Genomic DNA, 53,283 nt, shown 5'->3' with positions numbered 1-53,283 from the left:
TTTTATACCTCTATTTATTTAAAAATAATTATATTTTAATGAGAAGGTTAAATTTGAACAAAAATAATTCTATCGCAAATACAGAAGAACTTAGAAAGATTTGAAGACCATGATTTGTTCCTTGGTTTTGAAACTCTAGAAAATATTTGAACATCATGAATTATTTATTTAATTTTAAATTTATAAATGTTTAAAGTTCTCGATTTATTTTTTGGTTTTGAAACTGATAATTTTTTAATAATATAATGGTTTCTTGGTTTAAAACGTGTAAAGTTTAAATCCATAAATTTATTTATACAAACATAAGTTATACAACTAATTCTTTTAGTATATTGAAACAGATGGTATAGGTATAACTAAATATCCATAGCTTCTTTTGTATATATGTACAGTGAAATATCCATTTTTTTTATATATATATTTATAGCGAAATAGTCATAACAATCATAAAATTTGTTATGTAGCGCAATTATGCAAACTATAGCTATAACATACAAATAAAATTTTTAGATTTGCTATATCATAAATTTATGATAAAAATAAATTAGGATATAAAATTATGTCTTTTTTTTTAAAGCGGACAAATATTATTGAGGACAGATATAATATTTGATGGCACTTCATCCAGATCTCCTCAGTTAGATAAAATAATCGTTATTTTTGGACTTCTAAAAGTTTATTTTAACTTTTTACTTATACTCTAACTTTAACTATTTTTGAAATCATAAATAATATAGATAATCCGTCAATTAATCCCTTTTTATTTATATAATAGTTAAAAATAATTAAATTATACATTTTATTATTTATGCAAATTCAATTCTTGTTTGCAATTGTCAGCATTCAAGTTGTAGACTGGAGTTAAAGATGCATTCAAAATTCAAATTGGAAGAAAAATTCAAAAGTTGACATGTCAACATATGACTGCTGGACTACCCACTTATTGCCATGAATATTTTTAATCAGTTCTCAAATACTCCTTCCGTCCATAATTAATTATCGTAATTTTTATTTTAGAAGTGAAACTATAAAAACTTTAATTAATATTCAAGATATATTTTTTCATCACATTGATATGCAAAAAATTGCAATTTATAGTACTTTTCATATACCTTTTAAAGATCTTAATATTTTGTTTAATATATCAATCTTAATTCAACTTTAAAAATTAATCAAATTAACTTTCGAAAATTGCAACATGACAAATAAAAGTGAACAGATAGAGTAAAAATAAAAATAAAAAACTCAAATTTATTTTTAAAATATCATTTTTTTTTCTTTTCAATTTTTAATTTTAATTCTCCACATAATAATACTTAAGATCACGAAATAAAAAAATAACATTTTTATACATTCTAGTTATCTTTAATTTAACAGCACAAAATTTAGTCGTGTTAAAATTAGATAAATAAATTGAAACGGAGGAACGATCGTTGCGTACCACTTTCTAGAAGCTTGCTAGGAAAGAAGTCAAAATATTCCAAATTGCTTACAAACTACAAAGTCTCTCATACTCAAATGAATTGGTCAAAACACGTCTAAAATACCAACACCACTATAAAAAGTTGCATCTTTTCTTCCTATTAATATCATTCTTGAACAACAACACTTACCTCTTGTGTTCACAGATACAACTTCCGTCCAGTAGCTCCTTCACTCAATAGTCTTGCGTTGTTTGGAAAAAAACTCGAACAAGAACATCAACATGGAGGTTGATCTCCGTTCAAATGAAACCAATATCACTGCAAAGTCACCACTTGTTAGCAGAAACAACAAGCCAGAAAAGAAAAGTGTTAAGTTTCCAGCATCACCAAGATTTCAACGAAGAGATTCATCACCACACGTTACAAGACGAGTAGTGAGAACAGCAGCAACAAGTCATTACAGTCTACGAAAACTTCACGGATCAGCTAACAAAGAGATCATAAAGAGAGCACTAACACCACCAGCTCGTCGACCAACTTTGAGATGGTTGGATTTCAAACCAACTCCAAGTCGACTTTGTAATATGTCTGCAGCATAGTTGTAGCTACTTGAATGTACAAAAGATGTAACAATTTTTTTTTATTTGTTTACTCTATATTATCATCAAGAATCAAACATTTTCATTTGTTCTGTTTTACAAGAAGCAGCATCCATTTTTTGGGTACTAATAAATGACGGACGGGTAACGAAGAATGACATGTTGAATATTCCAAAAAAATTGAGGATATAACAAGGTTAGTTATCCTGTGGTGGTAAAACGAGGCGGTCTTGTCCTTCCACCAGCTTTGCAGATCGAATTATGTCACCCGTTTTGATCTGAGGAAGGATATCTCTCCCAACAGTTGTATATCTGTGAATCATAACACGGGTTATCGTTAGAACAACTATAATCACCGATTTGTTGAAGATACGATAGGTTTTCATAGATAGCAGAGTCGCAAGAAACTATACCCGAAGACCGAAAATTGACCCTCATCAAATGACAATCCTCCCAAGCCAGACTGAGAAACAACATATTGATTGGATAAGTTAGGTGGCGAAGAAAAGAATAACAAGAAAAAACGAAAGAATAGTGTATACCGATGAATTGCTACTTACATTTCTCTTATCGTAAAGGTAGAAGAAGAACTGACTTGGTGATGAATTCTCATCTGATACATCACTATGAGCCATTGCAACAGCACCATAAACGGATAGCGGAAGCACAGGCAGCTCCCCATCCTTCCGTAACGAAAGGAATAAACCATAAGCACAAGCACAAAAGATATAAACGCCAAAGATCAGTCTGTTATTATCCATGAAACATGTGGGTACCTGAATGCTTAATGTTGTTCTGTAAAGAGGCTCAAATTGTCCGGCTGGCTTGATTTCCAATGGAACACTGTATCCTGTGGTCTTTCCCACCTCGCTGTCCGAAAGAATTGCTTGGTTTGCACAAGTCAGCTTCATCCCATCATATGCCCCATCTACCACCTAAAGAATTATAGATTTGTTTTACAATATAGAAATGTCTGAATTAGATCATACTGAAATCCTTGCTCGAAACATCAGAGACCGCTAGTTGTACTCATCTTTGGTCAGCAAGGATACCATAATCAAGAAATTCATAAATTATTTCCCATGCTCTCATTGTGTAAACATTACTCCTTAAGACATCAAGATGATGGTTTTCCATATTTTAGCACAGTGGCAAGTTAATAATCTAGAGCTACGGAAAGAAAACTATACATACTCTTCAAGTAGTTATCAGGGCCCAGCAAAAAAGATGTGGGAAATGAAAGAATAAAAAGCCACCTTTAGGTGTCGAACATGCTTCATGTGAAGAAATATCTGAAGTCTGATCAATTTGTCAAACGGAAGTAGAAAGTCATCCTCAAAGGGGAAAGAAAGGAGAAATTATTGAAAGTTGTTAAGACTCCCACATCAGTGTGTGATTGAGTTGTTTTCCTCCTTATATGGTCATGGAAAATCCTTACTTCATGCCCTAGCCTTTGTAGTTGAGTTAGATACAAAGTTCATTTCTTAATTACTGATATTACAATGAAGAGGGCCCAAAATGGACGACAATTATATCAAGGATCATATGGCCAATCCTAATTAGTTTGGGATTGAGGCATAGTTATTGTTTTTGTTGCATAATGAGTACTTACAAGGATGATGTGAGATTTCACTACCTTACCAGTTTTGCGAAGTTTCCTGCAGTCAGTGGTGCTGAAAACCCATCTATAACAACCTGCATCATGTCATTATACAGTTTAATACTTTTGTGTTAGACGAAATATCTATCTGAAGAATATTAGACGTTTTTTTTTTATGACAAGGGAAACCCGCCGCGGCTACCCTTTGGGTGCGCACAAGGTAAAACCCCCGCTCCTTTGCAATAGCTCGCAAACCACATAGGAGAGAATATTAGAAGTTATAATAGTATAACATTAAAAACTCTTCTAGTGCAGGCTCTATTATACGACAGAAATTGTAACTCCCTCAGAAAAGACGAAGCAAATGTTTAATTGGGGAATACTTCATCATACAAAAGCAACACACTTCTATCTCAATGCACAATATAGGACAGGTGGTTCAAAGAAAGAGAAAGAGACAGTACAGCCATTTCGGGATTTGATTAAATTGCACTAGTGTCTCAACGATGAAGCTATTGCATGAGATGATGACCATCACAGAAACAAACAAATGACAGATTCAAGTCATATTAGCAAATAACTTCCCAGAAGGAACAGTCTCTTAACTTAAAGGTCTCGATTGATGCTTAATCATCAAGTTTAGAACAAAGGATCAAACAAAGAAATGGGCAGTGCAAGATATTTTTACTGACTCTCGAATAAAGGATTTAACATACCTGAATTTTTGCAGTGCTTTTGGCTTCACCTGCAGATTCAGGAGAAAATGCTGAACCATCTACTTTCTCAACTGTAAATTCAACTATTCCTCTCCCTGTGAGCCTGACGAATTTAGTAGAAGAATATAACACACCCCATCTTCCTCAAAGAAATCATTGAGTAGTTATTTTAACATGGTTGTTGTAACGTGAACACAGGGTGCTTAAAAAGAACAGCTCAACTCAAATTTATCTACATAGCTATGCAACAATGCTGCTTATGAAGTGATAAGAAACCATGATCTGAACATTTGGATATACAAAGGCACCATAAGTATCAAAACGGCACATTTAATATGCAAGATGTAATCGTCCTCGGATTTGATAATCGATGTACGTACATGGTTGTCATTAAGCAACTCGCTTTTCAATCAGTAGAAATGCCATATTAAGAAGAGAAATAATGACAGCCCTTACCTTGGGTATTTCACGTACTGCTGAGGCAACAAAAATGATAAGCCTGGGGCCTGTAGAGAGATAATGTCGTTGAGATATTGTTAACTACATTAAAAACTTTACATGGAAAATGTTATTGGAGAATGTATAATTGTGAAAATCGTAATGCATGAGAGACTTGAACTCTTTGCGTTTAAGCTTTATCCTTTGTTATATTCTTCAAAGAACAGTATCACTTCCTAAGGGCACAAGTTGAACCTTAGTACATTTTTTTTTCTTCTGAACTATTCAAACACAGTAACTGTTCTTTCCATTACCGATTTTCCCCTTTACACCACTAAAGAATGTACAAAGGAGTTCATAAATACCTGTAACAACTCCATCTGTGCAATAGTATCCAATGTAGATGCAAGACAAACGGATACTTTATCTGGATCTTTATCCTTTATGTACTGTAGAAGTTTCTGTAATCCACCCTGACAAGATAAAAAGAAATTCATCTTGATTGCAGTAAGGTTTGTGTTTAAAGATATCATCTGTTCAGATGATTGCTTAAGAAATTTAAGAAGTCTGTGAAAACATCAATCCTTGAGATCCTCACTGGTTTCGTTGACACCATATCAGACATTCAAGCATGATAAAGAGTATTACTGGAATACGATCATGCAAACCGGCAATGTTACTATCACAAGTGCATAAGATTTCACAAATTCTGCAGCAAAACAATATTGTAAAGTAACAACAGATGTGCTCCTGCATCAGATAGGCATCACTGATATTGGTTGGAGCACATATATAACAGTTCCCAGTTCTTTTTTTTTTTTCCTCTTTTGGGGTCATAATGTAGATAGTAGAGATTGAACCAAGAGACTGATACAAGTTTGTGAAAAACTGGAGGGAAAAATGAAGTCATCTAACCTAAAGTACTTTTAAACTAAACAATCTAAGTAGTCTCATGTTACCTTTCCGTCTACAAGAGATGTGTACAAGACTGAACCCTCTTCTTTCAGTTCAGCTGGAATGCTAGCCAAGATGGATGCCTTTTCATCTGTTGCAATCTGAAGAGATATTGAAGCATTAGATTTATGTACTTAAAGACACAGAATAAGAGTGTCTGATGACTACACATCCTTTCATTATAAGTGTTTTCATTATTTGCAGAACGAAACGATCTGTTACAGTCAGTAGGCATGCAACGTCAACATCTTAGAGACTTTGAATTCTCTATTCTATAACTGTTTTTGATGGATAGTTTAAAAGAAAAACGAGAAAGGAAAGATATCTTCCTTGTATCACAAGGTATCTTTCTGAAAAAAAAACACATAAATGAACAACTATTTTGTTCCTTTTACTGTATGGAAATGGCCTGATATCCAACACGCCTGTGGATGGCTGCGATTCATGTCAAAGAATGATTACCTTGATAGACGATCAAACCTTAAGTGTCTAATTCGGTTGCAACGGAAATATTATGTAATACCTTAAGAGCTTTCTTCACATTACCCTCCATTGTTCCAAAAGGTTTTCGCTGTGGAATCCTGAGCAAGTACGATATGTCCTCAAGCGAATCCTGCGAGAAAATAGACAGGGAACAGCGATACTTCATGACTTACTATCTACACTACCAAATAGGAAAATAGTATATAAAATATATAGGCAGAACAAAATAAAACTACCTGTATAGTTTTCATATTTGTGTTGGCTGGGATAGCTCTTCTAAGAGCTAATTCTCCTGTTCTAGGGAGAGTTTTTGTTTCAGGGGAATAAAGCACTGCCTCGGCAGGAGAAATGGACAAATCTTGCAAACCATACAAAGGTATTGGAGATGCAATTTCAGTAAATATAATGATCACCGCCATTAAACTCTGAAATTGCTTGACTGTACTCTCCAAATATGTTGACAAAATGGAAGGAGCAGTCAGCCTCTTTGTCAATTCCTGCATGACTGAAAATCCATCAAGAAGCTGAGAGGGTTATAAATATTGTATTTTGATCATCTTCGAAGCAACACTGAATCGTGAATACGAGTTCTCTAATAAGATGTTTATGCAAGTGCAAATATGTAATCGACGAAAAAAAAAAGAGCCCAAAATATGGTTTCAAATGCATTATGCTAGTGTCACAAGGAAAATCAGAAAAGTGGTAGCTTATGTTACAGTTTGCATTTCCATCATTAACTAATTTCATGGATACATTTACCTTTGAAGACAAACTCCGCCTGTGTGAACTCGTTCACATTGCTGGTCCCAAGACAGATAAAGGAGGAGGGTTTGCGAGGGTCAGAAACAACCTCTCTACCCCATAAATATAGGAGTACGTCTGCATACATGTTACCCTCCCCAAACTCGTAGAATTACACTGTGTTTGTAGTTGTTGTTGTATTTACCTTTGAAAACTACGTGCCTTATCTAGAACCTTCACAATGATGAACATTTTCATACACTTGAGAAGATATGAAATGGTACAAATCTTTAACAGGAATACCAATTCCTAATATTTGTCCCAACACGAAAGTTCCACATTTTCTACCTCCTAATCAGATTCCTCCCACGCTAAATGATCGCAAGACTTACATTTGATGATCCAACAGTCCTTTAAATTTTGTAAAAGATCAAACTTTAGAGGTGAACCAGCATTCTTTGCCCAAACTAAATATCAGAAAACAGTTCTGTTTGACTAGATATACCGCGTTTAAGTTAGAATAAAGACAATTGAAACTTACAATCTAAAACAAATCTTACACATTTGTGTAGCTACAAATCATGTCATTAATTGGTAAATTGTTCCTCAATATGAAAAAAAAAGATATTCTTTTTGAAACAGACTAAAAAGAAAATCGTATCACATAAATGAAAACAAATAGAGTAGAATCATACAATCGAACTATTCATAATTCTACAATGAATGACACAAGGCACAATGCATCTAAACACTTCAACTTGATCTCAGCTAACAACTAAACACTCCAATTTGTCCCCGCCCTATCTCGTGGACACCTAATGCTGACGTGACACATAAATTTTGAATAAATTTGGATGATCATTTTGTAAGATGGAGTGCCCGCTTGTTCGAGTGTCTGTTTATGTATTAAGCCATCGCACAAAAAGAATGATGAAATTTTTAACAGAATTCACACATGAAAATATCTAAATTTTGAGCAGAACTAAACTAACCATGGAAGCATTCTTCTTCAAGGCAATGCGATTGAGTGTAGCATAAATTGGGGAACGAAGTGGAAGATGGCTATGGAAGAAAGCTTTATTTTGGTACAAATGAGTGAAATTTGGAGAGAAAATGGAAGAGGATAAAGGGGAAGCCATTGAAACAGAGTTGTAAGGTTCTATCTCTATCCTCTTTTTATCTTTCTAGCCTATCTCTCTCTCTTTCTCTCTCCTCTCCTTATTTTAAAATTTCATATTTTATCCTTATAATAGTGTCTGGTTGCACAAATATAATTACGTAGTCAAATTGATATTTGATTTATAATTAATTATAAAAGGTAAAAGTATATATTTTGTAAGAACGACATAGATGGCATGTTTGACCAAAAAAAAATTAAAAACGTCTATTGTAAATATAATATCATAAAGTTATTATAAATTATATATTTAAGGAAAATTACATGGGATGACAAACATTCATAGCTAATTATATCATAGGGGTATAGTTTAATTTATTTACCTTATATAGTTATAGTTTATTTTTGTTTGCTATATTTAATGGGGTCCACAACCTATTATATAACCAATCGTATAAAAATATTATTTTCTAATTTTGTATATAATTATACACAAAACAATTTTCTCTCTCCTTTTCACATTCCAAATTTTTCTCCTACATTTAATACTCCAGCTATCCGGTTTGAAATTCAAATTGTTGTCCAAAATTAGATTACTCCCTCCCGAAGTTGAAGTCAATTTCGTAAGTACTCCTTAATTTTAGTTGTTTACCTCTTCTTCTTTTTTTACTTATTCAAAATCTGTCTGTGTTTTGTTTATTATTTTTTTCATATATTTTGATGAAATAATCGATTTTTTGTTCTTGATAGATCTAAAATTGGTCACACAATGAATGAATCATCTTCATCTTTGAGGATTACCAGAGGTATTCCTTTGCATGTCAATGTTGTTGACATTTTACCATCATTTTTAATGGGGTTAACTCAAGATTTTGGATTTGATGTAGGGTCATTGGGAAAATCAAATCAAGTTATACAAGAACAAACAATGGAAGAGCTTAGATCAAAGAAAAAAAATGACCCTACGGCAGTTCAACAAATTATTAACAATGCCAAAGTTAGAGGCATTAAAATAGTATAAGGAAGAAGAAAGAGGAAAACTGTAAACATTGAGTCACAGGAAAATGCTTCTGAAGTTGTCGGATCTGAAGAACATAATATTCATGAGGTACTGTATTAAAACACAAAGTTAGATACAATTTTTTGGTTAATTAGATGTCAATATACAAAAAATATTACTTAAGTATTGTATATAGTATAATTGCATGTTTAGTAATTATATATAGTATATTGCATATTTATGTTATTTTTGTTTTTTGTATATATATACAAAAAAGTAATTGGACTTAGTTATACAGATGATTTTTTTTATATATGATTTGAATTTGTATATTCTATTAGTTATATACAAATTATTGAAGTTAGTATATATTAAGTTTATATACATATACAAAAATTGATATGTACATGTTTGTTTTAATAGCTGGTAGTAGGGAATTGTATATTAAATGCTCTCTTTTTTTATATACATATGTACACAAAGTAATTGGATTTAGTTATATAGATGGGAAAATATCATATGCGATTATAATTTGTATATTGTAGTAGTTATATACAAATTATTGAAGTTAGTATGTATTAACTTTATATATTATTGGAGTTTAACTAATATATTCATGTACATATATAAATATACAAAAAAGGTAAGTTCATATATATATACAGAATATTTTTTTTTTTGAATTTGAACGTTTAGCTTAAAAAATGGACGTTTCCCTAAAATTGTGGCATTATCTAAATTTATTGTTAGCATATTTAACGCTTCAGTTACAAACCACTTTTTAAAATATAATTGTATAAATAAAAAAAATTATATACAAAATTAAAGATACCTAAAATAACTAAACTATACCCATATAAAGTAATTAGGTAAACTATACTCATATAATGTTATTTAATCTAATAAGTTTGCCATATATGAAATTTTCCCTATATTTAATATGATCAATTATAAAAGATTAATTAAAAAGAAACACATTTTATAAGAACATCCTGGACAATATGTGATAAAGTTTATTTTGAGCATTTAGGACCAATTTTCGGGAATTAAACAAGTTTTCCTTTTTTTTTTCCGTATGGGTTCGCTTATGAATATTTTGATGATAAGATTTTAAACGTTTTCTTTGTGAAACTCTTATAGAACCCTTCGTTGGGAGTTGAGTGGGGCAATATGTACCTTCTCACAATTTTTTAGAATCAGTTTTGGGCATTTAAAGGCCCAGATTATAAGGATTAGGTGAATTTTTCTCAGATTTTCGTGTGTGTTAGCCCATTAATATTTTAATGATTTGACTTTTAGATAATTTCTTTACACGAAACTCTTTATAAGAAGTTGGAGAAGCAGTAAGTATAGTCTTAAAAAATTTAGAATTCATTTAGGCATTTAGATGTCAATTTATAAGAATTAGACGATTTTCTCAAATTTTCGTGTGAACTAGTCTTATTCTTGGTGATATGACTTTCATACAATTCTTTGTGAAACATTTACGTAGGGAGTTGAGTGAGTAGTACACATAGTCTCACAATTTTTAAAGTCCATTTTTTAAATTTAGGGGCCAATTCACAAGAATTAAACGATTTTCTCATTTGTATTAATCTGAATATTTTGATCATATGACTTTCGATTGATTTTTTTTTTTCAAAACCTTTATGGAACCTTCCTTTGGAAATCGGGAAAGCAGTACGTGAAGCCTTATCAATTTTCAGACATATTCTAAACATTTAAGAGCCACAATTATCGAAGCTACATAGTTAAAAATTCAAAATGGAGATCCTTTATCAAAAAAATAAACAAACTTTTATGCGGAACTGTAACGTAAGTTAAGCCTGAATCAACTCCGTCATATTATGTCCACCATCTAATCAAAAGCCTAGCGCATCATTTGTGGTTCAAAGAATGGAGGAACAGTTACCGCTTGACTTCTCCAATTCTCTACATTTGCTTTCCAACCTATAGTCGTAACCATCACCAAACAAGTTAGTAGGCATTTCACACAAGTTTGATTGAAATTCAAAAAAGAAGCAGCAATTTTTAAATTTGAAATCAAAAGAAAGGTATTTGAACAAATATTTCACTTGAGAAAAAGTTACGAGTTTTATGAGCCAGAAAATATTTTTCACTTAGAAAAATACATCGTAAAAAGCGAATAAAAAAATTAGTGCAATATATAATCAAACAATGCTTTTGAAAAATATTGTCAGATGTGTAATTAGATCCTCTAAAATTAGAAAACTTTGAAAAGGCCTATGACAAACATTTCTGAAAATTTTGATCTTCACTTCAATGAAAGTCTAATTATTACTTATATTGCTTAAACTCTTCACAAATAATATTATTAGATGTGTGTCAAATCTTTCAAAAGTAATAAATATTTATAAAATTCAACAAAAATACATCAATAGTTTTTAAGCAATATAACAGTGTCAGTGCATATAACTTAAACTCCGATCTCGACTAGATGAAAGTTAAAGTAACTACCAATGGTGGGATCAGCTCCATGGAGTTTAAGTTCTCTATGCTCTTGACAAATTGCACAAAAACAACAGCAGCCATGTACTATGTTATCTTTACATGTTTCCTTTGGCAAACCTAACAATTTTCTCAATTTGGATCTGTAATGAAATCCATAACCACCTTGGCACCCTATTGAGCACAGTAAGAAGTAAATTGTTGTTGCTGCTACACAAGCTGCAAAAAAAGAAAAAGAAAAAAGAAGGTACTTTCAAATTTCATATATAATATTTCGATATTCTAGAGTTTACGTTTGAAAATCTCAGTTCAAAAGGTAAAGTGTTGTTTTAGCAAAGATGACTTATTCTATGAGCTTAAATCTAAGACGATAATTATAAATGAAAAGGAGTACTTACCACCTAAGATTTATGTTAAGATTTCAACAACAGTTTAATCCCACGAGTAGGATCGAAAAAGAAAGGAAGACTAAACTTACATGTTTCTCCTTTTGATATAATCTCAGCATTCTCCCCCATGGTTATGCAAGGAAAAAAACAAGTAGCCACACCTTCAAAAAAAATTAAGAATTATTTCAGAAATTGGAGTTTGTAATAATAATGAAACACACAAAAAATGCAAAATTTAATTATACAGTTGATAGGATCATTGAAGCAATCACAAAGACCACTTGACCATTGACCCTCCAATACATGCACCTCAGTTGATGGCATCTTCTAAAGCAAAAATAAAATAAAATGGAGGAATGAAAAGGAAATTAAGAGGTTATTTTCAAAATATTTATTTTAGAATGTAAGATATTTTTTGTTGGTATCTTGGCTTTTATAATATATTAAGATCATACAGAAGGTTTTAATTAATTAGGTCAAGATTTAATAGTGTATAAGCTACATATCTATTCTTATAGGTGCTTATAGCCAACTCTATTTTTATTAAAAAAATCCACCTAGTATTTGTGAATGTGGTAATATAGTTTGACTAAATCTAAATTCAAATTAAAAGTAACACGTTTTCTATTAAAGGCAATTTCATATTCTATAAGACTTGAATTTAAAATCTCAAATTAATAATAAAAAAAGTATTTATCATTAATAAAAGATCAATACATTTCTTATTTTTAAGTCTTATTGTGATGACTCTAGAAAATAAAGAATGAGTGACAAGTAGGACTAGAGAAGTAGGGTAGGTTTACCATTAATGATATTACTCTCTCTATATTTGCAAATAAATAACTCTACAAATACACCTCATTTATATCTATATCACATTCTAAACTAAAAAAATTAGATTAAACTTTAATTTATTTTAAAAAAAAGACATGTTACCTAGAATTTTTCGATATCCAACTATAATATAAATATTCCCTCCGTTTCACGAAGAATAGTCTGGTTTCACTTGTTACGAAATTTAAGAATACTTTTGAATCTTGTCGTCCTAAATTAAAGTTAGGTCAAACGTATAAAATTATTATTTGATTTTGTGATATTAAACATGCTACGTGGAAAGATGAAATTAAAATGTTAACAAAAAAAAAATATCAATTTTTTTTAAACAAACTAAAAAGGAATGAATATCAATTTTTTTTTAAACGGAGGGAGAATTAAACAAAAACAAGAAAAGAATAAGAAAAATATTGTAACTATACACTCCCACATCGACAAATGAGCAAAGTGTGAAGGGAATCATATGCTATAAAATCAAAAGTTGTAATTAATTGAAGGCTTAAAAAGGGTCGGTTGGCTAAATATGCCACTCTCGCCTGCGTGGTGAGTGCTGTATGGCTATCAAGACATATGGCCGACATAATTTGTGGATCTCTATAGGGTTGGCTCCCTGGCCGGACCCTCCATTTCAATATTAAAATTTTAATTTTTACCCAATTTATAATCTGTCTAATTAATATATTATAAGTATCATTTATAGTTCATGTATGGTACAAAATAATTATAGAAAATTGAACTTGTTCTTGTATACATGTATTTCTACATGAGAAGTTCGAAAGTTGTAACTCTCTATTATTTCTTTTATATATGCAAAACTATGATGATTGATTTTCAATAAGGCAAAATACCGTAAATGAGCTTTAAAGTATCAAATTAATTTGGCGTGATGATAGTATAGTATTTTCAAAAATTGAAAACTAAAATTACTGAATCTTAAATGAAGGGGGATGGATAGAAGAGTGGAAAGTATATGTACTTTTAAAACTTGGTTGTTGAAGCAATGAGATTTTTTTCCCCTTCCAACTGTCTAAGAACAACTAGCAAACTCTTCTCTGCAGTAGTAGAATCAGAGTTTTGTGCTCCGCGAAACCAATTAGCTAGCATTTCTACGCGACATTGGCCTCAGAAATGCCCGTCTGTTGGGAAAACCAGTCCGCCATTTTATGTCTTCCCAGAGCAAACGTGTAGCTCATGAACCAATTGCAATGTTGTAGTGTACTCCATTTGTCAAAGTTATTCACTTGAAGATTACCTATTTAGAATTTGATGAGAGTAGAAGTCATGTTTACCACCTGCAATCGCAACAAAGTTTCCTATTAATAAACGACCTTTTCAAAAACAATTTTGTAGGGGGCGGGTATTGACTTTGTTATGAGACTACCAGACGAGTGAGCAAACACAAATCTACTTGCAGGAAGCTACATTATGATTATATATGAAGATAAGATTAGATTAATGCAAGCAAGAGTTGGGCACTGGAAATATGAGAATGGTTAAATGAAATTTGATGTAGAGAAGAAATTTGCATGTGTGAGCTTTTGCTCATGTTGCAGATCACAAGCCTGTATAGAGGAAGGTTGCAGTAGGTTGACATCCTACGTAAAACTAGTCAATTATGGACTAAAATTGTAGCGACATAACAATGAGGATTCATATGGCTAACTACTACTTGGTTGGGGTTGAGGCGTAGTTGTGGTAATGTGCAAAACAAAAGCAATGAGTGAGACGCACAATTATAGCAAAGGACTTTACCTGGGAGTACGTAATAAGACAAAAACCCGTCACTGTCCTTGTAGAAGATAAGAAATATTCATAGACTAGAGGACTCCCAGCTGGCATAAACAGCTCCAATTAATTTCTCATGCAGTTTAGTGCCAGAGCAAGCAACTATTCCCCTATCAAGACTTTCCAAGTATATCCCTTTAGAAAAATCAAGTGAACGCCCTCCTGCATCAGTCACCACACCGCCAGCCTCTTGTACAATGAGAACACCAGCTGCATGGTCCCAAATCTTCTCTTTGTACCCAGCTCTAGCAAATTTCATGAAAATTTCAGCATCTCCCTGTGCTATGGCAGCATATTTTACCATGCTATAAACACGGAGGGGCTTGTTTCTGCCAAGGGAGATTAATATGTTAGAGAACACAACTTATCACCCTGAGAAAGCACGCATGTTACAGTTGCTACACACCAACATGAAGTACAAGAGAATAGTAGAAAGATCCAATTGTCTGAAGAAGAATATAGCAGGATAAATAGATAACCAACAGTGGCAAAATGTTGGAGTCAAAACATTTAAAAATAATTCTCAAAGGTCAAATAACATATCAACATGTTTCTTTTTCTTCTTATTTTCCCCCCGTTAAGTATGATATCAACAATTTTTTCCTAAAGCAAGTGTATTGCGTTGATTGAAAAAAACAACGCTAGAAAAATCAAGAAGGAAGAACATTGGTGCAGCTAATGCACCTAGTTAGAGGAGCAGTTATCTATGCAATGACGGTCTTTGCTGGCTTTGGCTGTTTAAGCCTTTTATAACAAAAATGAATTTCTGGAGGCTGGCTGTGACTGGCAGCAAATTAGTAGAGATAGTTTATCAACAAACCTAAGCCCAACAGAGGAAGCAAGTCCAGCTGCAAAGGAGTGATTTGAATTAGCTCTCTCAACTGGCTCACAAAAAGTTGCCAATGCTGGATCATCAATTGGAGAAACACGAACTTGTTTGGCAAAATTTGGCCATTCATATTTACCATCACCATAAACCGTTGGCTGCACCCAAGCTTCACCAGTACCTTTTTTTGAGTACATCACACATCCTTCTTCCAACATATCAGGTGAGGGCACTGGAACTTCTGATGAAATATGATTTTGTTGTTGCTTATTATGCCTGTCCCTTTTCATATGATAATTAGGGCATCCTAGCACTCCAACTACAACCTCCGCATTATCAATCAACGCTAAAGCTACAGCATATTGACCTCCACGCACAAACCCCAGTGTACCATCAACCGGGTCAAGAACCCAATGCCTGCCAAGAGGGCCTCCTTTTGAATTGCAGCGACTAATAGCCTCCAGAATTTCTGAAGGCCCCAGGATTTTATCTGGACCTTTCAGACCATATCTAGAAGCTTGTGCTAAGCATTCATTGACAGTGCTGACAACTTTACCCAATAGACCTGCTGATTCAGGCTTGGAAAGAGTTTGAACGTCCTCTTCAGCTACTATGGAGACAAATTCGCTACCAAAAGTATTTGAAAGGATCCAGCTTACAGTTGCTTGCACACTCCAATCTATCCATGCAAAGAAATTGCAGGAAATACTTAGTGTGCATTGTAGACAATCTATACAATAACTTTAAAAGATGCAAACTTGGAACTAGTAAGAACTTCTTCCACCCTGAATAATTGAAGGAATAAAAACAAACATTAAAAACCAGCCCCCTTTTTTTTGATAAGTAAGGTAATTTTATTATGAAGCACAGCACTAAGATAGTACACCGCAGATACAAGAAGCAGAAAAGCTAGTCAGGGATCCTATTGTACTAAGAACACCAAAAAAATCCGGCATTATATCAACATCCAGAAAAATCAGCCATACACCAAATTTCTAAGTGCTGAAAACATTTATTCTTAAATAATAATACTCCCTTTGTCCAACAATAGTTGTCCACTTTTGACTTTGTACACTTCTTAAGAATCACCCTTTAAAAATAATAAATACAATGTCTTGAAAAATGTAATAAGGAATGACTATGATTAATGATAAGGGTGAATTAGGAACTAAGTGTAAAAATTATTCATTGATTTTATAAAGTGGACAACTATTGTTGGACATCCCAAGATAGTTTAGTGGACAATTATGGAGGGAGCATAATGCTTTCCTCCTTCCCTACAAGCAAAATCGAGTCCGTTTAAATGCAGGTTTTTCCATTGAACGCTATCAGAATCCAAAAACAATTTTAAACAGTCTGAACAAATAATCAGAATATGCTGTTTCACTCCTATAAAGTAAAAAAAGAGATATATCACTAAGCAGCCAAAATAAAACCTCAAGCATCTGAACTTTTATCCAGCAATGGGAAATGAAAAGAAATTACTAATATCTCAAAATTCCGCCCGTTGAACATTAACAAATTGACAAAATCAACTTTAGGTTACTGCCGCATTTGCAATCCATGTATACAATGAAAATACTTGTTGAATAATTAGGATTTAATATCCATCAAACAGTACGTCCATAAGAATCTAAATCAGCATAACTACTCCACCACAGCCAACTCCTTCTCAACAATTATTCAAATGTTAATATGTTGAAGAATGGAATATTGATTCTAAATACAAAATTTAGCAGCGAAAGTATCACTAATCCTGTTAACTAAACAAGGTGAAGAGATTCAAGAATGCAGCTTATTTCCTGACATTTTGCATAATCCTGTGATCCCTTCAGTAGTCAAACTGAAGACACAACATGAGTGGCTGGCTACATGGAAAATCATTCATATGTCAAGCAAGCGAAGTCATTTTTATGGGTGTTCTCTTGCATATTAGTGAACTAAAAGCAGCTGTATCAACTAAGACAGAACTTGAGACTCATAACTGAAACTAATCTACTGCTTGACCTTTGGCTTTGAAGCTAACCATATGGTGAATACCTCGTGGAAATGAGAAAAGAAATAAGAGGGTCAGATTATGTGACAATAGAGTGTCTCTATTGATAATTTATGTTCCTTATTTAAGTTTTTATGAGTATAAAGATTAAAAAGCTTCGAACTAGATGTAAGTATCAAAGTGATCCTTAGAGTTACTGCTACTGCTTCTTAACATAAGAATCACTACTACTCGCAACCCCAGTGAACTTAAAGTGCTTGTTAAGCATAATGATCAAATATAAAGTATTAAGAGCAGAAGACAACGGAGAGAAGTTTTTGTGTCTTGTAAGAATTCCAAGGATGTGACGTGAAGATCAATGAGGAAGGATAAAATCAAGGGAGATCAGGGTCCAAATCCCAGTAAGGGCAAAAAAATGTAGGTGATTTCATTTTATCTACTAAGTCTTGTGGTTAGAGTTACTCGATATATGTGCTGGGAGATAGCAAGTACCTAGCGTAATTGTTGAAGTCTGCACAAGTTAATCCAAACACCTTCATATTAGAAGAAGAATCTGGACTTGCTTTTTCTATTAGGCTTCTAAAACCAAGCATGATGAGACTAACCAACAGTTCCCATGATTTAAGAATTATGAAATATGTCAAAGTAGAAACATCATCATTTATCTACCATCCAAGAATTTTCAATTGTCATGTGAACCCCATTTCTATGCAGATGATTAGTGAACAATAAAGATAGATAGGCCATATTTTATGTCATCTAAGGAAATGAACTTCAGTGATTTTAAGGTCAATTTCCACTTTCCAACTACTTAAAAGCATGTATTTGCCTCTGAAAAGGAAGCTTCTCCTTTAACAGTTCAGGAGCACCACTGCCAGATAAAGATACATCAAACTTCCATCGGAAAAGGAACATCATTTGTAGCCCTTGTAGTTGCACAATGTAAGCTAGTATAAGAGGGTATTTGTTTCAATTGTACAAGCAATGTAAAATTTATAATATCTCAAGAGTAATGAGAGCATTCTCTACATAGAATTTTATACCAAAATAAATGCTTATTCCACTCTTTTGCTACTTCTTATTTTCTTGTTGTCGGCTTGTCGCTGAAAGAATGATACTAAGAAGTAGTAGTTTAGACCTTCACTTCCGCACAATTCTAAATTTGTATTCCAACGATTAAATGATGTAGGGAAGAGGATTCTACTTCTCTTCTGGACTCGATAAGGCATCTTGACTAACAATTAACGAGCAAAATCCTGTCTTTGAAAACTGGACTTAGACTAATATTTGGCTAAGGTGAAGCTAAGAAAGTTGTACAGGAATGTTTGAAATAACGTAAATAGATGACTGAGTGATAAAGGATAATTGAAAGATATGTAAATTGATGTTGATTAGTTGGTTGTATGGCAACTGTGTTATATCCATTTCTGTAGAAGATGCTTTATTTATGCAAGTAGCAATCGGTACCAGGTTCAACCCACTATCTAACCATCCTAAATATTATATTTCTAAAGACAGGGAAAGATTTAATGAAGTGGCATAGTGTGTGACTCATTCAGCGACTCACATTGCAAGTCAACTGATTCTGTTGCGGATAGTGTTCGGCCAACGTTACTTGCTTCCTACTCAAAGGGGAAGAGAAAGCAGTTACGCTGACAGACAGGGAAGAACATACTTTAATAAAATGTGTTCATACACTCCGCGTTATAAGAAACAATTCTTGTATATGTGTGTGTAAATTATATCTTTCTAAGAATACAGAAATGTATATACGCAATAGGCCAACACTACTTAATGGTAAAAATCAATTTGAGACCGGAAGTAAAATCTTAAAAATACTACAGTAAACAGTCAAAACCACATACAAGTTGAATTGTGGACAATAGGCCAACATTGCTTGCACAAACTCCTACATACACCACTACTGTCAAAGTCACTGCAGTGAAAGAATTTATCAAACATAGTAACTTCTTAACTCGTATGGTTGTGGTTACGGGGTTCAAGCTGAATCAGCTGTCTGGCCTAGTGTTATCGGATAGTAATGTTGCAAGGCCAATGATGCATCATGCCCTTATTGAACACTCGCGTTTCAATTCAATTCGAGAACATATATCATACTATTAACCCCCTTTTCCACTACAACTTCGTCCTACTTTTAGCTCCCATGTGTATGAGAAAGCAAGTAACAAATTCTTATAATCCAGAGTACTTTCAACACCTTAAATCAGCTCTAAATTCCTAGTGAAACAAACAGCCAATCCCTTTTAGTGAAAATCATGATTCCGCTACAACACATATCCTCCATCTCAATGTGATTACCTACCCATACTCACAAAGTATCTACTAATCGAAAACCCACCCATACAATTCCCCATTATAAAACAAAATTGCAAAAAAAATCAAAAAGCTACCTGCAATAGTAACAAGAGAATCATCATCCTTAGACTTAACCTCATCATCATCACCAAATGCTTTACCAAGCAAACCCTTTTGCACCTTTTGACAGAGACTACACGCCATATGAACAACCCTCACAGCCACATTCAATTCCTCCGAGTACTTCTCCTTCTCCATTATCTCTCAATACAACAAATTTGAATCAAAATCCAACAATTTCACAACACAGAAACGACTCCACCGGCAGATTTCACATTCATATTTTAGTTTACCGATAGTGAAAGAGAATCTCTCAGATACGCTACTCTACCGGAAAAAGTGCCTTTTGTATCTTCTTTCATTTACGGCTTAATACATTATGCACCACTTTTTTTTGAGATACACACCAACAAATATCACACGTGTCATATATATTATTTATTTTATTATTCTTTATTGTTATTATTATCATATATTATATTATTATGAATTAATAATATTTTTTATATATAATTATTATTTATTTTATTATTTATTATTATTATTATTATTTATTTTATAATAATATTTTATATATTGTTATTATTTATTATTATAATAATTATTATTATTATTTTCATATTGTTATATTATTATTATATTTAATTATTTCACAGACGATTATCTTTTAACATACCTAGCCTATGAAGAAGGAGGAGGGCTGGACATGGGGGTGTTCAACCTAGCAGATGGCAGCATTCAGCCGCATTACAATGGTGTTTCCCTCAGTCGTTTTTGTCCTCCAACTTGGATTACGCCAACTCTCTATTGAATTTCAGTCTTACATACTCACTCATCCTTGCTATTGTTTTACTTTGAATGTATCTTGATGGTTGAGTATGTTTTAGTGATCCAAACTTCATTTTCTCTTCTTCTCATCCAACCCTTAATCCTGTAAGACAGACATCCATGTCTTCCTTCCCCAACATATCCAGCTGTAATCTGAAAAAACAAGTTGTTGTGAACTCAGTGAGTGACTGGTAGAGTGGGATACAAGTGGAGTTCAGGTGTGAAAATACAATTGTATGCTGTGCAATTATGGCACTCGAGAGGACGTGAGGCGCTGGTTTTTGATATCTACTTTATAATGTTTAGACATGTTACAAATGGAAGACTATCGACATAAAAAAGAAATCAGCTAATGGTGTAATTTTTTTTTGCCACAATTAAAGTGAGTTTAATCACTAGTTTGGAAAAATAACCAAAATAGATCCGTTTGGATCTCTCCACTTTTAATTAGAGATCAAAGTTCTAGGAATTAAAATAAGCTCTATAGCACGAATCGGCTCCGATGCAAATACTAAAGAAAAAAAATGAGAAATTAAATAGGTTTCTAGTTACAATCTTAAATAAATTTTACGCCATTAAAAAGTAAACAAGATTAGAAAAAAACTAAACACATATACAAGTTTGTCTATGTATGTGTGCTCACTTGTAAAAAGATTTATTTTTTTAAGGAAAGTTTAAAAGAAAATATATTGTTTGATTTATACATCAACTACACACGTGATTCTATTTTGACAAAAATATAAACGCATTTCAACTTCAGAAAAACTCCTTGAGATCCAAAGAGAGATGAAGTTTACACAACCATCTCTATCTTTCAAACAGTTTATTTCTATGTCGAAATAAATGTAACATTGATATGATTGATTGATCAAATTTTCTATTTAGAATTTTATTCTATATTTATGAATTTGAATAATTCTAAAGTTTGCGTATAAGTCAAATATTAATAAATTCACATTGTGAAGTCATGAATTAGTTAGGGGGTCTGAACAAAAGATTTAAAAGTCGATGTATGTTGCAAAATTGAATTTGGATAGAAAGCTTAATTAAAGTTTCAATACACTTGAGGGTTTGAATGATGAGTTTGAATCATTAAATTCTCTTTCACCACCATTTAGATCCAGTCTCTCATAAGTTTTAAGGTACATAAATATCATAGAAGGATTGAAAGAGAGTTTGTACACTCCCTCCGCCATCATTATTTGTTCACTATACTAAACAATACTTATTCGATTTGAAAAACCAAAAGATAATTTATCCTTTTGTGTCTGTTCTCCACTTCCTATTAAATATCTAATACATTTTTCAAAGCAATAAATTGAATAAATTCAAAAAATAATATTGCCCCTGTTATCTATTATCTTTTAGGATGTATACCAAGCCAATAATGAACAACCATTGTTAAACAGAAGAAGTAATTTGTTTGAAAGAAAATTGGTAAATTGTGCCCTCACAAGTCACAACCAATATTGGAGAAATAGAGAGGTTCAGCTCATCTGTTTCTCTTGAATGTGCTCTACTTTAATGCCAAAGACTCAAATACTTCACGAGATTATAACTCCACGTATAGTAATTATGTTTCGAATGTACTCACAGTACACAAATGACCTTTCAATCAATTGACATTTAATAGCCAAAATGTACTCTCTTTTTTTCTCGTTTCAACGTAAAATACACCAGCCAAACATATATTATACGATATATACATATATATTATGCACATCATAAACATTTTTATTGATAGACTCACGAGGATGCATAAAAAAAACATCTCGACCTGGCATATTGTTCAATTTGAACAATGTAACATAGTGTCACACCTTCACAAAATACAGGGTAAGGCGACATACACACCACACAACCCATATCCTACTTACAGGATTACACTAGTTATGTTGTTGTCGATGTCGCACACCTCTGGATGCATTTGACTCACTAGGGCATATTGAACTCACAAATAAGATATTCAATGTATAGAGCGATTAATCATGTGTTTTGCATCTCCTCAACATACTCATGGTGATAGTTATTAAATGGATTAACAATTCAGAAAAAAGCACTCAAAGTTGATTGTTCAATCAACATTTCATGTACAACTCAAAAGTTCAAAGCTAGAATGGGAATGGATAGGGGACGACAAATTACATCCTCATGTTGGCTTGAACTAGGCCACTAAGACCTAGCAACTTACACTACTTTATTGCCGGTGAATAGAGACAACCCGACGTCCGTGTGATCATTTCTGCAAAGAGATTTAAGTAAATCAGAGGATGTATATATAGAGAGAGAGACCAAATTTCAAGTAACTAGAGAACATTAGCTTTAAGTTCTCCCTTTTAAAGGTTAAATGACTTCCCCAATTAGAGTAGGGAAAACAAGTTCGATAAATGGTATTCCACGGATTGTCTTCTCCCAACCCCCACCGTCACTTGACAATTTCAATCCTATTGTCACTGTTTCAAATCCTAAAATGGAACAAAGGATGTCCTGTATGGTTAAATGAAGGTTAATGTAATTGTTTTGGGAGTCAACATACACACTACCCACCAATACTTCCACCCCACCACCCTGCCCAAACACTCCATTCTAGTGTTTGCTTAGATTATATAGAAATTCTCTCAGGAATATATTTTTTACTTATTTACCAAACATGATAAAATAAGTGAGAAGACCACTTATTTACCAAGAAAATACTTTTCCTTCGTACCAAACAAACACTATGTGGTGAATACTAGACCAAATTTCAGTCAGCTAGATGCTAGCAAAATAGTTTAAAATAGATTTGAAATTCCTATCATATTCTACAGCCATTTAACTGGACTCGCTATAAGAAGATAGAAACTAAATTTCCTATTTGCTTCAAACAAAGTATTACATAAATATTAATAGCTACAAAATATTCCAAAACACTTATTTAATAACAGGAAGTGTACCTCTTCCTTCTTCTCTTTCTTTCCTCCTGAGAAGAGCTTATAACCCCCATAGAAGACCAAACCCCAACCAGTAAGAGAGGCTATCACAAACTGCAAAAGAAGTAAGTTCCTAGTCAAACTTACAAGTTTATGATGTACACCTAGTTTAGGTGTTTGTATTAGCATAAACTCGGTAAATTCTGACCCCAGTAACACTGGAAGAAAGTAAAGAGAGATGCAATCACTATGACAATGTGTACAAAAATGTGACCGAGAACCCATGATGTTGACAATTTGGTAATAGCAGAGTAGCAAATGGCTTAACATTTAGGACACCTTCAACTAGATCGCTACAACAAAAGGTTAACACTTGATCAATTAACCTGTATGTTACTGCTAACTCTAAACGACTCTTCTTTGTTCTGTAACAGTAAAGAAAATACCACCATATGTGAACATCAGCAGCATACAACTACACGAGCATACTGATAGAACAAATATAATGGATATGGTAATTACAGAAAAGATGATGGAGAGTTGATCAAACAATAGCAAGTAGAATATTGAACCATAAATCTTTATATATGACATTCTTGTTTTTATAGTGCCCAGCACTCTGCAACATTACATGAAAACACACGACAAATTTCATGGGTAAGTTCAACCTTCAACTAACATTTCTGGCATCGCCTCTTTTCTCTTCACCTACAACTCGCTACAGAGAATCTGGCATCAGACAGCCCCAACATCACCCCCACCTCAATGGTCATCACTTAACTTCTCACTCCCTCAATCTGTTTCTGTCCCTCATTATCAACAAGCCTCCCCACCCTAGCACATGTAGAAGGTTAGAAGCTGCCAATTTTTCCCATCAGATTAAAATACAACAGCTTTTATCTATTCCAACTAAATTAAGAGGCGGCTCTTACCCGCCCAAAAGTTCAAAGCTCCTGGACTGAAGGATTCTGAGCATTTGGGAAGAGCCTGGCAAATTTTTTGGGAGTTCTTGGAACAATAAGTTCGAAGTGGCTAGTAATCATTCCCCAAAGGGTTCTTATTTCTTCTTGGGTACAATACTGTTATCCCCATTTCTCCTAAAGCATCTTTCACCGCTGCTGCAAAACCTATTCCAAAAACTACCACCGTTGCCAATCTTGAGAAGTTAGGTGTCGTGATGGGTAAGAGGACTGGGGCTTATGAAGCCTGACTACTTAAGAGTACTGGGGGACTACAAAGGTGGCAGGAAATGAGGAACACAGGTTGCATGCTCATGTGTAAGGATTCCGCCTTAGTTCACAGAAATAGAAGGCAGAATTATTGCACAGATGTACAATTTATCGTAAAAATGGCATGTAACTTCCACTTCACAAGGCACAAGCAACGTCATAAGTTATCACCAGAATTATGGCCTGAAGCCACCAAGATAGAAGAGTTCCCGTCCATAAACATAACATATCCAGCAGTCAAAGACTCTAAACAACACAAGCAGATGAAAGTAATAAGCAAACAAGTCTTAAACAGTGACGAACAAGAAATTCAACAGTTTCAGGACAGGCAAGATGATAACATCATAGAAAACCACCAAACGAACCCAAGACAGCTTAAACAAATAGAAAAGAGAACTGTAAATATTCAGAAAAACTCACATGCTCTTCTTTCCATTTTGATGGGCTCATTGGATCCTGCCAAATGTTCACCTTTGGAGGACCATGATGGTCTGCATCACAACGAATAGCTTAGCCATGAATACACTGAATGGTACATTTGCATTCCAAAACCATATCTCAAATGCCATTAGGGCTTGCATTGTTAACACACGACAAACAAAGGCAGGAGCTTGACAACAGATTACTACTCACCGTTTCCTTCAGTTTTATGTCACGTACCAATTTTCTCACTGTTAAATTCTCGAAGATAAAGTTCATTTAAATTCTTTGCATTCCATCTGAACTAAGTAAATTTAAATGACTATATGGGTTAAAAGGCTAAATTCAAACTCTAATATACAATGGAAGCAATAAAGCTAGAAGATATATATAGGCCAACTAAGACAGTAAAATGTAATATAAGTTATAACAACTACTAATCTTCAACACCAATATAGATGACACAGCTATATGAACACTCTAAGTCCATTTAGACCCCTCTTGTGGCACTACTCGGTATTTATCCTCTAAAGAAGCAAGGGGTTTGCTAAAACAAGAGTTCTTCTAGTTTGGTGAGAGATTCGCTAAATCTCAAGCCTATTGTACATTGTCATACAACCTCTAACCAACTAGAAAAACTCCTGTAAAATATAACATATGAATCTGAATATTAATTTGAATAGCAGAAAACATTGCACTTCAAATCATTTATGTGAAGCTGTCAGTCCTTCAGTCTCTTCAATGGCCAATGAAATAAGTCATCCTACATGGAAGGGAGCACTGAGCTAAGCAGTTCTAAGCCACAAAGTATCCTGCTTTCTCAGGACAATGTCATTAGAAGGGGAATAACCTTGTGCTCTAGATGTTTTCTCTGTGGAGTAACTTAGAGATTGTTAACCATCTATTTCTACATTGCAAGTACACTCAACAGTTATGGAGAATATGTCCCAGACCATGCCTAGGAAGGTTTCAGAGGTTTCAAAGACCTCAGAGGAAGCAGGTGTACATGCTAAGGACAGAGGTAGATGGAAAATTATCCCTGATGCAATATGGTGGGCAATATGGCAAGAGTGGAATTCTAGGTGCTTTGAGAGCATAGACAATAATGTGCAGAGGGTTAAACTCAACTGCATCTTGCTTTTATATTTTTGATGTAACCAATTATAATCTAATGACATTGCCTCTATAATTGATGTTTTAGACTCAATTTAGCCATTGCCTCAATAATTGATGTTTTAGACGCAATTTAGACAAAGAACAATGAAATTGGGAGTACCCTTGTATAATATACGGTTTCAATACAACTCATGTACAGTTTCATGATATAATACAAAGTTACCAAGTTCAAAAAAAAGTTATGAAAGTTTCAACGGAATGAATTTCAACTTCAGAAAATTTGCCAATGATAATGAAGATGGATAAGACACAATAATTTGGGAGTCATTAAGGTTATTTAGAAACTTAGAATTAATAAATAAATAAAGCACCTTAATTGGTTGAATAATAATAGGGGAAAGACTAATATGGTTTAAGAGTTAATTAATTGAGTTAGTATTACCGGGAGTAATAAGGTGAGAGAAAATAATATACAAGTATTAGTAATTTAGTAACCATTACACTCTACTTAGTATTTTTTTAATGGGCATGCTAAAACATTAAACGACACTTAAAATGGGATGTAACGATTATCAAATACTTGTGCATCTTCAATAGTAAGGGAAAAATTGAAAAGAAACTTCATCTTGGTTGTCTAAAACATATATTTTGAAACACTCCCTCTCTTTCAATTTGTTTACGGTTTTAACTTGAAACAGAGTTTAAGAAAGTAAAGAAAACTTTTAAATCCTGTGGTTTAAAACTAAAAGATACGTAGAATGTATGTCCATCTTAAACATGTTTGATCAAAAGTTGAAATTAAAGAATAGTCAAAAAATGAAAAACATATTCTTTTCTTAAACAAAATGAAACAAGGGAGCATACATATCTTTTGGGCTTTAAGACACTTAAAATGGGATGGAAGGAATACGAATTCTCATTTAGTAATTTAGCAAGCAATGCGAACCAAAGCCAAACCTAGTGCGTCTATGGTTTAATAAATCAAAATAGTACTAATTAGCAAGTAATTATAACATATTTGTAACTTGAGATCATATATATATATATATAAGTCCTATATTCAACAAGTTTCAGAAATCTAAAGGAAATGCGTAAATCAAACAATTAATCTCGCATTTAGCAATTTCCAGTTTTCATGCTCTTCAATTCACTGCAAAAAAATTTAAAAAATTATATGAAAAGGGGAAAATTACCACCGCCACCGGATAGACCGCGCCGCTGGATGAGGAGTGCGCCTTGGCTGGTTGTGTTCACTGATTTGGTAGCCGAGAGTCGAGAGAGGGATGAAGCTTGACGCGCCACCGCTGTCCACGCAGCCATCTTTGTAATCTGACGATCGGAGATCTTCTGAATGAGAGTGACACAGTGATAGAAGTTACCAGAATGCGAACAGAAGCTGCATTTCTTAAGGAGCATCCTGGGCCTTGAGATTTGGGCCAAGGCCCAATTCAGTTTGAGCTAGCCATTAGTACTGAACCATCTAACATAAAAATTATATTTGTATCTTATATCTATAGTTTGCATAATTACGTTTCATAGCAAACTTTATGTTTGTTATGACTATTAATATGTATATTTGGGTATACTTGTACAAAAGAATCAATTGTATAAGAATTTGTATACAAATAGTTTTTTTTTTTTGTATAATTTGTGTTTGTATAAATTGAGAAAGAGAGAAACGCAAGAGAGAATTGAGCAGGAGATGATTTGTATTGTATAACTATAAGCTTATAAACATAATTTATATATTTGCATTTGTATAAATGAGAAAGGCGAGAGAGAAGAACAAACAAGATCAAGAGAGTGACGAGCGAGATAGCTGGGGAGAAGCGAATGCCAAAGTGTTTACTACGGATTAGATACACTCTCGATCTGGCACATGACACAATATGTGGTCTTATACTCTTGTAAAAGCATGTAACACTTAAAAAAAACAGAAAGAAATGTTAAAAACACCTCTAAACTTAAAAAGAATTTACGGATGAATTTCACTCATATTGCAACATTGAGGTGTATTTAAGTACAGACAGTCAAGTAAATAGTATTTTTAAATAAAAATTACTACAAGTTATATGCCATTCTGCCTATTAGTTTATCAAAACAGTCGAAATCTATTTATACATGTTTGTAATATATCTATCGATATGTATATATTATATGCATCTTTAGTACAAATAGACATTACCAATTCACTTTGCACATATTTCGTCACCTAGTTGGTCCAATTACTTAGTATTCATAATAGTGTTTGATAGTTCACAATGTTTAAAATAATGATGATGACAAATAATACTAACGCATATTTGAAAAAAGAGCTAACACGACGCATGTCTAAGTAAACATCAGGCAATGTGGTTAAGCACATCTTAATACCAGTTTAATACTTCTATATGATCATATAAATACATGTATTATACAGTTATAACACAAACCACAAGAAAATTACAGAAGCACAACCTATATTGTCAAGAAAGATGAAAGTGCAGCTTCCTCATTGCCATGATTTTACTGTTTTCTACATTCGAGAACGAATTAAAACCTTTTTTGGTTTAGATTTTGTAGGCATTGAACTCTTGATAGGCTCGTCTGAGAACTCGAAGGAATCTAACCCGTTGGTACACTTAGCTGACACCTCATTTTGCTGCTTCATGTTGTTCATGTCATCCTGAAGTTTCTCCATCTTTGCTTGCATCTCCTCCATCATAACAGTAAAATCTTGTTTGTCAAGTCTAGGACGTGAAGGCGATTTATCCTTCGATCCTTCCTTAATGCTTTTACTCCCACCTGCAGAAACAATTGAAATCCAATTAGTATATCAAACCAAAAGGCTAAGATTATCATCTCGAGTCTAGAAAAGTATCAAGTAGAGCTAGTTCCAAGGACGAATAGGTCAACATATAGCTGCTTTGCATTATCCAAAATCACGAAAAACTGAAAGGACCTCAACAAATCAATTGAGGGGTGGCACCATTTTGGTTGTAAGACAGGATTGGGTGGGACTATAATAACATCAAGGATGGAAATGCTGATGACCAGGAATCCTGGAGGAGGTTGGGAAAACAAGTATCCCATGAATGGTGCATGAGCTTAACGGCTCAACAGTAATAAGCATTCCAATCTTGTGACTATCATACCTAATTCAGTCATAACATTAGATTACATAAGTTTAAACAAAGTGTGATCAAAGGGAAGGGAGACTCTGCTGGATGGGGTATAGATTAAGATGTTTCTCAAGAGTAGCCAGGATAACCAATCCACGACCTTTTTATTTGGAGCAATATATTATATGCACCAAGTGCCCTTCCCCATACAGATACCAAAGATGGGACTAAACAGCCTAAATTATCATTTTATTCATTCTCCTAATCATATTCCTTGACCTACCCCCGACCCCAGACATCAGAATAAGACCAACTTACAATATTATTTTAAAGAACTGAGTAAAAAATATCCCATGCTTGAGTTGTGTTTTCTATTATGTTAAGGCCTTCCAGACATACTCTAGGAACAAGAATTTCTTCCTGTGTTGACCAAGGACGATAAATATGGAAGAACCAATTACAGCAAATGACATTGAGATAAAATGATAATATTCATGCATTCACTGGATTCAATATTATTCTAAGCATCCTAGCTTCTGGCAGGTTGTCAGTGTTGACTATCCGACTTTAATGCTGAACAAAAATTAAAGAGAAGAAAGAAGAAATTAATTGAAAGAAATTATTCCAAGGAAACATAGAAAAGTGGACCATCATATTTGGAGGAATGTCATTGACAGTAAATACAACATGGCATAGGAAACAGGAAGTCTTAAAATAAGCTAGGCACAAATTCGTAACACGAGGATGTAAGCCACAAACTTAAATAAGCTAAGTGAAAATACAAAGAAGAAGAAGTACACCAGAAAGCTTAAAGCTAGGAGAAAATACATACAGGAGAAAGTAATGCAAGCTTAAATAAGCTAGGCACAAATACAAACACGGAGATGTAAGCCAGAAAACATAAACAAGCCACGCACAAATACAAACACGAGCAAGTAAACCAGAAAGCTTAGATAACATAAGCACAAAATATAAAAACAAGGATGTAAACCAGAAAACTTAAATAGGCTACGCACAAAATACAAACACAAAGATGTAAACTAGAAAACTTAAATAAGCTATGCGCAAATACAAACACAAATAAGTAAACCAGGAAATTTAAATAAGCTAATACAAACACGAGGATGTAAACCAGAAAACTTAAATAAGCTAAGCGCAAAAGACAAACATGAGGGTCGTAAAAAAAAACTTAAATAAGCTACTAGCAATTACAAACACGAAGAAGTAAACCACAAAACTTAAATAAGCTAGGTGCAAAGACAAACATGAGGAAGTAGACCAGAAACTTAGATAAGTAAGGTGCAAATACAAACACAAGGAAGTAAACCAGAAAACTTAAATAAGCTAGGCTCTGTTATTAACTTAAGACTTATAGTACAGATTTGGAGTATATTTATTAGTTTTGATCTGAAAATTAGTGCAGAAAGTTGCATAATCTTAACAAGTTCCTTTTCTTTTTAATAACCACGGTGTCCAAGTCAGCTTGCATGCACCTCCCCAACAATATATGTCCACTAAGGGTAGGCAATATAAAAAGAAACCACCTAATGTTTATTTGTCTCTACTGGGGTTTAATCGCGAAATCTCATAGTTTTCAACCACTTCATTAACACAGGAAATATTAACAAGTTTCCAAGCAGCTGTTTATAGTTGCCAGTCACAAAATGGCCTGGATCTCACATTTACACAGGAGAATAGCGCACACTCTCAACAATATATTGCATGAGAAAACTGTATAACTTTCCCCCAACACACAAAGCAGCTTAGGAGACGAAATCAATTCAACCAATTGAAAACCTATTTACATAAAATACAGCTCAACCTTATCATTTCTTCTATCAAATAGCTAATAGCAATGGAATCAGCACCAAAATTGAACAATATAAATGCCGAATTGCTAAAAAATATGAGCAGAGAGAGAAATGGATTCTAACCGGCTACAGTTTTGAGAGATTCGTCAACGGCAGAGACAATAGCGAATTTACGGAGCTTGCACAGAATGTCGCTAATCTTCTCCCGTCCATCCGGGTAAAAAACGTACTCATCGGATTGAGTTCCGTCATACTTGACCGGGCTGCTGGTTTTGGTCACCGGCGATGAAACGCCACCACTGTACTCACCTTCTGAAGCATATGCATCTGACGGTTTCTGTTGACCTCTCCGGTTGAAAAGTTTCCCGGCGACATCTCGGAATTGTTGTATAATGCCCATTACCTGTTATCCACAAGAATTTTGCTGCTATTTCGTCCCCTCTTTACCTAATATATGAAAAAGACTATTTTTTCCCCCATATTTATCCGTCTGACGTTTCAATACATGTTTTAGCCCGTTATTAATTTGACATTAATTTAGTCCTGAGTGTATCAAAAAGAAAATTATTTATGTATAATTAGTATTTTATTTGTTATACCTTTTATATAATTTATATATATAAACTCGTAATATTAATAAGAGCAAAGGACATAAATCACATACTTTTAAGGCAAAATAATTTTGTCCCTTATAAGTTTATAATAATATAAGCACTGATACATTAATATGATGTGGCGAGATACATTTATCATTAAGTTAGATACATTTTTACATTTTATATATGATACATTAATCTGATGTAAATTTTATACATGATACACTAATTATGATGCGCGAATACATTAATTTGATGCGCGAGATACATTAATTTGATGCGCTGATACATTAATTTTATGCGTGAAAATAAGGGATGAAAATTTATAAAATTAATAGAAGATAATGGTAATAAGAGAATTTAAAGGTGAATTTTTTATTATTTAACCTATTAATAATGCAAAGGATTTTAACGCATATAGTAGTATGGTTAAAAGTATATTTATCCTTCAAAAGATATTTCACTGTTTAATCCATGATATTTATGGAAGGTACTTTTATATGAAAATATTTTTTTCAAATTTAGTAATGTATGTTATTTTTAATATAATCAAATAATGCATAAGAAATAATCTCAGCATAAAACATATTTAGTATAAACATTACTATTATGATACACCATATTTAATATTCTTTCCGTTCACTATTATTTGGCATGATTTCTATTTTATAAGTCAAACTATAAGAATTTTAATAACAATTTAAGATGTATTTTTTCATCATATTGATATGCAAAAAAAAAAACCATTTATAGTACTTCTCATATAGTTTTTGAATATCTAAATTTTTTATTTCAGATGTTAAATTAATATAATCTGATTTAACTATAAAAATTAGTCAAATTAACTTTCGAGAAAGTGTTATTTTTATACATTTAACCAAATAAACTATTAGAGTTAATGAAAAAGTTATCACTAAACTATTATTAATAGTGCTATACTTTTATTAATTTTTCGTTTCTTCCTAAACTATAACTTTCAAATATTAAAATTCACTAATTAAATATCTTTCAAAAGATTAAAATTCTCTAACTCAATATCGATAGGTGTATTTTGAACTCCTAAAATAATTTAAAATGTGTTAAATGATAATATCGTTTAAACTTAGAAACAAAGTATGAAGTCTATCTAAATCATTATTATTTTACAAATTTCATATTTAAACGATAGAACATTTTTATTACCTCCTAATTATAATTTTTAAACTTCACCCCACCTTGAAGAATGTTACTTAATGTGTCTAGTAATAAATTAGTGAATTGTAAAAACCAAAAACAAAAAATAGAATGGGATCAATTATTTGATACGTAAGTTGTGTAAAAAAAAACCTTATTTTATAAGGTAATTTTTTTTAATTAGAAACTATTGATAATTATAGTTAACACTATCATTATATTAATTACCGCAGTTAGTTAGTTAGAACAGTAGCAGTTAGTTAGCTTATTTATGTTATTTTCTTGTTACACAACTTTAGATATTTTCTATTTTTTCTGCATTGTATAAATGTGTGATACCTTCATAATAAACACACACTTTCCCCCCAAACTTCCATCTTCTCTGTTTTCTCTCTAAACGTACATCCTCTCCAACTTTTCTCCAAGTTCATCCATGGACGATTGAAGCATGGTAATGGAGTATTCTTGACATGGTATCAGAGAAGTAGGTATTTGCTCTGTTTTTGTTGTTGTGTTGATCGAATTACTTGTTTTGTTCTTTGTGTTGCGATCCTGATCGATTGCTAGATCGAATTCAGATCGATTTTGTTTTTTCTTTTTCCGCTGCATTCATTCACTTAGATCCTTGAATTGAATCACTATGGCAACTGAAACTGGTTCAACTTCAAATGATACTACTGTAAATGGCAGTAGTGCTATCAATGAGGAACTCAATTCACCTCTGTATATGCATCGCTCGGATAATCCAGGTGCTTCACTGGTTCAAACTCCTTTTGATGGAGTAGGATATAGATCATGGAAACGAAGTGTTCTTAGAGTGTTATCGGTGAAGAACAAGCTAGTATTTATTAATGGTGATTGTAGAAAGCCTAATCCAGGAACACCACGATTTCGTCAATGGGGAAGATGCGATGACATGGTTACTTCCTGGATTCTTAATTCTCTGTCAAAGGAAATTGCAGAAAGTGTGGAATATGTTTCTGATTCATTCGAATTGTGGAAAGAATTAGAGGATCGATATGACCAAACCAATGGTGCAAAGCTATATCAAGTTCAACGTGAAATTAACGAGTTATCACAGGGAACTTTAGACATCACTACTTACTACACCAGGATGAAAAGACTGTGGGAAGAATTGAACACATTGCATGCGAAAACTCAGTGTAACTGCAATTGTACTTGTGGAGCTAAGGATAATATGTTCAAGATAGATCAGGATAGAAAATTGATACAATTTCTTATGGGGTTGAATGAGGTTTATACTGTAATTCGAGGGAACATTCTCATGTTGAATCCATTACCCTCTCTAGCACAAACTTTTTCCTTGTTGATACAGGATGAAAAGCAAAGAGAAATTAAGCCTAATACTCAACTGTTCATGGAGTCTACTTCTCTATATGTTAAAGGTGCAGGGAAGAAAATCACTGAATCTGTTAACTTCAGTGGAAATAGCTCAGCAGGAGCAAGTACTTCTAGGTCCATGAAGTCAAATTACCCTTCCACAGATAATCCCAATTTCAGAACAAATTACTCCCAGACTAGTTCTTACAATGGTAGCAGCAGGCCTCGAATGGTATGTGATTACTGCAAAAGGCCAGGGCACACTAGAGATATATGTTATAAATTGCATGGTTATCCACAGATGAGCAATCAGAATCCTCCCAAATTTAACAAAGGCAAAGGTCTTCTGGTTGATGCTCAGGGTGAAAATTGCTCAGGAGAGGAAAATCACAAAGGAAATCATAATGATGCAAGTCATCAGCTGACAAAAGAACAGTATATTCAGTTCATGGATATGTTACAACATTTTCAAGCTGGGAAAGACAATACTCAACAGCACAATGATTTTTCGGGTGGTACTGTGAATTCTGCCTTTGCAGGTATGATAGCATGTACTTCTTCAGTTGATTTTGGCAAATTATCATGCAGATGTCCTCACAATAAAATTGACTCTTGGATACTTGACTCAGGGGCCTCTAACCATATGACTTCTAACATAACCCTCTTAACAAATATTGCATACCTTCCCTGTCCCTTATTGATTAACCTACCAAATGGTTACAAAGTGAAAGTAGTAAAAATAGGTAGTGTGGTACTTGCATCAAACATTGTTCTACATGAAGTCTTGTATGTGCCTTCCTTTAAATACAATCTTATTTCCATTAATTGTCTCTCAAAATCTATGCCTAAGAGCATTGTGTTTTTTTCTGAATTCTCATGTATTTTGCAGGCCCCTTCAATGAAGAGGCCTCTGGTGATTGGTGAGGCAAAAGATGGGCTATATTTTTTGTGTTCTAAATGCTTGATGAAATCCAATCATTCTGGTGATGCATGTACCTCTTCAGTCTCCATTCCTAGTTTCATATCAAGTCGAGATGTTTCCAATTTCAAATCTGTTTTTTGTCCTATTTCTTCATGCACACATAATAAATGTAATCAACATTCTGTTCTATTCAATAAAGATCCTTGTGTTTCTGCCTCTTTTAAAACTCATACCAGTGATGATGTAAATGTATTGTGGCATAATAGACTTGGACATGTTTCTTTTGTGAAAATGAGGAAAATTAAGTCAATACCTGAGAATTTTTCTGCTAAACAACCTTTCATTTGCAATATTTATCCCATGGCAAGACAAGAAAGAATACCTTTTCCTCATAGCACTCATACTTCTACCAAAATGTTTCAACTTGTTCACATAGACCTTTGGGGTCCATACCATAATGTGACTCATGATAATTGTAGGTATTTCATCACTCTTGTTGATGATTACAGTAGGTGTACATGGACTCAATTGTTAGCATGTAAAAGTAACACCTTGGGAGTTATAAAAACCTTTTTGTCAATGATTGAAACTCAATTCAACACATGTGTTCAGACCATAAGAACTGATAATGAACTTGAGTTTGTCAATTCAGAAACCTCCACCTTCTTCAAAACAAAGGGAATTATTCATGAAAAAACCTGTCCTTATACACCACAACAGAATGGTGTGGTGGAAAGGAAACACAAATACTTGTTAGAAACTGCTAGAGCTCTTCTTTTTCAATCAAAATTACCTCTTAAATACTGGGGTGAATGTGTGTTATGTGCCACATATATCATTAATAGACTTCCTAATTCTCATGTGAAAGGAAAAACTCCTTATGAGTTGCTATACAAAGCCAAACCAATCTATTCTCATATGAAAGCTTTTGGTTGCCTATGTTATCCTACAGTTCCAAAACCTCATAGGATAAATTCCAAGCCAGGACAACACCCCATATTTTCATAGGTTATCCCTTTGGATCAAACGGTTACAAAGTCCTAAGTCTAGCCACTAAAAAAAATACATATCTCAAGGGATGTAGTTTTTAAAGAAAATATTTTTCCTTTTACTATTTTGTCTGATGTCTCTTCTTTTCCTTCTGTTTTAGATTCTGTTCTCTTCATTGAATCTCTGCATACTAATGTTGAAACACAAACTGGACAACATGTTGACAATAATGTAATTGATGCAAATGACACTTTACCTCACATTTCACCTAATCATGTAACTGAAATACCCACCATTCAGCACAATCAACCTTCCAATCCTGCAACTTCACCTATATCCAAAGCTATCAACAGACCATCTAGACAACATAAGCTACCAACACACCTTCATGATTATATTCTACCCAAAAATTTGACTAAACATTTACAGAACCCAAATATTTCTCTAAATACAGTTTTTTCCAAACACCAACATGTATCACCTGAGGTCTTGGCACTTGAGAGTCAAACTCTTCATATGGGGAAGCTGTTATGAATCCTGCATGGCGACAAGCAATGACACAGGAGTTTGAAGCCTTGCACACAAATCATACTTGGGATCTTGTTTCTCTACCTAGTGGCAAGAAGGCCATAGGATGCAAATGGGTTTATAAAGTGAAACACAGAGCTGATGGAACTGTTGAGAGATTCAAAGCAAGACTTGTAGTGAAAGGTTACACACATGAGGCTGGAATCGATTATACAGAAACTTTTTCACCAGTGATTAAAATGACAACAGTGAGGGCTTTATTAGCCACAGCTGTCAAAAAAGGTTGGAATATATTTCAACTTGATGTTAATAATGCATTTCTCCATGGAGACTTACATGAAGAGGTTTATATGGAAGTTCCTCCAGGTTTAGCAATACACAAACCAGGACTAGTATGCAGACTAAACAAGTCTTTATATGGTCTGAAACAGGCCAGCAGGCAATGGTATGCCAAGTCTGCTGAAGCCTTATATTCAAAAGGGTACACTCATTGAATGACTATTCTCTTTTCCATAAAAAGTCTCAAACTTCTAGTATATTTGTTGTTGTATATGTAGATGATGTTATTTTAACAGGGACTGATGTTTCTGAAATTGAAGAACTTAAGACCTTTTTACATGACCAAGTCAAGATCAAAGATTTGGGAAAGTTACATTACTTCCTAGGAATGGAAGTTCTCTACAAAGATGATGGACTGATAATATCTCAAAGAAAATTTGTTCTTGATATGTTGAAACATTACAAGGTTGCAAGTATGAATAGCTGCACTTCTCCACTTGATGCTGCAGTAAAGCTCCATGCCAAAGAAGGAACACCTCTAACAGAACCACTCTTTTATTGACAACTTATTGGAAAGCTGAATTTTTTAACTAATACTAGGATGGATATATCATACAGTGTGCAGCATCTCAGTCAGTTTATGCAAGATCCTAGGGAGCCACATTTACAAGCAACCTTTCATATATTAAGGTATCTTAAGACAGACCCTACTCTAGGGATTTTTATGTCTAAAGAACAATCATATAGTGTCAAAGCTTATTGTGACTCTGACTGGGCTGCATGCCCTGACACTAGGAAATCAGTAAGTGGTTATATTGTGTTACTAGGGAATAGCCCACTTAGCTGGAAATCCAAGAAGCAAGAGACTATATCTCTATCTTCAGCAGAAGCAGAGTATAGGGCTCTAAGGAAAGTTGCAGGAGAACTGGTATGGCTGAAAAGGCTATTGGAGGAACTAACATTGACATTACCTGCACCTATTGAGGTGTATTGTGACAGTCAGTCGGCTCTACATATAGCTCGAAATCCAGTGTTTCATGAACGCACCAAACATATTGAAGTTGACTGCCACTTTGTGAGGAACTTACTCAAGACAGGCCTCATCTCGCTGCATCACATAAGTTCTGATGATCAGTTAGCAGACATATTGACTAAGACATTGACAGGAATCAAACATTCCTCAGCATTAAGCAAGTTATCTGTGTTTTCCACACCTCCAACTTTAGGGGGGGGGGGTATTGATAATTATAGTTAACACTATCATTATATTAGTTACTGCAGTTAGTTAGTTAGAACAGTAGCAGTTAGTTAGCTTATTTCTGTTATTTTCTTGTTACACAGCTTTAGATATTTTCTATTTTTTCTGCATTGTATAAATGTGTGATACCTTCATAATAAACTCACACTTTTTCCCCAAACTTCCATCTTCTCTGTTTTCTCTCTAAACGTACATCCTCTCCAACTTTTCTCCAAGTTCATCCATGGACAATTGAAGCATGGTAATGGAGTATTCTTGACAGAAACAACTTCGTATTCAAAATTAAATTCAAAATCTTTTAATTAAAAGTCATTTCTCCATAACTTTTAGTGATAAATAAAAAAACCACTCATTATTCTTTTTACCTAATTAAAAAATTAGGGGGGAAATGTACTTCAACCACATTGTCATGCTATTTTACTGAAATATACTAAAGTAAAATATTCTATTATAAGCTCTAATTTTTATTATTTTTTGGTGACAACAAAATTGCAAATGTTATGAAAACTCCAATAAACTCAAGAAAATCGAGAAAATTTTACTTATTTATTTCCAGAGTTATTTTTTGTGACATATGGAGAGAGAGTGACAAATTATATGTTTTAAAAAAATGAGAGGAAACAAGATTTCCTGTTTTCTTATATAATTAAAATAGAGAAAAATAATTTTTTAAAGATTTTTTTAGACAGAAAGATGAAAATCTCTTATATGTAAGATTTAAAAAAAATTATAATTAAAAAATATTTCCACATCTTTTTTTTGTCAAAACTAACCAATATATTTTGATAAATATTTGACGAAGATTTAAAATACTTACCAAATATTGCTCAATGCATATTTAAGGAATTATTTTAACTTGGCCATCAAAATTGCCACGTCCAATCCTATACCTTACAGTGAAATATAATATCATCGTAGCAATAATAAACCTAACAAAAACTTGAGGTTGGTTCCAAGACGAGTATGTTGTTGGGTTTTAATTTTTTTTCCGGTAGGAAAAGATTAGGACTATCATGTTACTCATAACTTAATCAACATTCACAATATAATCTTAAGAGATTTGAGAGTTTTGGTTAGGGAAAGAATATATGGGTCACAAGTTTAATACGTTATCAATTGTGTGAAGCTTCCATTTATTCCAAGTGAATTGGTTGAGGTTATTTCTCCTTGTATTTTGTACCATCATATTTATAGTAAATTATTCATCTCCTTTGTGGACGTAGGTTGATTAACCGAACCACCTTAAATCTGTATCTTTTGGTATATTTCTCGTTTGTTTTCTTACTCGTGGTCTTTCGAGATTTGCTTTGCTAGCTTCTGCGTTTACACCTGCTTATTTTCGATCCTAACTGTGTGTCAAGGTATTTGAGAGAGTGAATTTTCTAAATTAATTTCAAACAATGGAATGATTGAATAATTACTTTTAAAACTAGACTATTTTACTAAGCTACGACACTAATGATTTATTTTCAATTATGAAAGAACTCGAAATGGTAGCCTCAATATGACATACCAAATTCATGAGCACAAGGATCTTGCTCAAATACATCTTTTTCAATTGCAAATGTTTAACAAGTCATCTCCTGATTAGCAAATAATTCTATTGATAAAGTAAACTATTATTTTTTTTGGAATTTGTGATGCATACTTTAGTTTTTATGTATCTGGAGTTTGGTAGTGTAAAATCTCAGAGTTTCAAACTCAAGAAGGCTTTAATAACGTCCAAACAACAATATATCTCGTGTAGTCTCATAAAGTCAAGTCTGAAAGAATAAAGTGTACACAAATCTTACACTTACCATAGAGATAGAAAGGGACTAATTCTAAATTCTAACTACAAGCATATTCAATAAAACTCGTCATGATTCTACGATTCAAATTGCAATACAATCATAGAGTCATCTATGAAGTTTGCTTCTTGTCATGGAACTTTCAAAGGAAGCAAAACAAAGAGATAACACATATTCAAACTCGTGATACTGCAGTTCAAATTGTTATCGAAGATAACTATACAAAACTTGCTTCCCAGTAAGCGATTTCCAAAGCAAAGAGGTAACTTAGAAGTTAGATATACATACAAACAAACATACACTAAGAACAAGCCAGTAACACAAACATATATATATACGAGAATGTCAAAGATACATACTAGAATCAATTACGCTTTCTTCTGTTGTGTGGATGATCAAGAACCAGCAAATTGTCCAGATAACGAGAGCCAACAAATTCCTTCATCATGAAAACTCGTAGAACATCTTCAGGTGTTTGATGAGCAAATGAATCAACCTGAGCTTTATTTTCAGAACTTAACTGCAGTTCTCTGTTTTCCAGCATCTCTGCCCCATTGAGCAATCCCAGAGGACCAGTACTAGTGGCAACCTTACTCGAATTGCTAGTTATTTCCTTGTTGCATGATGCGTTCTGATTATTTTTAGACTCGACTTCCATTTCCCGAACTGTTTGAGAGTAAATTTGGGAGACTGCTTTTCCACCTGCACACATGAACACTACTTTTTTAGGTTAAAGTTCTCCAGAATTTCACTTAGTTATTATTTATTGGTAAGAATTCCAATAGGTGACTACACGTTTACTCATTTCCCTATTGTCACTTAAGGTTTTGATAGCTACTTTTTTGTTTTTTATGACTTTGGTGTTTGATTACACGTATCTCGACTAATACCACAGGATATCTCCCACCAGCAATCAGTATCATCTAACTTTGTCCACCAAAGCTAGAACCAATAGGATCACCTAGTGTTTTTATCTACCAAGATTTGAACCCGGAAACTCAGAACAATCAACTACTTTATTAAGATCCCGTTTGAATTGGCTTAAACAAAGTCAAAAATAAAAAATATCAAATCGTTTTAAGTCATTTTTATACTTATCAAACGATTCCTACATATGTATTTTACTTGGGAAAAAAAATGAATTTTTGAGAGCGGAAGTCAAGTTTCGCCCAAAATTAAAAGTTGAAAACATTGTTTGTTCATCAAATTTTCCTTTTTTTTGAAAAATTTATCACAAAGTCTGATTTCGTAAAATGAGAAGGGAGCAAACCAGGAAGGAAGATCTTGGCTGATTCTTTGATTGCATAAACAGAAGCATTTTTGGCGAATTTTGTACTGAAACTGACGATTTTAGCCCTGCCTTCTTCATCAGGCATGTAACTGTACTGACCCAGCTTCTGCACGCCGCTAACTCGAACGACGTTGTCGATCATTTTAACGGCGGTCGCACTGTAATAATAGGTACCTTTGCATACCTTCGTCACCGGAGTTGCTAGATCCGGTGTGTTCCGTTTCACCGATTCTGCGCCGGAGCTTATGAAGTCCCAAATTCCCATTTTTGCCCTTTTGCTTAAATCGGGAACTAGGAGAACTCGAAAAATGCTAGTACACTGGGAAGTGCAACCAAACTTATGCTTTTTTTCTTGCCTCCTTTGTATTGTTGAAAATGTCAACAATAGCTTTTTAATTATGACAATTTTTACGTATAACAAACATAAAATTTGTATTTGTATTTTATAATAAAGTTTGCATAATTGCATTCCATAGCGAACATATAAATGTGCAATTCGCTATACATATACAATTGAAGCGAATTGTATAAAACGAAGTGTGTAAAACGAGATAGAGAAAAAGATTTGGACAGAAAATTGTATAAAACAAAGTGTATAAATGAATTGTATAATTATAAATATATAGAACGATTGTATACAATTTGAATTTGTATAAACTGAGAAAGAGAGAAAGACAAAAGAAACTTTGGCAGAGAATATACAATTAGATCGAATTGTATAAAACGAGAAAGAGAGAGATTATATAAAAGTTGAATTTGTATAAAATGAGAAAGACAGAAAGCCAAAAGAAACTGGGCAGGGGAGTATTTTTATTGCATAATTATAAGTGTACAGGACGAATATATATATTTACATGTGTATACACAATTTTCTCTCGCTTTATAAAAACAGAAATGCAATTTATACATTTTGTTTCTATTTGTATAAACGAAAGAGGCGAGGATGGCAAGCGAGATCTGGAAGAGGGGAGAGAGGAGAACAAAAATATATGTATTTATACAATTTCCTCTCACTTTATATAAATAGAAACAGATTTTATACACTTGTGTTTGTATAAAATTGAGAGAAAGCGAGCGAGAGATGGAGCGCGAGAGGAGAGTGGCGAGCGAGAGTTTGAGGGAGAGAGGTGATTGACAAACAGTTTGCTACGGGACACAGTTAAATCAAAGAATGATTATAGCAATTAATTTGATTTATTAATTTACCATTATATATAATTTTTCCTTTTAATTATACTTGTATATTATTATTTTTTTCACCTAAAAAAATTTAGACATGACAATGAAGTAGATGGTTTTAGACATATATAATTGTTTTATTGATTTTTATTTGACACAAATTTAAGAAAAAGAAATAAAATTGAAACTTGTATCTAGATCAAATATACGTAGAAGGTACAAAAATGTCATATAACCTTTAATTTAAATATGTCATATAGAAAGTTGAAATTAAACAAAGTAATAAGAAGAAAAAAAAAGACATTCATTTCAAGGGAAATACATGCACCACTAAAAGTGACTTAAGAATAATGCTATATATACCCTTATCGATATATAAATTGCTTGCCTTCACGTGTCAAAGTGAAAAAATAATTTTAATTTTATTACTATGATCACTAAAGTGTATTTATGAGATTTGCTTCCCATCATGGGGAGTTTCAAAGGAAACAAAACAATAACCAAGATTTAACTAGCAATCCAATTATACTAATAACTAACACATGCGAGACTCGATGTGCTAATACATATACTAAAACAAACTACACATTCTTTCGTTGACGATTATCATGAACCAACAAATTATCCAAATAACGAGTACCCATAAATTCCATCACCATGAAGAATCTCAGAACGTCCTCAGGTGTTTGATATGCAAATGAATCAACTTGAACACTGTTTTCAGAACCCTCCCTTGTGCTTTCCAGCTTCTCTGCTCTATCAAGCAATATCACAGGACTAGTATTACCATTAGTTATCTTACTCAAATTTCCAATTATTTTGTCGTCACAAGACCTGTTTTGTTTCTCTCTAGACTCTGTCTCTATTTCACTAACCGTATCAGTATAAATTTTGGAGATTTCCTTTCCACCTGCATAAAAAAGAAACTTTACGTTAGCTAACAATGAATTTAAACATACGATACAATCAAGATGGATAGAAGTTTTAAATTATTTGAGAAGGACCAAACCAGGAACTAATATGTTGGCTGCTTCTTTGAAGGCATAAAATGAAGCATTTTTGACGAATTTTGCTGTGAAATGAACGATTTTAGCACGACCTTCACCATCACCAATGCGATGACAGACATTCATCACCTTTTCTTTGCCGGAAGTAATGAAATCCCAAATTCCCGTCTTGTCTTCCATCCCCCCGGAAGAGTAGATCGGAATTATATGAAGTACCCATTTGGCACTCTTAACAGCTTCAAAGAAAATTTCAACTTTATACTACTACAAGGTCACAATATACTCTCCGTCTCAAATTATTTGTGTTTTTTTTGGTTCAAAATAAATGAATTATTCAAGACATAACATATAAATAGCATAATACTTAAGGTCCATTTAGAAACGCACGTTTGTGTATTATTCAAATCTATATAATGACATAATTTTTAAGTATTTTCTTTTATTTTTAGAAATAGTAATGCCACATGTTATGAGACAGTATTCATACTATTGAAAACAAAGAGGTAACTTGAATTTAACTATGAAATTTTACTTCAATTATACGTGATCAGAAACTAGCAAAGAGTCGAGATAACGAGTGCCCATGAATTCCATCATCATGAAGAATCTCAAGACATCTTCAGGTGTTTGATGTGTGAATGAATCAACATGGACTCCAGTTTCAGAACCCAACTTCAGCATATCTGCTGCGACATTACCAGTGGCATCATTTTTCGACTCACTTTCTATTTCACGAACTGTTTCAGCGAAAATTTTGGCAAATGCCCTCCCACCTGCGTAAACACATGAAAATTAAAGTTGATCATACTGACCAAATCTCTGTTTGTTTTCACCTAAACATTATATTACATTTCTCTAGTTCATTGCTTTTAACTTCTATACACTAACGATGTAAAGAATTTAACACTATTGACGCGTTCTTTTAATGTTGTAACATAACATTTAACCATTTGACCTCTAACACCATATATGAATCAGCTTGTGTGTTCACCTAGAGCGGAGTAGTGTTTTTCGCCTCTACACAGTACTGAACACGTAAATATTATGATTTTCAATCCACATCATTGATTACTAGGCCATACACAACTACACTTTTTAAACGAAGAGTAAAAAAAGTTGAGCATCGGAAAATGAGAGAGGAGCTAACCAGGAATTAAGATGTTGGCTGCTTCCTTGAATGCATAAAGTGAAGCATTTTTGACGAATTTTGCACTGAAATAAACCATCTTAGCACGACCTTCATCATCCGCCATATATGCACCAAGTTTTTCGAGGCCTTTAACTCTAACAATTTCGTCCATCTTTCTAACAGCCTCCATGCTGTAACTGCAAGAAATTTCACATACCTTCTTCATGGTTTCTTTGCCGAAATTCATCAAGTTCCAAATTTCCATTTCCCCGCACCTCATGGAACAGTTTACAAGTTCGATAGAATTCAATAGCTTTACAGATTCCTGTTTTCCCTTCATCAACTCTCAAACTGATCTGCAATTGCTGTATTAGTTAGTATTATTAATCAGGTAGGCACAATACCTAATTATTTCTGAACTTTTAATTTATGCCTAATTTTTTATAGTTTTAATTTGGCTATGTAGATAGATAGCCATTAAACAAAAAATAAATATTTTGTCGGCTTCTCCATGATATCGTAGTATATTAGCCTTAATTCATATATACAATATGTAAAGAGTAGAGTCAATTTCATCAAATCTATGTTATATTTCAATTTCCCGTTCTTTACATCACCAAAACGCTAATTGAAATCACAAATCCAACAGAAAAAATCGAATACAAATCTCTAAGAGCTAGTGAATTTGGTAACTGCCTTAGTACCCTCAGAGACGGCGTGCTTAGCCAATTCACCGGGAAGGACCAATCGGACAGCAGTTTGAATCTCCCGAGAAGTGATGGTAGGCTTTTTGTTGTACCTAGCAAGCCTAGAAGATTCCTGAGCAAGCTTCTCAAAGATATCGTTGATGAAGCTGTTCATGATTCCCATAGCCTTGCTTGAAATACCGATATCTGGATGAACCTGCTTCAACACCTTGAAGATGTAGATCTTGTAAGTCTCGATTGATTTCTTCGACCTCTTCTTCTTCTTGTCTACGGCAGCAGCGGCTCCGCCGTCCTTGGGTAGCTTCTTGCCGGCCTTTGATTTCTCAGCGGCGGCAGCAGGAGCCTTCTCAGCTGCTGGCTTCTTCTCTGCCTTTGGTGCCATTGATAGGAGATTTCGGAAATTAGTAAGAAATTGGAGGGCTTTTGAGTTTGAATGGTGTGAAGTGAAAGGGGTGAAGAGACTTATTATATATTAGCTTAGGCTTGCTGTTCATTGGTTACTTTTGAATGACGCGGATCGTAAGTTTAAGCCGTTCGATGTTACAGTAAATCAACGGGCTTAAGTAGGCTGCAGGAAAGCAGGTAAGACAATGACGAACTCGGACATGAAATGAAGTTAAGTATGAACTTTTTAACAAAAAGTTGAACTCGTTCCAAATTACTCTCTATTTTCCATATTCACTTATTTAAACAATACTTTTGATTATTCTCCTTTGAAATCACTAATATAACTTTTCAAGTAATATGATAATTTATTTTTAAAAAAAATATCGAATTTCATTAAACGAAAGAATAAATATAAAAAAATAAATATTTATTTTAAATTTTAAACAATTTAATTATTTTGAATAATTAATTAAAAAATTTGACATGTCATTTTATTTAACAATTAAGTGAATTTTAAAACATTTAAAATTAAGTGTATAAAATGAAAATAAACCTCACAAAATTAAATCCACATGTGAATCTCAAAGCAATTTATATGTACACTTCCCATAAGTTGTCAATGTTCTAAGATGAGCTTTGAGAGTTACTTTGCAATTTCTCGTATCATATAAAATGACTCGGCTCACGCCATCGAGTAAAAGCCTTTTAAAATAAAGGTTATACAATTCTTAAGGGGTCAGAGTGATATTTTTCTAACTTCAATCGTTTTCTTTTTTACTCTAGAGAGAATAGAATCTCCCGTTTTCTAGAAACCCGAAATATTCTGGATTGTTCGATACGGTCCGCTACTACGTTCTCTGGACGCAAAAGATTTTCCGATCGGCAACCGGAGGCGGCAGAGAATTTCAATTGCCGTCGTTTAGGTATTTATCTCGTATTCTGGAATTCCGTTTTGCTTTATCTTGTTAAACTTCTGATATATATACTTATGTAATTTTTAGCCGAACTGGTGCAACGCATGGAGCGTAGTTAGGTGTTATAAAGTTCAATTCCCTTTGCCTATCTAGGTATTTGTTAGGGATTTTAACTTAGAGCCTGTTTGACCTAGCATTTCTCTTGTGAGGTTCTGGTTTTATCATTGCTTAAATATGTCCTTTTATCTATAGGTGGTTCAATCATCAATGGATCATTCCTATCAAGTTAATCACAGTTGTGCCCTAAATCCTCCCAAAGACGGCCTCCCTAGCACCCAGTCTTCTAATGATGCACTTAGGCAGATGGGATCTGAAGGGAAAATGGGAGCAGTTCATGAAGAAATGAAGAGAGTGAGTAGACTTCCACCAAGCAGTACATATGCAACTCATCGGATGCGCGTCCTTAACAAAATCCTGCAACTTATGTCCATTCAGGTACATGGTGCATACATTCAATGGGCTAGGGGGAGATTATGTTCGTGTTTAGGATATATGGTCATTGTGATCTCTTTTGCTCGTGTTTTATAGTTGTGTATTTTAGTGTTCTACGAATAAGTAGCTATGGGAAAAGGAGACCTTTTTAAACATCCTACTTGAGCACACAACATATCATGCTTGAGGTCTCATTACTACAATGCTACATTATACAGGGGTAAATTCAGTGATCACAGCCTGTTTTTGTTTATGAAGGGTCTCAAGCATTTGATATATTGCTATTGACTTTGTAGCATGTGGAAGATGACTTCTATTGCTATCCTAGAGGGCTGAGTGACTCTGTATGGGGAAAATGCAAGCCATTTACTTTCTCAATGTGTTCCATGCATAAATGTCACCTTGTGTTGTAAGATTGTTGGCATTAGGCTCTTCTTATAATTTTGGGTATATTCAAGGAAATAGCGAGAGATATTCCTGTATGAATTCTGGCCTATATCAGTTGTATGACATTAACAATTACTAGCTTGATGTTTTGTGTGTTTAAAAGAATAGTATGACTAGGAATTGGCCTCATATCTAGAGATTTAGGAATCCTCTTGATCATTTGAAACAGATTGGCCTATTACAGATTTCCTCTTCCTATAACATGCTCTGGTAAAGTATATAGCCCCTTCTGCTCCTATTGGAGAAGAATGGTTCGGTTGAAATTCAAACCACACACAATCTGTATATCTTCTTGTGGCTGTTTTCCCCTCTCTGCCCCGTGAAAGTTTTGGCACATTGTCTGATCATTAGTCAGTCTAGTCATCTAATTTGGTGATTATACAATTCCAGGCTACTTATTTATAGAGTAATTGTTGGAGAAGCTGTGATAAAATTGTTTTGATGTTTGCTGGTCTAGCATGCTTTGTTTCACCATCATGATTAGTATAAGAGCAAGTTTGTTTTTAGGAGGGAGAAGAACTACAGCTCTACAATCACTTCGCTACTACTTGCTAGGGGATGTTGTATTGTTTATAAGTGCATCATAGATTTCTTATGACTTTGAGTTAATTGTTAAGCATTTGAATTGAGGGTTTTATGTTTTCATTGTCTCACATTATATGCAGAGAACCACTTCACAGGATGAGGAGTTGGAATTGCTATTTTCTGGGCTCTCTCTTGGATGATAAGAAGCAAAGATCATATTTTCAGCCGTTGGTTTATCAGATACGCAGTGGATCATTTATGTTGCTCACTTCGTCTTTGGTCTTCAGCTGCATCTTCGCAAACCGTTTCTTTTTGATGTAGAGATGATGCTTTGATTATTAAATAAGTTATACTGGTTATATAATAGGTCTAGAATTAAACCTGTTATCTCAATTATGTGGTGGATCATCTGGCTGTCAAAGTTAGTTGATTTCAACTTGAACTCTTGGATTCCAGGTGAATCAATGCTCCACAGTACAATATTTTGATGACTTTTTGGCTAAAGGATCCTTCAATTTACAGATTTTTGTTTTGGCTCGCGTTGATATTTGGTTCCTCTGCTTGAGTGTGTTTATTTTCCTCGTGTTTTGTTTTGTATATGTTCTTCTTGGGGGCGTGACTAGAATTGTGTAATGATCCTGAGCAGATTCGAATTAACAATGTATTTTTGAAACAATTTTTGGATTATATTGGTAACTGAATTGAACTACAAACTAAGCTAATAACAAAAATAACAGAAAATGGGAAAGTCGAATAGTAGCTTCATAGCTCGATAGATCTGCAGAAATGGAAGAGAGATAGAAGAGATTGAGAATGAAGAAATTAGAGACATATGTTGTTTATAGCTTTAGGTGGTCGCAAGGAAGTTTCACACTCTAGTATCGTAGGTGTTTTATACTGCATTTTTCTGCACATTGTATTTGTTGTTATGTTGTTTGCATCATAAACAATACCCTTACTATAACTAGGTAATGTTTAAACTCTTGTATTTGTGAGACAAGCGGACTGTAGGTCCTACTATATGATATTATAAGTTCATTGAACATGCCTATACGTTTATACATTGATGTGGTTAAGTGGATTCTGGACGGTCCTAACACAGTTCACACATAAATATTTGTATTTCGTGTTGAAAATATTGTGTTTAGTTGAATCCGTAGAATATGAACCAGCTCACGGGGGCCTTGTCAAAACTATTTGCCCATTGAATTCCAAAATGTTTAATCACCACACAGTACTGCAACAACAAATGTTTTGCATTCTCTGCCTTTGCTGAACACAGAAAGTATCTATTCTGAAGTTCAAATCCTCTCTTTGTTATCTTTCGGGTAAGTAAGCTTCATGCACAACTATCCAGCTGCAACAAATTACGTTGGTTGGAGCTTTAATCCTTTCCCGTGGCCAGGAGTAAACAATATTTCCAGCCTTTGCCAAAACATATGGAAACTTTTAGTAGTAAATATTACTCTTGTAATTCCCATGACATTATTATTCCATCTGATTCAATCCATTCAGTCTCTGCAATCTTTTCTGTTCTAGTTTGTCTAATAGTCAAGCAGCTGAGTTCCTGAATAACATCAGTTAGTAAGCTGATAGCTTTTAATACAGCTTAATGTCACGGGCTTAGTCTTCCACGTGTGACACTTGACAATTTGCTCACATTCTCGCGACACTTGCTTATATCAAGTTAGCCTAAAACTTTGGAATCGCTAAGAGAACACAAGAGGATTGCTAGGAAAGATTGTATTGTAGAGAACTTTGATTTTTGCCTGTGTACATGTATAGTTATATTGAGAGGATCTATTGCAACATGAACAGAAAAACTACTACGCATAACAAAAAAGCTTCAGAATGATACCTAATAAAGAGCATAAAATAACGTAACAATCTCAACTAGAGATAAATACCGAAAAACATAACTTTAAAGATTAAACATAGGAGGGATTCAAGCCACGATCAACGACCACCACTGGTGCATTCACGGGCAAAGTAACTGTCCTCACCACATTCGTAGCAACCACTGCCACGACCACCACCATCGGAGTATTTACCACCTTCGCCGCCTTCACTCTATCTACATTCCCTAGCAAAGCGACAAGACTTGCTGGTGAGAATGGTTACTTTGCCCATGAATGTACTAGTGGTGGTTGTTTATCGTGGCTTGAATCCCTCTTATGCTTTTATCTTTTAAATTGTTATGTTTTTCGGCATTTATCTCTAGTTGAGATGGTTGCTTTATTTTCTACTCTTTATTAGTATCATTTTGAAGCTTTTTAGTAATGGGGAGCCGTATGTTTATACGTATGGCAATCAGAGGCGTATCCAGAATTTCAGAAGAATTTGTGCACTATTACGAAAAAATGTATCTAAGATATAAATTAGATCGATTTGACCTTTAAGTTCTTAATACAGAACCGTTAAATTTTTAAATTATAGGTCCAACATACAACGGTTGCTCCATTTGGGTAATGAAAAGGTATGGAGACACAGATTCACGGAGCAAAGAATATAATGTTGCATTGGGCCAAAGGAATTCAGGCATGGTAATAGCTGTTTCTGATTGTCGTAAAATACTGTTCACAGACATAAAAGGGATGCTAGCCGTGTATAATACTGAGATGCAAACAACAATAAGAATCACTATTGCTGGTACTATGTACTCTTTTTACTATGAGAATTACGAGGAAACCCTTGTTTTGCTAGATAAAGGGGAGTTATTGCCTCCGGTTGATTTAGCATCTGAGAAGTCCACAGATGATGACGACGACGATGATGATAATGATGACGATGATCATCATCAAATACTTGAACTCCTGAAGCATCATGTTATGCATAAGCGTGTCACAACTTCGCTTGGAGACTGAAATAGAAACAAATAATTTTTTATGAAGTTTAGGCATACTTATAGGGGAGATGGAATATTTGCATTCTCAGTCCTTTGCAATTTATTTTATCACAGTTATTTGTTGTTTGGTGTAATTCAATTGTTATGATTATTATTGTGATTTTAATAAATTTATGTTTTTGCTCTAGTTGTGGTTTCGTATTTGACTAGATCAACTAAAATGTTCAGAATCTTTTAATTACTTTTTACATGTTAACCCAAGAGTCCTCTCTCCCTATGACTCAATCACTCAACGGCCCAACCTCAAGGTTGGAGGCTGAGAGCTATTTCCACTTGAGCTAACTTTCTTGTCAGATGAAATTCTTCAAAATAAAATATGCTAGTCATTCATTGCATTTTACTCTACATAATCTAATGTTGGTAATTGCTGAGAATCTATTTCTTGATTAGTTATGAACTTCTGAATCAAACATGAGATAAACCGCTACCAAAGTCCTGAGCTTTCTTCAATTGTTCACATAGAAAATGCAAAGATGCCAGCAATTTATTGATTATTCAAGATTCTATTCTAAAATTAAAAAAAAAAAGAAACAAAGAACTAACAATAAGTTATGTGAATACTAAACAACATTGTTTATATTGTTGATACAGAGAAGTGGAGAGGAGGCTAGCCTGCCTTCCCTTAAAAAGGACACAAGCAAACATTTTAAAATTTCAAAAGTTTAAAATCCTTCGTTTTTTTTTGGTAACCATTGAAATTGAAAAAATTACAGCTTGATGGATTTTCTCAGTTCATTACATGCGCAAGCTTTTTCCTTCTGAGATGCACATTTAATTGCACCGTAACCAAAAGTAGATAGCCTGATCGATTTTCACAGTTCATAACATGTGCAAGCTTTTTCTTAACGAAAAAGCGCATTAAATTGAACCCTAATTTATTAAAGGAAGTCTTCAAACGTTCACATAATTGGACAAATATGAATTTAGGAAACTTATTAGCTACTAAACATGATCAAGATTCTAACCGTCTACTTTTACAATGTATCGGCAACAAACCCGATGTGTTCCCACCAGTGTTATCTTTAAGCGCGCTTAACTCCATAAGCGAGGCTCAAAACGTGCTGTGGGCTTCAGTGTCGTCATCAAGGTAAATGTTTCCTTGCCAATGAGCTTCGTATGAAGAAGTGACACTAAATAATTGATATTTCACTTTCTCATAAAAAAATTCAATTTCTGTGGTCATATATTTGATATTCATGTTTATAATTATTAGTCTTAGACTAAATATAATATCTATATTCTTATCTTCCTTTGCACCTTTTTTCATTAAAGATCACGCTTTATTTGCATTTTGCGCTTAAAGCCTTCAGTACCTTAGAGCTTTTTGCGTTTTTTGCCTTTGATAACACTGGTTTCCACAAGTGAGGTTTGGGGAGGATAGAGTGAACTTGGCTCAGTGTAATCAAAGGTGAAAAGCGCAAAATAGTTTTAAGGTCCGTGGTGGCTTTAAACGCAAATAAAGTGTGGACTTTAATGAAAAAAGGCGCAAAGGGTAAAAAGAATACATACATACATATATATATATATATATATATATATATATATATATATATGTATGTGTGTGTGTGTGTGTGTGCGCGTATAGTTCAAGACTAATAATTATAGACATGGATGAAAAATATATGACAAGAAATTGATTTTTTTAACAATAAAGTGAAATATCAATGATTTAGTTTCACTTCTTCATAAAGAAGTTCATTTTCAAAGAAATGTTTGTCTTAGAACCTTCAAGACAACACTGAAGCGCACATTAAGCGACGCAACGTGCTCAACACGTTTTGGGCCTTTCTTTAGGGCTTAAGCGTGATAAAGCGCGCCTTTGATGAGCAAACAATGAAATGAAGCCAATAGCAACAAATAGAATCAAAATACCAAGATATAGAAATAAAAGGCAGTGATAGAAATTTAAAAAGGGGGAAAGAAACGAATATAATGCTAATACTCAAGGAAAGTGAACAAAAATCTTACCAACTAACCTTCTAGCCTGATCCTCGACCTTCACAGCCTACTATCAAGAGTAATGTACTCGATAAGTTAGTAAGCTGGTAGTTTTTAATACAGCTTAACGTCACAGACTTAGTCTTCAACAGAACACACGTGCGACACTTGAGGAATCGCTAAGAGAACACAAGAGGATTACTAGGAATGATTGTATTGTAGAGACATTTGATTTTTACCTGTGAGCATGTATAGTTATATTGAGAGTGTCATTTGCAACATGAACAGAAAAACTACTACGCACAACAAAAAAGCTTCAGACTG

At 33.6% G+C, this 53,283-nt stretch overlaps 6 protein-coding genes, 2 long non-coding RNA genes and 1 other non-coding gene across 12 annotated transcripts; 2 read left to right on the top strand and 7 right to left on the bottom strand.

Annotated features, from left to right (window-relative positions):
* Positions 1-1,618: 1,618 nt before the first annotated feature.
* Positions 1,619-8,190, bottom strand: LOC101246897 (peptidyl-prolyl cis-trans isomerase CYP37, chloroplastic). 3 transcript variants are annotated; one of them, XM_004251800.5, is made up of 12 exons: positions 7,948-8,190; positions 6,451-6,711; positions 6,255-6,344; positions 5,737-5,832; positions 5,143-5,250; positions 4,796-4,845; positions 4,340-4,442; positions 3,665-3,718; positions 2,800-2,958; positions 2,584-2,706; positions 2,437-2,486; positions 1,619-2,335 (listed from the first exon to the last, which is right to left on the bottom strand). In XM_004251800.5, the coding sequence occupies exons 1-12, from the start codon at positions 8,092-8,094 to the stop codon at positions 2,221-2,223; spliced, it is 1,356 nt and encodes a 451-aa protein (XP_004251848.1). In that variant the 5' UTR covers positions 8,095-8,190; the 3' UTR covers positions 1,619-2,220. The 3 variants fall into 3 exon arrangements, with proteins under 3 accessions (XP_004251848.1, XP_010313887.1, XP_010313888.1); XM_010315585.4 differs by having other exon boundaries at positions 6,451-6,738; positions 7,948-8,178; XM_010315586.4 differs by having other exon boundaries at positions 6,451-6,719; positions 7,948-8,175.
* Positions 8,191-10,771: 2,581 nt separating this feature from the next.
* Positions 10,772-20,148, bottom strand: LOC101246318 (3',5'-bisphosphate nucleotidase AHL). Its single transcript, XM_004251798.4, has 7 exons — positions 19,783-20,148; positions 15,370-16,054; positions 14,517-14,878; positions 13,741-14,056; positions 12,020-12,091; positions 11,551-11,760; positions 10,772-11,022 (listed from the first exon to the last, which is right to left on the bottom strand). Exons 1-3 carry the CDS (start codon positions 19,943-19,945, stop codon positions 14,575-14,577), a joined length of 1,152 nt encoding a protein of 383 aa, XP_004251846.1. The 5' UTR covers positions 19,946-20,148; the 3' UTR covers positions 10,772-11,022; positions 11,551-11,760; positions 12,020-12,091; positions 13,741-14,056; positions 14,517-14,574.
* LOC112940577 (U11 spliceosomal RNA) lies at positions 13,266-13,389 on the top strand. The gene has a single exon (XR_003244915.1). It is a non-coding gene; the product is annotated as a U11 spliceosomal RNA (small nuclear RNA).
* A 2,378-nt stretch (positions 20,149-22,526) lies between the features above and the next one.
* LOC101246026 (uncharacterized) lies at positions 22,527-27,626 on the bottom strand. Its single transcript, NR_144563.1, has 4 exons — positions 27,443-27,626; positions 25,134-25,204; positions 23,509-23,598; positions 22,527-22,817 (listed from the first exon to the last, which is right to left on the bottom strand). It is a non-coding gene; the product is annotated as an uncharacterized lncRNA (long non-coding RNA).
* A 978-nt stretch (positions 27,627-28,604) lies between these two features.
* Positions 28,605-32,771, bottom strand: LOC101245732 (uncharacterized). Its single transcript, XM_004251796.5, has 2 exons — positions 31,285-32,771; positions 28,605-29,033 (listed from the first exon to the last, which is right to left on the bottom strand). Exons 1-2 carry the CDS (start codon positions 31,559-31,561, stop codon positions 28,765-28,767), a joined length of 546 nt encoding a protein of 181 aa, XP_004251844.1. The 5' UTR covers positions 31,562-32,771; the 3' UTR covers positions 28,605-28,764.
* A 7,468-nt stretch (positions 32,772-40,239) lies between these two features.
* LOC101245434 (uncharacterized) lies at positions 40,240-41,678 on the bottom strand. The gene is made up of 2 exons (NM_001322192.1): positions 41,309-41,678; positions 40,240-40,740 (listed from the first exon to the last, which is right to left on the bottom strand). Exons 1-2 carry the CDS (start codon positions 41,592-41,594, stop codon positions 40,403-40,405), a joined length of 624 nt encoding a protein of 207 aa, NP_001309121.1. The 5' UTR covers positions 41,595-41,678; the 3' UTR covers positions 40,240-40,402.
* Positions 41,679-42,905: 1,227 nt separating this feature from the next.
* Positions 42,906-43,827, bottom strand: LOC109119184 (uncharacterized). The gene is made up of 2 exons (XM_019211622.3): positions 43,518-43,827; positions 42,906-43,418 (listed from the first exon to the last, which is right to left on the bottom strand). The coding sequence occupies exons 1-2, from the start codon at positions 43,693-43,695 to the stop codon at positions 43,090-43,092; spliced, it is 507 nt and encodes a 168-aa protein (XP_019067167.1). The 5' UTR covers positions 43,696-43,827; the 3' UTR covers positions 42,906-43,089.
* A 1,387-nt stretch (positions 43,828-45,214) lies between these two features.
* On the bottom strand, positions 45,215-45,946 carry LOC101245134 (histone H2B-like). The gene has a single exon (XM_004251794.5). It carries the CDS (start codon positions 45,731-45,733, stop codon positions 45,314-45,316), a length of 420 nt encoding a protein of 139 aa, XP_004251842.1. The 5' UTR covers positions 45,734-45,946; the 3' UTR covers positions 45,215-45,313.
* A 530-nt stretch (positions 45,947-46,476) lies between these two features.
* LOC101244641 (uncharacterized) lies at positions 46,477-48,661 on the top strand. 2 transcript variants are annotated; one of them, NR_144565.1, is made up of 4 exons: positions 46,477-46,661; positions 46,740-46,805; positions 46,905-47,147; positions 48,257-48,638. It is a non-coding gene; the product is annotated as an uncharacterized lncRNA (long non-coding RNA). The 2 variants fall into 2 exon arrangements; NR_144564.1 differs by lacking the exon at positions 46,740-46,805 and having other exon boundaries at positions 48,257-48,661.
* The last annotated feature ends 4,622 nt before the right edge of the window (positions 48,662-53,283 follow it).

This window comes from Solanum lycopersicum, chromosome 12 (genome assembly GCF_036512215.1).
Source record: "Solanum lycopersicum chromosome 12, SLM_r2.1".
Lineage (NCBI taxonomy): Eukaryota > Viridiplantae > Streptophyta > Magnoliopsida > Solanales > Solanaceae > Solanum > Solanum lycopersicum.
Note: the sequence above shows the minus strand (reverse complement) of the source record. Positions and strands in the feature narration are given on the sequence as shown.

Bases quoted from the DNA above. Each gene is read 5' to 3' on its own strand.
- LOC101246897 (XM_010315585.4), bottom strand. From the start codon at position 8,094: ATGGCTTCCCCTTTATCCTCTTCCATTTTCTCTCCAAATTTCACTCAT. The intron at 6,345-6,450 runs GTAGTTTTATTT...ATTTTCTCGCAG, and splicing joins CAAATATGAAAACTATACAG to GATTCGCTTGAGGACATATC. The intron at 3,719-4,339 runs GTATGTTAAATC...GACATGATGCAG, and splicing joins AAAGCACTGCAAAAATTCAG to GTTGTTATAGATGGGTTTTC.
- LOC101246318 (XM_004251798.4), bottom strand. From the start codon at position 19,945: ATGGAGAAGGAGAAGTACTCGGAGGAATTGAATGTGGCTGTGAGGGTT. The intron at 16,055-19,782 runs GTAGCTTTTTGA...TTGCATGGATAG, and splicing joins TTCTCTTGTTACTATTGCAG to ATTGGAGTGTGCAAGCAACT. The intron at 14,879-15,369 runs GTTTGTTGATAA...CTCCCTTGGCAG, and splicing joins GCTTCCTCTGTTGGGCTTAG to AAACAAGCCCCTCCGTGTTT.
- LOC101245732 (XM_004251796.5), bottom strand. From the start codon at position 31,561: ATGGGCATTATACAACAATTCCGAGATGTCGCCGGGAAACTTTTCAAC. The intron at 29,034-31,284 runs GTTAGAATCCAT...TTGTTTCTGCAG, and splicing joins ATCTCTCAAAACTGTAGCCG to GTGGGAGTAAAAGCATTAAG.
- LOC101245434 (NM_001322192.1), bottom strand. From the start codon at position 41,594: ATGGGAATTTGGGACTTCATAAGCTCCGGCGCAGAATCGGTGAAACGG. The intron at 40,741-41,308 runs GTTTGCTCCCTT...TCATGTGTGCAG, and splicing joins AGCCAAGATCTTCCTTCCTG to GTGGAAAAGCAGTCTCCCAA.
- LOC109119184 (XM_019211622.3), bottom strand. From the start codon at position 43,695: ATGGAAGACAAGACGGGAATTTGGGATTTCATTACTTCCGGCAAAGAA. The intron at 43,419-43,517 runs GTTTGGTCCTTC...TTTTTTATGCAG, and splicing joins AGCCAACATATTAGTTCCTG to GTGGAAAGGAAATCTCCAAA.
- LOC101245134 (XM_004251794.5), bottom strand. From the start codon at position 45,733: ATGGCACCAAAGGCAGAGAAGAAGCCAGCAGCTGAGAAGGCTCCTGCT.